Raw genomic sequence first — 56,279 nt, 5'->3', positions numbered from 1 at the left:
TGAAATATTGCAATAGAGATGCAAACTTCTATTATTGGTAGATTGAAATATCTACGTCGAAAATATATCGTTATGGATTTTATGATTTTCGTCGTATTTATTACAGAATTGACCATCTCTTTCAATTTGGGGGCTAAAGGGGTGCACGCATCATGACCCGTGCACCGTCTACAGAATCTGGAGCTCCTTTTTCAATCGGAGACATCCTTCCGGTGGCCGGAGACGTTGCCATGACCAACTGGGCCGGAAATTCCGGTTTCGGGATACTCTTTTTGTATCCGCCCACTTCCTATCCAGACTCGAATATCCCCGATTATGGATAAAATGACCCCAATCCCATAGCATAGTTAACTCATGCCGAATTCCAAATTTTCGGCGAAGTAAACAAAGCGAAAACGAATCTAAACTGGTTCAACCCAAACGGCTTATTTAATTTAAACAAGTCGCGCGAAAACCGTGTGTTAATTTAATTAGCGTTTAACAGTGAGAGTTGCCTTTGAGCACAAAGGGGTCAGGGTTCGTTGCTTCAGGAAGGGATTAACCCTATACTGGACACAAATTTCGTTAAACCGTTTCCACGATTTTACAAACTTCATTTCGGCTTCATCAACTCCTCTATAATAAATTGATTACTGTAAGGGTTCGACCCAAAATTCTAAACCCTTTTCCAAAACAAGCTAACGCGTCGAAACGACCCTCATATACCCTTTCAGGATGCTATGTAGTCATAACTCTAGACGGACCAGAGAAACCCGGAGCATTGAATAGCATCTTGAACGACTCTGAAAGGTCGAGTTTGATTAGGAACGGCAATTGCCTCGCAATCTGTCCATCCCCGAGGGGCGAACTTGACTGTTCGATACTGTCCTCAGCTTCTTTGTCGAGATGGACTATATATCCGAACTCTCCCTGGTTTCCTCCCAAACTCGGAGTATCTCTTGGGTGACCGATTATGATTCACGAGTCTCGGGTTTTGCATGGAAGGGTCCAAAAGCGACGGCTTGGAAGCTGTTTTCCACGAACACAACGATTGTAAATAATCAGCCGGGCGAGGAAAAACGCGTATTATCGAATAGAAAATAATTGGGTGACAGTGCTCGCAACTGTTCGTCGTCTATATAACAGTCATTACCAAAATTGACAGTGAAAAGGGTTGCTTCATATCGTGACATCGTATTCAATATATTTGTGTTAAAAATATAGATTTTAAAATAAGCAACTACTCTAAAATATTCAAAAACTGAGTCCTTTACAATCAAACCCCCCTCTAGACTCTAGAGTGGCTATGAGCCCACTGACCAGCTTTCCTAGGGACATATCGCTTTCCAGAACTTGCCCGCTTTGAAAACAACCAAACGTATCTATATTTGACACTCTTTCTATAGCCAGATAGATTTTCTACTGTTTAAAATTCAAGTGAAATCTATCTAACTAGGTTAATTAAAGTGATAATTAATAAGACCTATAAATGTGTTTACTTCATTGCTCTAGAGTATAGCATTTACTCCGACGATGAGGCAGATGCGTTTTTAAAATTACGGGGAATATAATACGCCAAAGGCTACAAAATAAATTAAATTTGGACAGACAATGGCTAGAAATGGTCGAATGCTTAATGGTCGATAACTGGTTTCAGGGCAGGTGATCACGCTTTATCAGAGGCCAAACTATAATTTAATCATCGTATATTTTAACATATTCAAATAAAAATGTCACCATCTCCGAGAACACGTGTTCGCAGGCGCCAATATCAAAACCAATACGTCTCAATTGGTCGAGCACGGCCCCAACGATAATAATAAGGACATAACCCTATAGACGATGGCCTGCACGTTACGCGTTATTTGACTCAAACTCGGTTTTTTCAAGTGGAAAGAAATAATATTAAAAAAAATGAAGGGGAAAAAAATCTTTTTATCTTGGTTGACGAGCTTGGGACATTTATAACGCCCCGAAAAATATTTTTCACACTCGACTCGAGAAGAAGAATGGCCGGCTTGGCTCCAAGGGATCGAGGGATGGAAGAGGCTGGGATACCGGGGACTAAAAAGCGCTCCAAATTGAGAGGAGGGATCGAAATAAATGAGAAGGAACAAAAGGCAACCTTCATCGACGATTTCCCCCCCTATCAAGGATGGATACCCACTCGCTCCGGGGCTGTTTTGGGGGTTTGGCACATCTGTTAGGTCCCGTTTTTCTCTTCTCTAAATCTTCATCCTCATCCTTTTCTTTTAGATGGTTCGCTCCCTACGTGATAGGTGTCGCCACTGTCATCACTGAGCCGTTTCTCTTAGTAGCGGCACCTAAGGTTATCTTTAGGTAATTGTTAGTACTGCGGAAAGAAGCGAACCGAGATTACTATATTTTGAATCATTCTCTAATGTAGTTTTCAAAATTCGAAACTTTCCAACCTTTGGGTCAGTAGGGCCGAATGAATCAATAATTCTTTAAAACTTATTGGTTCTAAGGCTGTTTCTTCTATAGTAGAACAAAAAGTTATAATATTGTTTTTTAAAGAGGAAATAAATTTGGCGAAATAAAAATCAATAAAACACTTCGGTTTTCTTCTTTGACGTTTTACCCTCTCATACAAACAAGAGAAACGTATTCAAGTTGATTATATTCTATTATTATACTCGACATTGCGTAAGGAAAAGAGGGGGGAGAGAGATCATATTAATATAAATTATTAATTAGAAGGTAAACCCATCGGTGCAAAAACAGACACTGAAAACGCGCGCGCGCCTGGTGGTACTGTTATGTGAATCCCTGGAGGATTTTATCCTTATTCCGTAGGTCCCCTTAATCCCGTAATTATTTATAGACAGTGGCGTCATTGTTTCCCGCGGTTTTCCAAACCAATAGGGTCCCGAGAGCCAGATTACTCCTTGAATTTCGCACGCGGTTTTTATTATCTTTAGAGACAGATATAAAGCTCAACCGCTAAACTGTCGTTCTCAAATTACTCGGCCCCCTATAGATCTCTATCGCGTGCCGGTAATTTGGCAAAAGCTTACGTCCAGTCATTGTAGAATATTAACTAGCCACAAGTGATCGGACACTCGTCTCTTTTCAAAATTACCTGATATAATTTCGGCGTTAACAACAAGCTCTAAATAACTTCCTCAATAATAAAAAAGGAGACAAGTATTCTACACCAATGGCAGCCCAGTACACAATTCAAACACTGACCGAAGCTAATCACGTTGAACGACAATTCATGTCTTAAAATAAGTTAAGTTAATATTAAAAATATACACGGGTTTTGTTTCGCTTAATCAAACCTTAACCGCGAATTCCTTTTCACTTGATTGTGCGTTCTTGTATTTGTGGTTAACGCACGAAGAAATGATATTGTTTGGCAGTAAATAAAAGGTAATTAAACTGCGCTACAAACGATTATATAATGCGAATATAGTACCAAAAGCAATTGAAGTTTAATCATGGCATATTTAGCCTGACTTTCCTAAATTATGCCATTTCCCTAGAGATATAGCCATGCCTTTAGAAAAATATCTACAGCCATGCATGGAAGCTTTTAGAGTTGAAGTTCTTTTGGTCAAAATCAGAACTCAAACGGACGCGGAGGTCCGAGGAGGACTGGAGAGAATAAAATCAATCTCTCTAAGCAAACGAAACTGGACGGGCCATGGAGTGAGGCGACAAAAGAACGCCCCCATTTTGTTGGGTAAAAGGGCCCGGGATTCCATGTTTACCCAAGTTCTCTGTATAAAACTCGAAAATGTGTGTCCACTACATAAAACTGACTGACCTTGTGTGCAGATGCGATCAATAAAATAGAGAGAAATCATCGTGTCTTCGACCCTTATTGAACATACATTTAAAAACTACAGTCTAAATTTAAAGTTTGAAAATGTAATATTATTTGCTGCTGTTGATTTTTTGCGAAAACATTTTGAAAATCGGATATCTAGAGTCTAAATATTTCCATATATACAGAGGAAAGTGTAGACTGTCTGTCCAGCACAAACTCTATTGTATTTAGCATGAAGAGGAACATGAAAAGCCCGCGCTCTATGTAGAAGAGAGAGATCTATGAAATAATCCTTTGGGACTAAGCAAATTCGTGCATGACTGGAAACATTGACTCTCTCTTGACTAACAACATTACGTCCATCGAATGTATACACACTCACGCGTGCAGTATACACTTTCTATCATAAGATGATAAATCCGGAGATGCACCGAACGGAAAAGGTCACGGCTTTGACCCGACCCTTACCCCCTACTCCCTCTAGACATTGAACGAGGGTCATAACCTAGAATCAGCGTGAGAGATTTTTCCATTTCCTCGATTCTTTTCCGCATCTTCTTCATTCCTCCAACCCACTAAAGTCCATTCCGCTGATTTCAAAACAAAATTCGAGAATTGCATTATTTTTCTTTGTCATAGTATATATATATATATATATATATATATATATAAAGAGGCTTATTTGTCATCCAAGTTTAATGACTTTTAAACACGATCTGTTCAGTAAGAAACGTTTCCTTTTGTATTAAATAAAACGTTTAAATAAATTACAAAACCCCGATATAAAAGCTTTAGAATATGTTTTCATTAAAGTGAGGGTGAAAGTTGTATTCTTATATGAGGTTCTATAAATTCAATGAAAACTGGACAGACCAAGGCCTGAGTATTCGATGTGAGTTTTTGCAACATTTAACCTGGTGGTCTACCACCTAAGTTTTCACCATCACTTTAAAGAGCCAACATATTTTTTTCCATGGGATGCCAAGTCTCCAAATCTCTGAGCCATAAGTCGTTCCCACTATGATTGTAACTAAAGGGAGAATAACCCGGGGAAGGCAGTGCCGCATTGTTAAAGGGAACCGCTTAATATTCATTTAGGAGATTGACTGGGTAGAGAGGGGGGATAGTATGAGACGTCTCAATCAGCAGAGTGCAGATGCCCTCCTTCGCCCGCCCTCCTGCTTCCAACCTTCACAGTTTCAACTATGGTTAGCATCCTAGCTAGGGCTATCAAGAGATTTTTTTAAAAGGCCGACAAACTGTCGAGTCCAGATTTTGGCAAAATTCTTCCTCAACTCTGGGCAAGAAGAGGCTCGGAAGAACCGAGTTTTGGTTGAACCAGATGACGGGGTGACGATAGCCTCGTCCGAATTAGTGGAGAGAGGGCCGAGATTGATGCTTCCCGAATTCTCTGAACCATCCCGAGCGAACGGACCTCGCATCCACACCACTACTAGAAAGGCTGGAATTAAAGGGAGAACCATGGGCAGGGGCCACGTTCATCTATCCGTAACAATCACTAAATGGGCCCGGGAGTCAGATATAGCGCCCAAATGGCCCATTTAGGATGCACTATGCTCTTCCACTCTAATGGAGACGTTGAGTGCGTGAGTGAGGTGATCTTGAACAAACAGACTTTTAATAAAAATTATAGGCCTAAAATCAACCTCAACTTAAAAGATCAGCACAGGAGGAAAAACATTATCGGTGATAACTTAAATTTTGGTATTTTAGAAATTTAATCCAGGGTTAAAAACCATGTTTACTTTCGAATTTTTTTTTCACTCGGTTGCAGACAAACCACCCGACATTTAGGCATCAATGATTGTAACAATATTACACCGATATATTCTTGGGAGTTTTGTTACAAACGCAAACGCTTTAATCCATTTGATTGTTTAGAGATTGGCTAACGGCACCGATGGAATTCCTCCAGGGTGATTAATGTCCAAAAATCTCTTAAACTAATTATGAAACTTTGTATCGAATAATATTTTTTTTATGTCTGAATGTTTACAAAAGCGAAGTCTAGTCATACTTCTGGCGGCGCGCTTTCCTTTCATTTTGGATATTGTTACATGAAACTTGTTTCTATTTTATTAATAAACTGATCTTCGTCCCACGCATCACCGCAAAATTAAACCTTAAAACAATAAACTTCGTTTCGGAAGAATGTAACGATAAGTGAGAATTAGGAGAGGTAATTTGTGGCATCACTTTAATAAAGTAAATAAACTAAATGTCTTTACTACCCTATGAAACTTATTGATAGACAAGAGGTGACTGCGAGGAATATAAAATGATATAAAAATCCTTCACAGGAATGACCAGTGCATAATGAAATCTACAGAACTGAAATCTATACGCTATGAAACCATTTTACATTTAACACTCTTAAAAGCTCTTCATACGTCTCCGCAACACTTCACCGTCTAAAAATAATCCAGACGAGTAGGTTATCGCTGCATTTTTTTTTCTTAGAGAAATATCTTTGTAAGTTACGATGTAAAATATAAAATTCCCGCGCTCTCGAATAAGAGCTAGCGATACAAGGAGACCTAGAACTGTATTTTTGCCTCGCAGTTCCGCCGTAAATGTGTCATATCATTTTTCCGGGGAGAACTTTATCGTAAATTACGTCGTGGAAAACACGCAGCGTCAAATAGTTTGTTTAATAAGTGTTACGAGTGATTTAGAGTAGCCCGATCAAAATAAAAGCGAGAGAAAACGGGACTGATTCTGGGTGCGCGGGGCCTCGTCTTTGTTTATCATTTTCTTTAGATAAGGACCGAGAAAAACCGGCACCAGACGCCACCATCCATCCGTTTATCTAAAAGACTAAACCCCAAAAGTTATATACTCCTATCTATCTAGATGTTTATAACCTGAAATCGTAAGTTTATAAGATATGTTCCATAAGTATGACACTACCTATACTTCGTAATACTAGACGTTCCACCTACGTCACTTCATGACAAGCTCTCAGTAACCAGTGACAAACTTATGGAATATATCTTATGAACCTATGCTGAGATTTACAAAGCATTCTTAATGTATACAATCTCTAACCAAAACCTCCATCAAATTTTAATTAAAATTGCCGAATTATGAATTTCTTCGCTGCCACCAGTGTATTATCGATAACCCCGGGACAAACATGGTTCCCAGCTTCAACACAGAACTGCATGGTTCACTTCAAATAATGGACTTCAACATATTTTCTAGCCTATTTTAGAAATAACTCCGTATAAGAAACGGGGTCGAAGGTTATGTTTTTCTTTTTCTTTCCCCTCTCAAAGAAAAATATTTAATAGTAAGTCCTAATCAATTTTTTATGATTACGATTAGAAGTGGAATTTGATAGGGGTATAACGCTGTGAAACGCATACGCGAGATCTTACTAAACGATTTATATTATAAACCTTATAGCATAACATCGTCGTAAACTAACACTTCTGTATAAGAGATTTGTTGAATTCATACTCAAAGGCCTTGGCTGGGAAAAGAAAGAGATGATATTTACGAATTATCTGACAGTTTATCTACGTTCAAAGTGCAGACGATATAAAAATGCCAACCGAACACCTGCGATTGAATGATGTTCCCTTTTATTCGGTCTACAAGAAAAAGTTTTCTTCAACTTCTTTTGAGAATTTTTTGAACTTGACTATCGGGGAGGAGAGACGAAAGTTGAAATTCGAAATGTTAGCTGTCAAGAAAAACGTATTCTTTAGCTCTAGTCTTCATCCTTTCCTTCTTCGCGAACAGACCTTAGAACAAATTGGGTCCACGTTGAGACTGGCTACAAAACAGTAAGAATTCATCTGTCTCAGGATGTTTAGTTCTCAACTTTTGAATCACAACAATGCTGGGGGTTGTCTAAAGGTTGGTTAATCACTCTAGAAGTGGAGGTCTCGTGAACCCTTTCTTTTCATTATGGTGTTATGGCACAGCTAGCCTATACTAAACCAGAGTTCTGAAGTTTCAAATAAAGATAGAGTTCTGGCAAAAGCTTGATCCCTTGAGCTATGCTATACTTGTAACCCAATGTACTTAGCATCATTGACAATCGACTCTTTCATTAAATTCAAATATTTGATTTTAAATCCAAAAATGAACAAAACCTAAAGGTTCGTGTATTTTGGATCTCGTAGAAAACACCGTCTTACAAAACGGATAAATAAGTTACAGGGGGGTAAGAATATTTTCGATTTCCATTTCGCTGCCACGGAATGACGTTTGAGAAATTCAGTAAATGGGGCGAGAAATCTTTTATTCGGTTGCGAGGCTCGAAAAATGAAATGAAAACCAGCGGTAGATAGATAGAGACGAAGAGAGCTAAAAAGAGCGTGAAAAAAAGGCTATCCAACGACGCGGTGTCAGATTTGATGGCGAAAAATTCGCCTTTTGACACGGAGCGATGAAGCGTATTCCTTCTTGCCTTCTCTTTATCCTCCTGGTATCCTCCTCCTGAATATATTTAAAGGGGATCTCGAAACGCTAAGTGGTTTATATCATTCCTACCCGCCTCTTAACATCCCCCTAAAGACACCGCGAAGAACTCCCGTTTCGTGGACATTTTTACGTATATTTATTTCTTTGGCCATTTGACTGGGCGGACGGATAGACAACTATAAGCGGAGCTGTACTATTTTGCTTTCGAATTTCTTCTCTACCTTTCAATCAAAAAAACTGAACAGTTTTCGTTATTTTTTCGTTTCTTCTACTGACGTAGGAGATAGTTTTGATTTTTTCGAGGTCTGTGATCGAGAAACTATCCGCCTTTCGCCTCCAAATACTAAGAAATAGAAAATAGCAATGCCCGCCGCCTCATTGCGCCTAAAGATAAAGACAGCCAGGTCAAAATTGAAAAGCGTGAGAAAAATAAAAAATATTATACGCGTTTTCATCTTGATGATTTCATTTTTCAAATCTCCATCCCCTCTTTAAAAAATGAGAAGGCCAAGAACCTAATATAGTAAGAGCTAAATATGTCCCTAAATTCTTGTTTCTCTACACAATAGACTATTTCGAAAATTACATACAGGGAAACCGACAGACAGGTGCGAGGACACCATAGACCATTTCGATGAAACTAAGAGGGAAATAAACTGGGGTAAAACTTTGTCTAACATCACACTTTTTGGCGCATGCGCTGAAGTCTTTTTGTATCATGAGAGTGCGCAGAGACGGCAATGTATGTCCCAATACTGAGGGTTGCCTACCCCTTTTTTACATCAAAAAGGTCTATTGGGTCCTGGGGTTTTTCTCTAATGCAAGTCAATTAGTTATAATATAAACAATTAGCTCAGGAGCGTGAAACCTAAAGTCTTCGCATCCTTTAAGAGTTGTTGAGTTAAGTTAGAAGTTCCGATAATCACGCGGGTGTTCCTCGCGAAAGAAAAACACAAAAGTGTCGAAGCGTAGGCGGGTTGGAACCGAAGGGATTATCCGCTTAAATCCAAACCGGGGCACCGAGCCATCTCGGGATCGGCTGAGCTTTGGGCTTGGCTCGAGTGTACCACCAGACTATACTCGCGTGTGGTCTCCCCCTTCCCCTTGGCGTATAACAACTCCCTTTGGGCGACAGAGTCGGGTCCGGCGGCGGTCTGCTGCGGATAATTGAAGCCAGCTTTAGTGGCAGACGTAAACCGACTAAAGAACAACCGGGTTCCAAAAACAGCGGACGCGATTTAGTCAAAAAGATCAACATCCGAAGTACATGGCTCTTGGATTACTGTTGGGGGAAAAAAATTCACATTTGCACAGCGTGAAACGTTCTTTGAAATAGAAGGACAGTTTTTACTTCTGTTAATTAACTTTCGAAGCAGTATATTGTCGAGACAACGTCTCTCTATTTCTTGCTTCCTTCACAATCAAAGTAAATCCCTAAGCTTAAATAAACACGAAACTATAGAGCGACAGACACCCTGCTCGACAGCTTCAAAAACGTGTACGCGTTGGTTCAGTCAATAAAACGATGGTGTGATAACGCCCGAAAATACGTCTATACCTTTAACGAACTCGGACCATGCCAGATAACCTTCCTCTCGTTACAAAACACTCTGCGAATAAACTTATCCACGTGGATATAAGTAAAGAAAATCCCAATCTCATGGAAAATTTGGACGAATATTTGTTTAAGGCGCCGTTTTTCGCCTTTTCCAACAAATCCTCCCCATTCTCTACGTTTTAAAAATGCATCGAAAACAGGATCGACTCAAGCGAGAGTGGCTCAGGATATCTTTTAGACTAATTTGGTTTTTCGGGTCACTCGAGATTATTATGTTTAAAAATTCGAAATAAACAAAGACAACTTTTAAAGTAGACCCCACACAAGTTTTAGGCCCGATTCACCTTAGTTGGGCTCGCTTTCTTACAGCCCTCATACATACAAGACCAATTCCAATAGACGGGTCCCCTTAACCCGAGCATGAACGGTATGGGTCTACTATGACGTAACTCCTGTTTAGGATCACCGGGCTTTGGTTTTTGACAGCTTTTCCCGGCTTTTTAGAGAGGAAAGGGAGCTTTCGACGCCGGTCAGTCGCAGTTGTCGCGAGAGTTCATTTCTATAACAATATTCAACGCGTACAAAGCTACGAGAAGGCTATAATTCCCCCATTTCCTTAACCTTCATTGAAGGTAAAAAACAGCTCCAATGTTAGTATTGGACTTGAGGAGTCGGGCACGCTCTTATCCATCGCTCGGGTATCTTTGCAGTGGGTAAGTTTGTATGGTAACGATTCAAAACAGTACAATTGCGGGTCAACTGTTACGGGGTAACTGTTATTTAATCCCAGTGTTTGTTAAAACAAACGTCTTTGACCAATAACACCGTGGGGAAAACAGTCTCATGGGTGGTCTATACGAGGATAGCTCATTTTAACCTCAAATGCGATCCAACTGTTGATGAGGAGACATATCCAAGAACATATACATCTTTCGGATATGCCAATTTGGCTGGAAGACATTTTTTAGATGTTTGTTCAATCTATGAAACCAATGGGTCTGAACTAGGCTTAGATTTGCCATGGAGGAGAAAGGTAGATACGTCGAGAATACGCCAAATGTGTTTCTAATTTGACTAAAAGGGTTAATTTTGAACATAAAGAGCAGTCTGGAAGTGACCTCCACTGCGCAAAAATCATATTTTACGTCAGTGTTGTTTCAAATTCAAACCATCAGGCCAGCTTTGTCTATGTATGCAGAATCAGTCTCCGAATGGAACCCCTCTACGCACGGCGTTCAGGAGCAGATCTATACGGTTTCATAAAACGGTTAGTTTGGTCAGTCCCACTGAACCCAACCAACATTGTGGACTCCCATTCCCTTCTTTTCCCGCTAAAGGCGAGTTCCGTTACCAGACGTTTCCCTCTAGCCTTCCTGATTTAATCAAAAATATGATTGCGGTATCGATACGCAACATCAAGCAATATTTTTTTGGCAACGGAATCAACAGTGATATTGTCACCTTGTTCAATATATTCCCAGCTCGTTATCGCTAGTCCGCGAATCTCCGGTTAGACTCAATCATCAAAAAGACCGCTACAATATTAATCAAATTCGCAACACATCCATGCAGAAAACAGCTCTCGAACTAATCAGCGTAAACCCCAAAAACTCACCCACAAAAGATAAGCCAGACCCATCGAAAGTTTTAACGATAATTATATCACAATTTTGTTTTTCATCTCCTCTTCAATTGACTGACGCGATTAGATCTTAAACTTCAGTTTCAAGGGCTCTGGATTAATAATTTGAAGATTTATAAGAAATAAAACAATTTTTGAAGAAATGTTGTTTTGATTTCACAAACGATTGACGAGCGCAAGGATTAGATTTGGGGAAATTAAGAACTCTCATGGAGTTTATAACGCGTAAAATTCGCTGTCGAAGTGATTCCATTTGACAGCTCCTTTCGATGCGGCCAAGAGATAAGCAATTTCCCGGCATCTATGACTGGAATCCTGTATTATAACGAAGGAAGGGGCTCCTTTTGCCAGTATTTACATTACACGAATGCCCTCGAGGGTTGGTATAGTGTATCAGCAATATCCGTATTGCAGTTTTGCGCTCAATACTTAGACGCCTTTGCAACATCTGCAACAAGGGTATACGATACAGGCCTAATTATTGGAGTCATGATCGAATTACAAATTTATACGCGCAAGGTGCAGTTACCGTAAATTCCAATCACTGACTGAGTTACGGAATAGAGAGTAGTGGCACTTCATGTTAACTTCCCATATAACGTTTAAGTAGTCAAAGGCAGGGAAGTGATATTACTCTATGGCAAAATGATTCAATTTCTAAAAATTCCAGGTCAGTTTCGAAAAAACAGCATGGAGTAATACAATTAAGGTGGATTTGCTGCAATGTAATGCACTTTTAAGGGAACATAATTCTCCCTCCAATGAATTTACTCCATGCATGTTGAACGGCATTAACATGGGACAAATTACCTCCGAGTTCCTGGGAAATTATCGGACACATGGGTGCACATGTATAAACGTAAAAAAATACATTTTAAATAAAAAAAATTCTTAAAAAACACGGCTAGTTTCTTTCATTGTGATATCTATAAGAAGTAGGACTTAAAAAAGTCTCAGTATATAGTTTTTTTAGTAAGAATGAAGTTATTTTTTGCTGTTCGATTCTTGTGTAATGTACTGAGAAAACATTGCGGCGGACAAGATCCTCTCCTTGGGTGCTTATATAGGTGTTTCTCGCGCAATCTTAGTTATCCCGTCTTTCCCACAACTTTAACAACTGGTGTTAGGCTTAACTTCGTGGCATACTTTGAATGACGAAGAGCATTGAAACGTCTTAATATACTGGGGAGAGGAATCGCTCCGGGTGAATAGAAATCTTAGGACATAATGCTCCAAGAGGGGCGGCTCACTTCCCTTGATGTCCGCCGAAGAGTCTCCCCGTACTGAGGAAAGAAACGGATCGGATAGCGCCCGTTCAAGCACCCTTCCAATTGAATGGGGATCGAAGAATAGGCCAGACATGCATGCTGGGTGTATAGAAAGAGGTAGAAAGAAACTATTCTATCCCGAATATATATTGTCGAATTCTTCTTATATTATTATTACGTTTCATTTGGAAAGAAATCTCCTCTCTTTTGCGAGCGTGTACGATTTTTCAAAATGTTGCCCAGGGTGTTTTTAATAAGTCTGCCATAAATTAAGGGGGATGTTATTAGGGCGATTTTTAGAAAATCACGCTTAATTAATTTGAGTTGCTATAAGTTAACATGAAAATTAATTCGCATTATATTATCACATCACATTTAAACCACTCCTGTAAATTCGACAATTGCAGATGATTGAATACAATTTTGCTCCATTCTCATGGATTCCACTGTTAATATTGCTCTAAATATGTTTCAGAACATTTAGAATATATAGCGACATATATTCAGTTCCGTATAAGGTTTTAAAAAATCTGCGCATATTTCACAGGAGAAAATTTTTGGGGAACACGCGCGTAACTAAATTTTGATTGACGTCTTTATAAACAAAAATCCTTTATTTTTTTCTTTCTCTCGACGCTGGTAAAAGTTGAATAGCCTCCGTGCATGGCTACATCGAAGCATGCAGCTATTTCTATCTTTTCCATATTCTATATTCGGGAAGAATCTTCATATTTTACTGGTCTCATCGCGTGTTAGCGGCGGCAAACCTCTAAAGTCTTGAATAAACAATAAAAACCCGAAAGAAAAGTTGGCCAGGGGGCAGCTAGCGACGGTGGTAATATACAAAAGCCTCCTTCGAGAGAGAAGTAGCTCTTCTTTCAGTTTCGGTTTCCCATGCATGCCTTCGCAAAACCCGGAGCGACCAACAAGACGACAGAGTAACTTCCCTTCCCTCTGCTCATCCCTATCCTGAACTTACATCTCTAGAGAATACTACTCCCGGATTAATTGGAAGAGCTATTTAATCTGTCCACGAGTCCGTCACAAAGTCCGTAAACTATGCCCCGAGCTTTCGGAAAGACTGAGGAACATTTATTTTACTTTGAAAGCCCAACTTGTTTCTTTCTTTATCTGTTCCGATAATATTATGAAGAATAAAGAGAGTACCGAATATTTACTGATCAAACATAGAAGTTTATTTACACCCCCCCTCCATCCTTCCCCGAAGTTCACGTACGTACGGCAAGCGAGAGCCGCAATCGTCGGAGGAGAGGGTGACAGGCACGGCTTTTGGCCCCATACAAATTCCCCCCGGTTATCACTGAAGTGGGTTTAGCCGTGTAGAATAAATACTCGGATTTCTAGCTGATTTTGTACAACCATCTCCGACCCAACTCTCTTTCTCTTGCTTTCTCTCTCTCTCATCTCGAATTTAACAATAACAAGATGACCCAAGGATAGGTCTTAATAGCAGCCACATCGTACATCTACCTACTTAGTAGCGTTGAAAGAGAGAGAATTTGGTAAAACACCAAACTTGATTTTTCATTGTGCATGGTCCAATTGTGGGAAATTTTAAAGATAATATCCATACAGTTTCCCTTTAGATACACAACCTCTCCCTTTAAAAAGACCAACGACTACAACATCTTCATACCACGTCAAACTAATAGCCTCATCGTTAGATGCACTTCAAACGATATGGCTAATTCCGGTGTGTTGTTTTCTCTGTAAGTAATTTTCGAAATAGTCTATTTGGAGTAAAGTTGGGCAAATACTTCGTTATCTATACCCTTGACAATGAATAGTTCTCATAACTATGGCGAAAACTATATGCTAGAACAGGGGGAATGGTACTAGGCCTAACTAAAAATAGAGCGAAAAAGGTCGTAAAATAAGAGTTGTTAACGCATTTCTCTTCTTCTGAAACTACTTGTCAAGGAGCTAGTGGTTTATAGGCTTCTTCTCAGAACATCGTCATACAATTAAGAAGAGATACGAGTCTCCAAACCTTAATTCATTGTGCTCCTTCTCATAATTGGAAAGTTCAGGTTGTAAAAAAGACATTTTCAGGCTTTTTATTTTCTTGGAGAATGGAAGGGGTATATACGCAATAAAAGGTCAATAAGAAGCCGACTTTAAAGTGTCGAGACAGAAAAGTTTCCCGCCAAAATAAATCAGTCAAAATCCTGTTTTCTTTTCAATTTTTGCATAAAGTTGCAAAAAAGGATGAGGTACTTTCTCTTTAACCTTGACGGTATTGTAAAATACTCTAGGGAGCAATAAGATACGGGAGAAAATTGGAAATATCTATTCCACAATAGGAAAAGAGCATTGGGGGAGTACATCACTAATAAATCACGAACGTACTCCAAGCCACCAGTGTACCATTGCCGAGCAAACAATTAAGGCGGCATTTTTACGCTCCTATTATTCCTTTAGCTACGCTCCAGCGTGCTCCCGGAATCAGCCTGGGACGAAGAACGCGCTGCGCCTAGAACATTATAATCGATGGTGCCTTAGAGGAACCCACAAATAGTGAGCATACAAATAATACAAATGTTCGCAAGAAAACTAGCTCCGTTAAGCGTGGTTCTTACCATCATGAAGCCTATTTACACATAAAGTGTGAAATCAAAGATGATTAAGTTTAGATGGATAGTTTTCACTGCTTTGGCTAGAGAAAATGACTCAGCTTTAACTTTAGTGCAGTGTTGTCAGGTCTTCTGTGAGCCAAGTTAGTCCTTATTCAAACGGAAGTGCTAGCCTTTCTGTCTGAAGTTTTATGGCTCAAAAACGGCCAGCCTGGCAGCACTGGAGTGAAAACTATGTATTGGAAAGGAACGTCACAAAACTTAGAAGCAAGAATAACTAAGAACATTATGGGACTTAAGACTCCTGCGAACCGTAAATGGGGGTTAACCAAGTGGTGTTCAGTTTGAGAAGAAAGCAGATGTTGGTACGTCTACAATGTGATTCAGAGTATATACATGGGATGCTCATCGCGGAAAGAGAAGATATAGGAAGAGGAGCTAGCACACAGAGAAAACATTTTGCCTCCTTTTTCTGAGAGTGCGCGAGTTTCTTCAGTCATAAGTCACGCTCGTTAAGCCACGGTGGGTCTCTTTCTCTTGGTTTTGCCTCTTCGTTTGACCCCGTAGAACTCGCGCGCTCTTTTCTTTGATCTCAATTAGGATCCCGCTGTTGAATTTCGGCCCATAAAAAGGTATTCCCATGCACTGTAGACTGACTATACGTACATCTCTATTCCCAGAGCGATGGTCAACTCGCGCTCGCTGCACGGGAAAAATATTTTTAGATATTTCTCTAATGGGTTATTTCAAAAACTTTATGTTTACTCTACGGAATTGGGTTAAAATGAATTTACAGGTACATTTAACTATGAATGCTAAAAATATTAATCTGATGGAAAATATGCATTAAGTCGATGATGAAATGTATACAAAACAAAATTTAAAAGTAGAACAGGAGCAAATTAGAGACTGAACCATATACAGGGTGTTTCTGATAAGTCTGAAATAAATTAAAGGGTGTGTTCTATGGGTCAAACTGAGTGGAAAAGGTCAAAGAACATGCACGGGGTCTACAATATTTATTTATGGAGATATGACCTCCCAATTGATTGGCCCATAATAGAGGTTTTAGTACCAAGTTCAGTAATTCAGACGCTTAGAGGGTTCAGTATAGTCACACCTAAGTCTGATATGTCTTACTCCTCATGTCTATTTCCTTGTTTTAGGAGCAATCGCAGAAATATTACAATATAGATGAAACGAATCTGCTTCCAAAATTCACCCTTTTATATGGATACGTAATCTAATACAAACAATACCCTAGTTTAAACCATCCCTCTTACTATAGTCTAAATTGTTAGATATTTGATTTCACCCTAAAATTCGTACCCGGAATCCCCTTTTCATATATACGGTATAAAGAAACGTAACCAGATATACGGCATTAGATTTAAGAAGATTTCAAACACAAAGCTTAGATATATCAAAATGCTATTTTGCGGTTTTCCTTAGATAAAAAAGTCCACTCTTCTCCTCTATAGGATAGGGCCCCCAGAAAAGTTTATTTTCTCTTATTTTTTTATATAACTTATACATTGATCTTTTGGAATGGAAGAGAAGAGGGAATAGGTCTATATCCTGTCTATCTTTTGCCTCACTCGCTCCTTCCAAAGTTTCTCGGGCACGCGGATCCAGCTCTAAAAGAAAGAGTGAAGGAGAAATAAGGGGATAACGGGGAAAAACGGGGAAAAAACATAGAAACCCCTTCTTCGGACGGGAAAAATCAGCTGTGCGAGAGATTGAGAGCTTTGAGACGGGGGTTAGAGAAGAGAGAGAAGGAGAGAGAAAGAGGCTGAGAGAGAGAGGGAGAAAAGAGAGAGATCGGTTGAATAATGTAACGGGAAGAGTCACGTGGAAGCTCGATTCGAACCTATAGGGATCTCGGTGGGCGTTTAAAGGGACTCTCTCGCAGAATCTCGATAAGGGAAAGGCGGACTCCAATCACCGCCCTACACGAGCGTAGACGTTCCCGGCGCAGAACACTCCCTAATCATTAATTCATCCCCCCATTTTCCTTCTAGAATAGAGCGGCTGAAAGCCGCTAAGTTTCTGGCCACGCATCCGCTGGCCGGCGCTTTTCCAAGCGTTGGAGAGAAGGAGAAAAAAAGAAACGTCTCTTCTCCGTCCCCCACGTTCTCCGTAATGGGGGCTTTGCCGCCTAAACAATGTCACCATCGCGCTGGAGAAACGCATGGCGGGCGTCGAACACCGGAGGGATCGAGCCTAGTCGTCAGCTAACCACGTAACGGAGAAGAGCGCGCGGATCGGCCAGCTTTCTTTTTTATCATTTTTTTTCCTGGCACTGATCCGGAGATTGCACGCGTTGCTCCGGTTTTGATACCGCGTATCGGTGCATACGTTTGTTTTTTGATACCCGACCGTGCAACATGTTAACGTGAAATTTCTTCAAGGATTAGGCATAAATTAAATAGTCAGGTTATAAGTGACAATCGCGTTTTTATCGTGTAAATAGTCCGGAAAAAAATTCATGATCAAGGTGTTTTGGATTTATATTTCGCAGTGAGCGTTTTGTACGCTAAATTCGTTCCAAGATTCTGCCATCCAAAGCCGAAGACGCTATCATGGGCGAAGCCCAACCGCAAAGTAAGTCTCTTTATAACTAATTATATTAATGGCACCTTCGTAATATCGAAAAGAGTAATATGAATGTGGATACAGAAATATTTGTTGTAATTGCGTAACAATAAATAAAAAAAAACTCACGTGTCTTTTGGTTTGGGAGGTTTTAAAACTGATAAAATATTACCGAAAAGTCCAGCAAGAAAAAAACGTAGGAACCGAAACATTTATTTCCCATATTCACATTTGTATTATCAAGAAACAAATTGGAAATATATAAAATTTTTATGATATTTTTACGACCACGTGTTAGATGACGCGTTATCTTAGTTCTCAAGCACATGTGCTAAATTTTCACCGCAGAAGTACGTAATACGTAAACGTGCTTCGAATTGAATTCGAGGTTTTTTCAAATATAACCCTTTACGCTTGTTAAAATTGTACTACAATTTTGAGTGAAGTCTATAGAATAGAACATTTTCCACGTCTATATAACACCGATTGTGGCATGATACAAATACCGGAGTATAACAGTTGCCTAATTTTTAAATATATGTGTCAAAACAGTGTACAGAATGAACTTTGTTTGACTTTCATTATGTGCTAGATTGACGGCGAATTTTATAATCTAAGTATGACAAAATACATTCGTATGTATTTATTTAGCACATGTTTTGAAGGGATATACCCACGCTATTACGAACTAAATTGAGCGGCTTCATAAACTGCTACAGACAGGCGTATATTTAAAATCGTCTAGCGCAAAAATACAGTTAATAATAAATCAAAAGTAAATAAGACTAGAAAAGCTAATATCAAATAAAAAATATTATTAAGTGTACAAATAATTATTAGCGCATATAGGGACCTCTCCATTCACTGGTTATATTTGGTTAGTTCCGCTTCAACGCGCACCCCTTAATAAATGAGTTCTTGTTGTTATAGTCTTTATTTGATCGAAATAATTGAAAACATGTGGTCCCCGAGGTGTTCGAAAGAGATCTTTCAAGGGTGCGACTCATGTTTGCTTTAATTTCGAGAACAAAAAGGAGAGTGGCTCAAACTTTTATATTAAAACTTGTTTATTTTCATTTTCAGGACCGTTGGAGGACGATAAAAGGTTTACTTTTTCGCAGAAAATTTTCAGGCCAAATGTTGAAGGTAAGAAATATTAATTACTTATAGCTTAATTACCAATACCTTTAATTACCCATAAAATAATTACAAAGGCTCGCGAGTTTGCCTGCCAATTCCAGAGACTAAAAGATTATATTTAATCACTAATTAAGATTAAGACCATTAGTCTGCCAAAGCAAAGTTTCCCTCTGTTTATTATCAAATAGAGAGCTTTCAATTTTCTGAGTGGTACGTCACACCAAGGTTCTGGCACCCATATTGGTGTTTTTCAGCTTTCCTTCCGTATTTAACCCACCAGTTTGGCCAAGAAAATTATTTCACTAATTTTATCTCCTCCCCAACTGAAGGTTCTCTATGGCTGAAAAGAGTGGCATACCGCGTTGGGCACTATACCTCTGAGCACATGTTAGCCCTTCTAAAAAAGCGTAGGGTCTGACAAATAGAATCGGAATGTACAAGGTCATATATTGAGTACTGTACCGAGAAGAAAATGTTTTACAACTCTTATTGTTAAAGAAACTTTCTAAATTTAAAGGCAACGCTAATTTTGGTCATATTTCACAACCGGACAGGATAGGGCTAAAAATTCTAGAGCAACAATGCGCCCACACATCACGCGTTGTTAAAAAACGTTCAGGAACTTGACTAATACCAAGAACTCATTCACGTTACTAAGAATATACTCTTTAGCCTCCTCGTATATTTTGTCGTCTGCTATGTTTTGTTGTAACGCTGATAAAGTGTTAAGAGAAAACTCTGGAATCCATCCCTAGGTATGCCAGGATCTGTTTAGAATGTTAGTCTCTCAATATTCTTAGTTACATGAATGTATTTTTAGGGTATAGTGATACTGTTTTGGAACGATGGAGAAAAAAGGGGAGACTGTCCAATGATAAATGATTTTATGGTTGACTTTTTTGCACAAAAGCGGAGTTTTCAAAAAAACACCATTACGAGCAATAACAAGGGGCTTTCCTTCTCTAACCTCCTAGCTTCCTTTCGCCGCAATTCATCCCGCGCAACCACCAACTTGGAAATTGGGGTTTTATTGGTGCCAAAAGAAACTCAGCGCTTGCAGAATGCAGATCGTAAAACTAGGAGTAAAACTGTCATTTCTTGGGAATCTAAGATAATCTTATCTTACCACGTGAATTTATTGCTTTCTTCCTTGAAACGTGTACAATACACGCGTGAAGTTGCTTCTACCTTGATTATTTTACCCCGATTTCAAAGTTACACGCATTCATGGATGCCGCAAATTAATTCATGGTTTCCCTTTGGTTATTTTTAGGTATATCCTTAGAGTAGTGACAGAAATTTGGCTTTGGCAGTGTGAACCCTATTGTGAAAATGACACGGGTGCCGTATCTATGTCGTATTGAATTTATCACTAACAGTATACCTTATCCCATTATCACTATCGCGATTTCCTTACTTCTTCAGGATAAGCCTATCCTTGAAAAATTCTTTCACTGTGCAGATAACTCGCTTAGATTTAACTGATAGTGAAAATCTAATTATTGGTATTTTACTTCCCAATACAGAAAAGCGTCGTGTATCATTATGCGTCGGTTGTGGCTCTCAAATTCACGACCAATACATCCTGAGGGTAGCGCCCGATTTGGAGTGGCACGCAGCTTGTTTGAAATGCGCGGATTGTCATCAATTTCTCGACGAAACGTGCACCTGTTTCGTACGCGATGGAAAAACGTACTGCAAAAGAGACTACGCAAGGTAAGCATCCCAACTCTTTCAACCCTGAATAAGTAAAACTCAATAGCTATTTTTGAATAGCTCCCTCGATCGCCACAAATTTCTGAGAAAAGTTAAGTTTTTAGTATACCGGTATTGTTACGCAGGTGGACACTCGCGCTCAATAATGTGGGGTAAATTTGTAAGCAAACGAAAATTTCTAGTTTTCTTCACAATGAAGTAAATCCCGAGCATTCCAAGAAATCTTTGTACAGAACGGGGTTGAATACCGCTGTCACTCAAATAGAGGATTAGGGTCAAACGTTTTTCTCCTTTATTTAGTAGTAACAAGAGTATTTTGGGCTAAAATCACGTATCTACGTACTATTTTCTAACACGATTTAGTTGGTTTTGGGACTAAACGTTTTGCGTATACAGCTGGTGGGAGTCTGGAACCATTTTTGGGTTCAAGCAAATACCACAAAAACGGAAAGGGTTGACTTGATTACTGATCATGAACTCGTTCGCCCCTTTTTATTTACTTTACATGTTTAAATGTCAATCAAACCCAGTTTGGACCCCCTACAAAATGACCTCCTTCGAAATCTTTGTAGCTATTTTGTATTACCTTTCCGTTTCAACGTTTCAACGTGGAAAGGAATAAAGCTTTTCTTTAAGAAAAGACTAGGTTTACAGCCAATTCACAAAATTTTTAACACTGACGATTAAATGTGAAGTAAACTGTACAGAACACATTTAAAAACACGTAACAATTCAAAATGAGTTTCATATGTAGGGTTAATCATCAGGTTAAATTGAAGTTAGATATTTATGTAAATTTCGAAAAGTTAATGTTACAGGTATACGTTCCCATTGGGAACATTAAAATGCACGTATAAGCAACAAAACATTTATGTGAAACAATAACACGCTCTCGCCCAATGTTTAAATCAAGTCAAATGACCTGTTTACGAATGCATGTTAAAAACAGAAGCTCGTTACTTGAAATACACAAATGTTTCTCCTGTTGTGAGTTATTGTTGTACAGTGAAAACAAGGTATTTGCATTGGTCAGACGTAGGTCAGAGAGGACAGTGAGAGCATTATTGGAGATAATGAACTTCGATATACAGGGTGTTTGAGATAAGTCTGCCATAATTAGGGGTGAATGTTCTTTGAGAAATTTTGAGTTGAAAATGTTTTATGACATTTAACCGAGTTATGATTTGAGTGTTTTAACGGTGACCTCTTAATTAAATTAGAAATCATTGTCTTTCCGTCGACAACAGTGTCCCGGACGGCAAAATATCACTGAACATTTTCGACTCAAAATTGCCCAAAGAACATCCCCCTTAATTTATGGCAGACTTATCAGTATAATGTAGTTCGAATCTTCTGGAAAGGATATACCGGATTGTTGCCTTTCGTGACAACGAAGCATTAGAAGTCAGGGGAAAAACAACCCAAAAGCATCCCCGGTCAACTAGTTTTGACCCTTTATATAGCGACCCGTTGTAAGGCAATTAGCAAGAATCAAGCAGATGTCTTGTCCCGCGGGATTGCAAGGTAAAAATCGCCAGCAAAATATATTCCCGCTTACGCTATAACCTTTACGAATTGCGACCTTTTGTTTCATTTAAATAGTAAAATCGAGCTATATAGTTGTTTTACGAGGATATGCACGACACCGAATCACCATATACCTACCATATGTAAAATGGACGTAATATATGAGTAATACAGGGCCTGGGAGGGCGGCAAACAACACGTGTTTATCCTGTAAAACGTCATATTTCAATTCGTATAGTCTCAATGGACTCGCATATGGATGTTATTTTATCTTAATTATTGAATCCCTAGCGAAATTAGCGCTTTTTTGTGAGTTACAATAGCCGCAGTTAGTTCTTTTGGCTAGTCCAGAATGGTTCTCTAATATCCTAGACTTGACATGCACTTGTACGTAATTCTCAAAATGTTTACTGCATGGGCTAAGCCATAATTATTTTAATCATTCCTACTAAGCCTAAATCCAAGAATCATGCACTCCATTCGGAAGCTTTCGTTTCATTAATCTTATCCACAAGCCATTCATACATCATAACGATTCAAGCTCAGAAACCCCTCGGTGGGGCGTTCGTGCATGACGACACTTCTCACGTCAAATAAAAGATTATACACATTTTTTCTTTCCACGGTCAACTACCAGCTCCCCCCCCCCCCAAGAAAAATTAATTAGGCATAATATTCTTGAAGCTTTCCTTTGACGTGTGTGTCAAGACAACGAAGAGCGACCCGGGGTATGGTATTAGATGGGAGTGTCCCCTAAAAACGGCATAAGACTAAAGACGTAAGCAGTTTGACGGCCGTCGACCAGAAGCCAAGAAGCACCCGCGTTATGTAGGCGATGGGATAAATTAGACTTTGTCACGATAGACAGCGTCGCGCTCCGCGGCTTACTGTTCCCAATGAGTTAGGAATACGCTCCTTAGAGATACCCCAGATTACTCTTCTTAAGCTGAAAGACACTTTCAATATTTGAGAAATCACTCGTTGACGATCACTGTATCTCCATAATCCCTTGACCTTTACGATGTTAAAACTAGTTATGTAGTAAGTTCGAGTTAAGTGCTAGAAGTTTTTTTTTCTTGAAAAATTTCGTAGAGTTAAGTTATTCTATTACTGTGGTAAATCTACGAATATAACCTTTTGTTTACAAAGTTTAAAATACATCAAGTAACCTTGTTTACAAACAGGAAATAAGTGACGTATCTTTATTTGATGGTAATCATAATAACGAATGATATTTGGTGCAGCTATAGTATAAATTCACTCCTAATTAACAATTAGTTAAGACTAAATTACGCCATGCTCACAATTGTAACATTATGACCTTCATTTTCTGCAAACGCAATTTAACTACGGATGTTTCTATCTCTATGGGGATTATATTCGAAACTCATAGTATAGTTCTATCATTTATAGGGTATTAAGGCGTTTGGCGGTTGCCACGATGAATTTTGCATTAAAACACAACGCGAAGACGGCTTTTTGTTTCGTATATCGTTGTATGGTAATGATATGCTAATGTAAAATGCGCTATTTAAACGACGAATTCGATTTGCATTAGAATGCTATTTTACAGTTGCAAGATCTAAGGTTCTAAATAGCCGGGAAACTAATATAGATAAGCACGAGCGTATAACAAAGACTGGGAGGTCTGTACAGTCGAATCGAAGTGGATCCTTGTTTTGCGCGAGTAACACAACAATTGTTTAGTTAATGAGGTTGATAAAAGTATTTATGGGGACACTAGATCGAATAGTCGGATAAGCTATTTCGATAAATGTTTAAATAAATACGTGCTAAGTTATACACAAATCTAGAAATCACCGTTATTAAGCGCTTATAACGAATGTTTAGGTTACTGTAAAGTCTGTTACGGAAAGTAAATGATTGACAGACAACATTTTTATAATTCATTTGAATATTTAAATTAACACCAAATAGTTTTAGTTAATTTTATATGAATATCATATTTTCTTTGTATAAATATTACTCCATATCTCTTTAACAACGTTTATTTTTAATTTTAATTTATTTATCTTGGTGAAATATTAACCGATGTAATTTTATAAAGAAAAATACCTCATTAAATTGTATTTATTAAGTGCATTTTATATGAGACTCGCCCTTTAAGGGCAGCCTACAACACCTGGGATCAATTCGACTTTGAGGAAGTTTTCTTAGTATATTACATAAATATAAAATTACATTATAGCTCGAGCGATTCTTAACCAAGTTATCATTAATTTATAAACCATATACATAAATTTCATCTCGTATAAATATTTCGTTATATAAATAAAATGGAAATATATATATATATTGAATAATTTAATTTTTGGAAAAATATACGAGATCAAAGAAACTAAAGTATAACTTTATTTTATCACTATATAATTTTATTAATAGAACTCTCCAACCAAAATTGGAGTTCGTAGAAAAATCTTTCTCCCAAAATTTTTCTTCCCGCCTGTTATGTAAGCCAACAAGTATACACGGTATGTTTTGATGGTTATACATTTATAGGCCTAATCCATTAAGGACCTTTGACCCGACGCCATTGCTTAGTATACAGCCATACATGAAAAGAACTCTCTCTCTCTCAAAAATGAGGAGGGAAAACTTTAAATACGTGAATCCATTTCGTTAAAATCGAAAACGGAATAATAATATACTTTTTACTCAGTATATAAAACTCCTCGTTTTTACCTGAAGGGGGAAAATTGCAGGGGAGAAAGCGGCGTGGAAACGGACACTATCCATTTTTATTTTTGAAATTTTTAAAGAATTAGAAATGATACATAAAATTATATTTTAAATTAAAGCGCTCTCTAATTGCCTAATTACAGCCTTGATGAGAAAATACAACAATAATATAATTGATTTTGAAGATTAGCGCGGTGCCATGTTGTGATAGAATTTTTCATACTATATAGCCGCGATTATAGACACTGAAAATGAGGCACGTGGCCTAGAATAGCCAATGACATACACTTCAATAATCACGTGTGTCGAGACGACTTCATAAGCTTCTATCATTGGCCCGTCCAGGCCACGTGTTTTTATTTTATAAGTTGTTAATCTCAGAGCACCGTTTCACGACTTTTTTGGCGCTAATATCCATATTTTAATTTGTATTATTGAAAAAGTTGTTGTTTTTACTATGCATTAATTAGACCCTTGATTTTACGTGTCCCTCTAACGACATCTCTTCACTAAATTTGATTCTGAGATATAGATGAAATAGAGTTCAAATTTCGGTATCGAAAAAAGTACAGATATATAGCAAGTATCCGATTCTTCGGTGCACGAGGAGAGTATGGTCCGGAAAAGCATTAGCGAATAGTGGAAAACGCGTTAATGCATTTATACAAACTCGAGGCCCATGCTACCATACACATATATACACACACAACGAAGTTACGGACCCGATAGCTCGTCTATTGAAGAAATCATGTTAAAGTTTGCTAAACTGAACTGCCCCGAATGCACTGCCCGAATGTAAGGGTGGTGCGGTATAAAGGAAAAAGTGCCAACGGCGGAGAGAAGTATTTTAGACTTATCCTGTCCACGAAACACGGACGAATTAAGGTAAAGGCACAGCAATGAGATTGAACTAGGCCTTTTGGGATTGATACTTCAATCAGCTTGGTAACACGGACTTACTAGTAGGTCTGTTATAATATTCCCGGTTGCGTTAACTCGAATAAAAGATGATTTGGGGCTAGTGCCCCCTTTAGCCAGCGTGGGACTCTATATGTAGGGATTTTGGCGGGCCCGTCTCCCTTTACTTATACATGCGACGCTTATGTACAGTGTTATTATAACGTTGAATAAACTTTAAATCTATAGGGGGAGGGTGGTCAATAATGAATGGGGCCAATGATATAAACGTGTATTCGGGATTCTCTCTCTCTATATATATATATATGATGAACCAAAGGGAATTTTAGGGTATTATTTCTTGATTTTACATACAGGGTGTGAGAATTTTTGAATATCTATCCCCCATGCAACTATACTTCTAAGGAGCCTTCTATGAACAGAAATAAACTTTGAAAACAGGGAAACATAGAAGCGACACGGGGAATATTTCTGGTGGATTAGTTTGTACCATATTTGTTTATTGACCTCATCGTGGTTCAAGTGCCGTGGGTCCCACTTTTCGAAGTATCATCCATACACAGTGTAGACCTGGTGGAAACGTTAATTCCTTTTTCGCTTCTATTTTTTCCATGTGACGTATAAAACGGAATTGAAAAATTCACGATGTATAAAATTTTTGTTGATTAACAACACATTATGGTTGAAATATTTCTATACCAGGAGGTCAGGTTACTATAGTCGGACAAACAAAATGCATGCAGTACCAAGTAGCTTCGACTCCTGGTGCTGTAAATGGATCAATCCTCTTAATCTGAAAACTATTTAACTTGCAACGAGTTAAACTGACGTGAATTTCTTAAGATTAATTTTAACACACCCTGTATTGGAAGCTCGAACTCACGGATGTTCCCGAGGTTCTTTTTTCTTTTAAAGCTAGTTCGAATGGTAGGGGGTAGTCTAAACATATATATAGAGTGGTTCTTAATTTCGATTGATTTTCACCGACTCAAACAAAACGTTTATCCCGAGTATTTAAAATATAAACAATCGGTTTTTCGTCCTTGCAAGGACGTCCACGTATACCAGCGGATATCAGCAATCTCGTGATACTCGGATTATAAAAATCCACTTCACCCCAAAACGGGTTTTACCTATTAAGGTTATATCAATATTGCACACACAGAGTTCGCCAGTTAAATATTTTTTATACTCTCAGCTGCGGATATAATTTATGCCAGACTTATCAGAAACACCCTGTATTATACGCATCAAGTTAGGAAAGGGCTTCTTGAGCTGGCAGTACAAAAATAACTATTTAAATCGAAATAACGTAAACATAAGTCTTACAATTTAAGGTAATTTCTTCAGCCCTTCCTCATTTGTTAATAAGCGCAATTACGATTGGGAAAGATAATGGCATTGTATTTGATATTTTGTGGTTACCAATCTTAAAGAGACCAGAGTTTTAAACTGGATTTTGATATCGATATGAATAAGAGATTTAAATGTTTGGTGAATTCTAAAGACACGGTTTGGGGGGGGGGGCTAATTCTACAATTTTCTGTGGACTTTGTTTTAATACTTCGGTAGGTAACTGAAGTACTTTGTTGTATTAATTGTTTTGGTTTTTATATTTTGTAGGTTATTCGGTGCCAAGTGCGCGAAGTGCAGTTTGAGCTTCAGCAAAAGCGATTTCGTCATGCGAGCTCGGAACAAGATCTACCACATCGACTGTTTTCGTTGCGTCGCCTGTTCCCGCCAACTGATCCCGGGCGACGAGTTCGCGCTCCGGGAAGACGGTCTCTTCTGTAAAGCGGACCACGAAGTCCTGGAGACGACGTCGCTGCCCAATGGAAACGGCGCCGACCGAGGAGACAGGGGAGACCGTGGCGGCGGAGGCCCAACCGCCAACGGAGGTAGAAACGGCCACGGAACGTCCAACGGGGGCCACGGTACGACGCTACAAATGGCGTGTAAGCCGGAACCTTACATTCCTATATTTTCATTTTATATCTAAAACCAACATCAAACCCCCGCTGAGCTTCATTTACATTCGTATATACATACGGTCTTTAATTAGCTAATTAAATGGTAATCTTATATAGTCGATCAAGTTAAAAGGGCGGGTTTGGCACCGTTTCGTTACGTTCTCGCTTCGATTAACTTATATCCCTAGAAACTTGGCTGCGCGGTGCGGTTATTAAAACTAAAAGCCTAACCTTGTTGCCAAGTTAACACTCGAGAAGAAGAGGCGCATTTCCAGAATATATATCTATTTCTTACGATTTTAAACCGCGGCGCTATAGAAAATGAGATAAAATCCGTATCAATATATATATATATATATATATATATATATATATATATATATACACACATTGAAGAATTATACTTAGCTCGGTGCCAAAAATTTAGTCTCGAATTCAAAGATATCGTCACTTTCAGACATTAAAAACTTCGCAATTTAAAAGGTAATAAAAATTTCACCCAGAAAAGGCCAAAAAATCGTAGTGGTGGGAAAAAACTAAGGGTATATAGCGAAAATGATCGTTTTCGGTTTAAAAAAAGTCCAATATAAATGACTGAAACTCGTCCAGAAACGATTTAATTTATGTAACTCAGGTGTCCAATCCTCCGCCTGGAGATAGGGAAAAACATAACACGACTATTTTATATAAGACTTTTTCATAGCAGGGTTTTTTATCGTTACTATATAGTCTACAATAAACGGGTTTGGGTTTCTTTCGTCTTATCAAAACGACCTGATGTCGGCTTCTTTTGAAACTTAGTTCCAATCGAAATTCGCGACAACTTTTTTTTTTATCAAATTTCTTGAATTTTGAATTAACTTTAACCTAAGTAATAGAAACGGGATATTGAAATCTAAAACCTTTATCAAGTTTATTCAAATATACGAAATACCTCGAAATCTGACAACCAAACAAGTAAATTATCTGCTAGAAATCATTAAACTTTCAACATTGCCTTAATTACTAATTAAGAATTAGATGGGAATGAGACTTGTGGGGAATTTGGGGTTAAAATACACATATATCAAAGAGAGATTTTTGATTTAACTGGATATCCAAAAGTACTCTAGTAAAATTTAAAAAAGGTGCCCCTGTAAAAATGTCTCAGCCCCTGCACACCAGCGCTCAGGGTGAAGCATACTTACAGGAGTTCAATTTCAACTATTAAATTCTACGAGATTCTTTCAAAGAGTCGAAATTTAATTAAATACTTTTCGATATTTCTTAATTAATGTCTGAAATAAATCTCTAACTCCATCTTGAAATCACGTTTCATTAAATACATTGAAAATTAATGATAATGCATTACCCATAATTCCTGTAGCCCCTTCGGTTTATAGATGATATTAGCGATAACTTCGCCGTGAGTTTTATTAATATGTCGGTTTTTTTTATTCATAATTTTTTAGTTCAGACTTAATTAGGCGAAACGCTGGTTCTCCCTACATCCCAAAGAAGATGAGAGAGAGAGAGAGAAAAAAACCTAAAGATTTTTTTATAGTAATCGGAACTTGTGATATATAGCGTGAGGTTTTCACCCAAACAACTGATGATGACTAGGGCCTTTCAAATAGGGGGAATGGAGGCTTATAACTAATTAGGCGTGGATATCTGGGAACAGAAAATTTAATAGCTTCTCTCCCCATCTCCCCCTCCTCTCTCTATTTCGGGATGCTTTCATTGGATGAATAGAGTATGAAGAAGATGTTCCAAGAGAGTCTATATTAAATGATAGAGATTTGTCTTTTCTAAGGGCCCAATTATTTTGGGTTGATGAGCGCCCAAGAACATCGCATCTCTTTCAAATCTTAAAAGCTTTTTCTCCTCGCTATACATAGTTATAACGCTCTCATTAATTAAAGATTTAAAGCAACATTCTTCCCTCATCTTCAGTGTCAACATAAACCTTAAATCTTATCATAAGTTTATAAGATATGTTCCATAAGTATGTCACTTTACAAACTTCGTAATGGTATCAGCTCGAGCTAGTTCGAGAAGACTTCTTGCTTATTCAGAAAATAGTGCCTTTGTTGCAAATGCAAAAATGCGCAGAAATTTCAGTCTTTGCTTTTAACTCACTTTTAAGGAATCGTCGAATTATTTATAACGATTTCTTGCCCGTTGAATTAATCAGCCCAATCATAATTTAGCTATACTCAAATGAAGAAGGTGTGTTATTATGGATTTGTAGCTTGATACTGAAGGGGAAGAGGTTTGCTTTAATTGCGTGTATTTAGGCCTACTACCGCATGTGGTTTATTTTTATAGAGACAGGAGGTCTATTTAGTAACCGGGTCTTGTTGTTTGTACACCTGATTAAGTTCGAATCTGGTAAAACCAAAAACCGCGGGTCGTCGCGCGTAATCGGACACCATCCCTTGTCATTGTTCCGCGTTCTCCTTAATTAAAATTGACGTGGAGAAATACTAAACGGCTCTAAAGAGTGACTAAAGAGAGGGAACCCTAGAGCTGTATTTTCCGCGGGGTCTTTTTAAAAATTTCCCCAAAAGCTGCTTCCCTTAGTTTACATAGCAGCTAGGGTTTGCGCAATAACAGACTTGGGAATTTTATACCTCTTCCCAACCAGATAGTTCAGTTGAATCAGACAAGACCCTCAATTCATTTTAGGAAGTGTGTGCAGTGGAATAGAGAACAAAACCTTGAAAAGAGTTAAGATAATGTATTATCTAGAGGAGGATTAAGCCTGGTCCGGACGGCAAGATGTCAAAGAACATTTTCGACTCAAATTCTCCCAAAAAACATTACCCTTAATTTATGACACACTTATCAGAAACACCCTGCTTAGAAAATAGACCAAAACCCCATATAAGACATGAGAACATATGATCACCCGTTTTAAATTTTCATGAGCCTTGGGTATATAGTTCGATACAAGCTTGCCAATATGGCTGTGATGTGAACTTCTTAATGTATGTTTTTAAATGAAACCTGGACTGCTAGCTGTTGTGTTGTACTATATGTGGCAATTACTACCTTACGGGAATCGAATACCTAACCCATCTTGCACGTGGGTTTTAACGTTGCATACTGAACCCTAAGAATGGGACAAAATTATATCTGATGTATTGGTAAAGGGGATGTGATGTGTGTGGACAAGCAAAGCTTGAGTTTCCAAAAGAGCTCGTGATAGCCTTATAGATTTCCCAATTCTGCTTCTACATTAAAACAAGAAAACGCTGGCGGGAAAAATATTCGGGCACGCGCTTCGGATCTTGTAATCGGAGAAGCTAGCTATACTGAGTCCTGGCTGCTGGTATACTCGCGGGACAGAGTTTTGCTCGCGGACAGTGTATGCCGAAAATTGGAGAGTTTTGACAACGGCCGGATTAAGTTTCGCCGATCTCGGCGCTTTTATTTTTCGCGGGGGTTAGAAATCGAAAGCGGAAAACTATCGGCCAGGGGTAAACACGTATCTTGCAAGCAGCCTCGAAAAAGGAGACTTTTCGGCCCGATTAAATAACAGAACAAAGATGCCTATCTGGTGGTGTATAAGAGCGGCCAGCCACTGTTTCGACCCCGCTCTAAGGTGTAGGTTTACTTAATCCAGCAGGCATATATCAGGCAAGGCTGATTAGCGGTCGTTATCAAATTAGGCTTACCATCCTCTTTATACGGATTTTATCTATACCGTTTCTTTTCAAACCGTTTCATTTCCATATACATTTTCTTAATTTATTTTTTATTTGCATCAAGTTTTAGACTAATTTAATTTTGCTTATTATTAGTTTCCGACGACGAGACGGTGTCACTCTGCTCGAAAAAATCAAAAAAGAAAACCAAAGACCAATACGGTAGGCCTATGGACTGTGTAGCATTAACGCGCATATCCCCAGCGGAATGCATAAAGATGGAGATCCCAAATATATGGGATCTTCATCAAATCTGTTATTAAAAGAAGTTTCAACCTTTTCTTTTTTGGAGACAGACTTGTTTTTGTTTATAAAATTACTCTCAAGTGTATTTAAAAACTATGCTGAAAGTTTAGTTACTTTAGTCTGACTTCAATTAAAAATTCTATGGATGATATCATAAGTTCATAAGATATGTTGGCCATAAGTTTGTCACTGGTTACTTAGAGCTTGTCACGAAGCGACGTCTGGTGAGGCGCTGTCAAAGGCTTAGTACAGACTAAATAGGAAGATGGACTGCAAAATTAACCGAATGTAGTCAATTCTCGCCTGTCGTTTTCGAACTAGCTCGAGATGTAAGTCTCTAGCATTACGAAGTATAGGTAGTGTCAAAGTTATGGAACGTATCTGATAAACTTATGATGACATAATAGTTCTTTCCGAAATCATTACATGAATTAGATATCTAACGTAATTTTCTTTCTCTACCCCCCTTTTTTTATCAAATTTTCATCCATCGTCCGTGCCTTGTTGGACTACTCTTGGGGGACTAATCAACACGTTGCGCATCACGCGAATTTTCGATAATGGAATTTCTTGGTCGATTCGTCTGGACACAAAAAACAAAATCTCCAACAAAATGGAATTCTTCCCTCAAACGCCTCGCGTAACAATGTGTTTTCGTTACTTTTTCGCGTTTGTAAAAATATGTACGCGGTTACGATGGTTTCGAACGTCAACAGCAAACGCGGAACCCATGCAAACGAATCGTAGTCGGGACTCGGTCAGGCCCCAAGTGCACAAACAAAACTCGGAACACAAACCGACGCGAGTGAGAACGGTTTTGAACGAGAAACAATTGCACACTCTCAGGACTTGCTACGCGGCTAATCCGAGGCCGGACGCGCTCATGAAGGAACAGTTGGTAGAAATGACCGGACTATCGCCAAGGGTCATCAGAGTTTGGTTTCAAAACAAGCGGTGCAAGGACAAAAAGAAGAGCATTATGATGAAACAGATACAACAACAAGAAAAGGTAAGCTGCTATAACGAATTATTTGTACTATTTTATTGCTATGGCCACTTGGTCACCATTGAGGGGACGGTTTGTGGGTACGTTATAACCGCCTTTTCATAATTTCTATGGCCGAAAACCCCAAATTAACCTAACCCTATCTGATACTGATGAATCTTATGGTGTTTAGTTTACGGTCATAACTTTATGGATGGCCCCCATAACAAACGGTCACTAAGTAGAGAAAGATGCGGGCAATTTTTGAACTTCGTATGTGTACCAGAAAGGGGGCTTTTAATGCGAAGAATCGCTGATAGAAGTAAAAAGTTAATTTTAATTTGTTTAAAGTATAATATATTTTAAATTAATCCTGGTGTTTACGCTACTTATTCTTGATACTCCATTAAAATCTTAAGATTGTTTGTATTTTAAAATTGTATAGTTTTGTCGCTCGCCAACTGCGCACTCTTATTTATCTTCGAAGAAAGTTTATTTGATTTGCAAATTAACTCCAAAAATTCTAATTAATAATTAAAGAACCTCTTAACGAATCGAAAAAATACCTTTTCCTAGTTTTCCTTTCGAGTAAATATCAAGTAATTCAATAGAAAATGAATTAGTTCCGGAAATTTGTAGTAAAAAAATTTGCTCGGGAACCCAGCTCAATTCGATAAATATTTGAAAAGGAATCGAAATAACATAGCTCAAACAGTTAAGATAATTGAATTTCTTTCTTAATTAGGCAAAAAGGGAGCGATTTTTAAAATTATTCTTCTTAAACCAAGTCAATTAGTACACTTCCGGATTATCTAACGGATTTACTTGTCTAAAGTAGCGTTAAATCTTAATTAGAAGCCTCCACTATAAACCCTGCAAGCTAGCAATTTCCAAAAAAAAAAAAAAAATTACGAGAAAAGGTAAAAAGGAAGTAGATGTATTCGTTACAACATTGAATCGAACGAACCACTCTTCGTTGCTATACGTTTCACCAACCCTTTTGAATAATACAAGTCATTTTCTTTCCCTTTTTTGTCGTGATACAATTTACATTTTCAACGAGTGTTTCTATACAAGTCGCTCGCGTATTTCTTTGCCTCGCTCGAGTGCCTTAAGGAAACACCGCCTTACCAAGGTTATACCTTAATATAGCTAGCTATATCATTAACAAATTGTTCCTAGTATAAAAAACAAGGCTCGTATTGGCTTTCGTCAAGTATTTTAAGCAGTAACAATGCTATTGCAATTACGTTTTTAATTAAACGCTTGACGTGAGCGAGGTCGAGCCTCGAGGTGTATTTGGCGAAACTACAGTACTAAAACGCCTTTGCCAATGACCAAAGCATTAAGGAAAAAAATCATCCCTTGATAATTATTATACTATTAGAGCATGTAGAAACTTAGGACTAAAGTATTTAAATTGGGACCAAAAGAACTAACGAATTTCTGTTTCAAATAATTACACAGTTCAGTTCCGTGGCCTGAGTTTCTATGATTCTTTATTTATGTATAAGATATGTTCCATAAGTATGTCACTAGTTAAGGAGAGCTTGGCATCATAGATTCTCGTAAAGGGACGCCTGGTGAGGCGCTGTCAAAGACTTAGTACAGACTAAATAGTAAGATGGACTGCAAAACCGAGTGTAGTCAATTCCTGCGTCGTTCTCGAACTAGCTCCCAGTTATAAGTCTCTAGATATTTGTCATACTTATGGAACATATTTTATAAACTTATGTGTATACATATAAAAATAGGAAGTAAAAAAACATTTCCGAAACATTATAGCTATATAAACTCGAAACTCAATTAGTTCCAGAAACATTGTAATATAGGTTTCATGTCAAACTATATTAACCATACACTTAGTAATTTGTTTCTGTATTAAGGGATTAATTAGAAAAGCTATACTACTTGATACAAAGTTAAAAGTATATCGTAATTATAATTAAGTTATACATGTTCAATTACTTTTAGCTTCGCTTCTGTGAAATTAATTTGTGGTACTGGGACAAGAAATTGAATTTTTTTAATTAAATTTCACTGAAGCAAACTATTGTTTTGAAAAGTAAATTTACTTTATACTTTTCAAAACAACAATTTGCTAAGTAAATTACTTAGACGATACAATTGCACAGTAATTGTTTCAATACGTTATGGAAGAATAAATATAATTACTTGAAAGTGTTCACAAAAAGGTTTAATATTAAAGTGTTTTCTTGTGTAAATTAAAATTCGATTTAACTCAATTAATTGAAGTTATAATGACCCCGTCTAAATTTATGCAAAACAAGCAAATACTTTGTTAAATATTATAGTCAAACTAAGTATATTTGAAACCATAAACCATGGGATAATTTGTATTTAATAGTGTCGAGATATTTCAGGCGTTCATGAAGAAGTTAAAAAAATTATTCTGAAACCTATAGCGCAAAAATAGGAGTATTCTAAAGAAAAGTATTGCAATTTAGTCGAATAAACAAATTAATCTCACACGCTTAACGCGTTAGATATTTATATTTGTCATAAACCGCTAGACCCTGAAGTTTAGAGCGTTATTTTTTTACAACTTCTAAATAGGTTATATTACGCGAGTTATAACGATCTGCCTTCTAACTTTCAATAAACTTTTATATTAGAGTATATACGGTGGAGAAAAGTCAGTGTCGTTAAAAAATGGGCTCATCTTGAGCAACATAAAGCAGGCGAGAATGATTTAGAGGGGCGCCAGATTACCTCTCCTTGGCAGACAAACACCACCAGCCCTATCTACCCTTCAGTATCTCCTCCATGAGCCAGGCATTACCCTTCGCTATCCCTACAATCACGAATTCATTCAAATCTCCCATGAAAATACTAATCTAAAGCAATTGGCATTCATTTTTAAACGATAACAAACATCCCAATTTCCATGCATGGTAAAGATGTCAGATTTTCATCCCTGGCCAATGAAGTGATATCATAAGTTCATAAGATATGTTCCATAAGTCACTGGTTACTTAAACATGGTCTTGAAGTGATGTATAGGTGAAACGTCATACATAATCTAAACAATTCGATCACTTAAGAAGAATTAAGTTCAATCTATTGGCTAACTATTCATAAAACATTTAACATATTCATGATAGGGTCCTAACTAACCAGAAAGAGAGGAGAGAGTATCTTAGGAGTTTGTCCAGAGATATGGCAAAAACTTGAAAAGGAAAGAAAAAGAAAACTAAATAGCCAGGCAGCTAGGCACAAAACTTCTCCAAAAAAAAAAACCCAAAAAAACCCCACAGAATCCTAAAGAGATCTTCATCTCGGTATGCAACTCGTTAGGCACGTGTCGACAGTTGAGATCTCAGCACCCTTGACCGGTATGTGAAGTCACGTGAAATATGTGTTGATTAAAAGCTCGATTACAGTATCTTTTCTGATACAATGTATATAGCGAACATATTGGTTTTAACCATTAAAACTTTTATAAAAACTGGAATTTTCGATAAAGAAAATGAATTTATGGGATTTTTTTAGTAAAACCCTGTAGAAAAAAGTGGATATCGACGATGGGTACCTCCTTCCTAATCATCCTGGTCGACTCTGACAAGGTGGGGGTTGTACGGCAATAGAGGGGGGGGGGGGAGGACGAAAATACTAGGGACTCGTGACTTTAATAGGTTTGGAATGGTAGCGCGTCTCGGGAACTATAATGATATTAAGCGAGGGGGAGTTCTAGAAACAGACGCTTCTAGGCATATATAGCTTCAATACCATTATAGTCTCTCTCTCTCTAACTACACCCCACCCCCTTACTATTGCTGCGTGGTACCATGGTACCATGTTATGCTGGGAAAAGCCCGGCCAGATAAAAGGTCAAGGAATACATTTTGAGAATCTACCTCGCGCTCAGCTCTCTCTTGTGCCAAATTTAATTTTCTCTCCCTCATCTCTCTCTAAATACGTTCTTTTTTTGTATCTTTTATGACGGATTTTCTAGCATCTAGAGAGGAGTGCATGATGCCTAAATGAGTCCCAGTTGAAGCAGGCGAGAAGGTTTAGTGCTATCCCGCCATACAATGAGCTAAATTCCCCTCTAAATGAAGTTTAACTGTTAAAGCTTTTTGTATTTTCAATATTTTTATACGGAGAATTATTGTAGCTAGAGATATACAACTATAAAATAGGCCTAAATGAAAAAAGTTAGGCCTAATAGGTATAAATGAAAAAAGTTAGGCCTAATAGGTATAAATGAAAAAAGTTAGGCCTAATAGGTATAAATGAAAAAAGTTAGGCCTAATAGGTATAAATGGTCTTATACATTATTTCACCAGTAATTTTGAGAAAAATAACGTTGTAGGTCTAGTCAATACTGTATTCGACTAAATTGATTTTCTTGTGATTAATATGTTAAAATAAACGATTTAAGGCTATATTCAAACATCAAATAAGATAACTGTAGTGAATTATTTAACTGGGAAACTAATTAGCATAGTTTCTAATTGAAAGAAATGAATAATATTTATAAAAATAAAACGGGAGTTAGTAATATTATTTTCTTAAAACGCCTGGAAGTGGGCTTGCCGAAAAGTCCCGGTGCGCGGCAGAGAAACGTTATTCCAGAGCGGCAGCGGCCAAGTATAATATTTATATCGAAGCCCCCTTTGCGTTTTTAGCAAGAAGATCTTACTCCCAAGAGTGACAAAAACCGGAACCCTCTATTTTAGAGCAAGAAAAAACCTTTAAAAAAGGTAAAAATTCAAAATTGATGAGATTTAATTCGAGAGTAGGCGAGCGTGTATGTTTTTATGGGTTTTAAAATACCGAATATGATAGGAGATATTGTCAATGGGGAAACTTTGTTCCGGGAAACGCGAAGAGGAGAAAAAGAGAAGGGCCTCGCGTGGCGTTCGTGTATTCCCCGAGGAGAGAAACCAGGGGGAAATACGGGGCGAGTCGTGTCAGGAAGCCGATCTTACTGGCGATATCTCCGGCTTGGAGAACAACATACATCGGGGCCTGGCTTCAATCTATCGGCTCGGTATCGGTTCTCCGAGGCCGGCGGCCGGGATCAGAGCTCGACGGCGACACCGATACAGTTCTCGGGTGTATATGTAGGGCCGGCGGGCGTAATCACGCCCCTGAGAGACATTAATCCGCTATTACTCATCATCAACGGGCGCTTATTACTGTATTAATTTTTGAGAAGGTTTTTCCTGGTCCAATTCAGCTCGCTACGGGGATTCGTACGATATAACACGCGGGCGACCGTCGAGGAAGAAGAGCCGACAGGGACGAACGCGGGAATACCCAAAATACAAAGCGGCCAGATGGGATGCCTCATGAAGAAATGATCACTAGCCCCCGCGGGTACATGACATGACCCGCTATAGTATGCATGCACGTCGCGCTAAACATCAAGATTTATACTGCATCGTTGTCCCATGGCTGTAGGGTTAAATTTGGGAATGAGATGTATACTTATATCTTGGCGTTACCCTTGAATCGGGACATATCAATACCACGCTTATGCAGACAATGCAAAATGGATTGTTCATAAAAATGTATTCATTTCATTACAATATTTTCTGCAAATTGTGTACGATATTCTTGTAGCATAATATGTTCCATATGTATGAAACTAACAATACTTGGTAATTCTGAGAGCTATTTCGAGAACGACAAGCGAACTTATGGAACATCTTATGAACTTAGGCTTGCAGTACACAGGTTTTTCGAAAATGTCAGTAATTATAGGTTCGTTTCTTGCATGGGGAATTTCATTAAACACAAAAATGTTGGCATTAGTAACTAGAAAAATAAGTAGCTAATTTTTTACATGAGTAAGAAGCGTTCGTTCCTCCGAGTATGGTTGCATAGCATTGTATCGTATTTAAAATCACCCAAAAACTATTCTCCCGCATAAATATCTAATAATCATTGCTAAAACCCACAACTAAAACTCAAGCTAGCCAATTTTCATCAAACCCCATGAAAATATTGAATAACACGCGTTACAAACGTTCTATCAAATAAGTAGCTTATAAACTGGAAGAGAAAAATTTCCATGGGTGTCCGGAGAGTTGCTTATCGTTATAACCAATCGCAGCTGCATATACATGTAAACCTACGCGTGTTTTAAATACTACCATGGATAAACCGAAAAATTACTGGGCAACCTTCCTTCAATAACATCGTGCATAGAAGGAAGGATACACTGTTCCAAATCCGCTTATCAAACTCGTATTTATACGGTCATCGAGCAAAAAAAAGCTAACAATAGGAACACAACCCCGGTACAAGACCACTGATACGATAGGGTCTGGGTCTCCCGTTTTTAGGCCTTGGCTTCAAAAATATTTATCCGACATCGGGGATTAATCCAGTTCAATGACAGTGAAAGGGTAATTTGTCCCAAGTTTAATCCATCATTTTTCCGCTCAGTTTGCCCTCCAAGTGCATGCGTTTTGGGTGCTGGCGATCCGAACTCGAGATATCAAATATTCCCGCGGAACGGTCACCATCCAGGGGCCAGACTCTTTTAATAAAAAGAAGACACCCCCGCCCATGCAGCCACGGGACCGTTAGGTCTATTTTGTTCAACCATAGCACGCGGTCATGTGGACTGTTACTGCAGATTACGGATAAGATCAAGAATCCGTCTGAGCTAGCTTATTTCAAGCCCTGGTGACCGAAGGAGAGGGATACTGTACAAAAACCTCACCATCTGTCGCCATTTTTTACGGTCGTAAAAGTTGATACTACAAGTTCTTCCTTTTTTTTTCTCGGGGGTCGAGACAAGTATTTAGTTATAGGGTTGAAAAGAGAGAAGAAATTTTTGTTAGATAAAATGTTTAGGAAGCTAATCAGAGAGTGAGGGGTACACTCTACTTAAATAGGCAATTTAGAGGCAGCTCAAGGCGTCCCTGAGACGGATGGTGAGATTAGGGACCCAAAGAAAGTTGAAACGGTAGTATCGACAACGTTACGGCGGAGTGGTTTCTAACGTCAGCTGTCTAGAAAGGAAATAACAACATAATTTGAGATTTACAACGCTTTTTATGGGATTTAGAAGTCAGGTGCATGAACGCTAGTTTGAAATACTGTTAGAAATTAAATTTACTTTCCATGTGTAAAAATAGGATATTTTGTGTTTAGGGTTTATATTTGAAAAGAGGTCATTGTTTTTGTTAAAGAATAAGGTCAAGACAAGGCGAAGGTATAGGAGCAAAGAGGAATGAAATGAAACCAAGTATTTTACTGGAAAGCTGAAAAACCGAGAAAAACACATTTAGTATGATTGTTCAAATTGAAGAGAATGAATCTCTCGGGTCTGTTTAAGGAAATATAAAGAAACCACAATGAAACATTCGCGAAAGCGACACCCGGAAAAATGAAGATGGGGGGACGAAACCGCCGTAAATTTTGTCTAAATTTTGAAACTAGGGGATAGTTAAGTCCCTAAGAATACTGGTCGTACTAGTTCGGCTTTGGTTCTCCAGAAAAAGCTGGAGTAAAATCCGAAAGGGCTGGAATTTTTCTACATAAACAATGAAGGGCGGTAGAAGGGGGTTACGGAGTGACTCCAGGGACCTTCTTCCTACTCTTAAAAGCGGTAGTAGTCGTAGGAGGACGATTGGAGGAGTGGGGAGTGGAAGGGGTCATTTCCTTAATGCGAAACTATACCGAGTAGGAAACTAGGGCCAAACTATATAAGGAAGCTCCCGACGACGGTTTGCTGGCACCGAGGGGCGGGCGCCGCCGTTCTCTGTCATTTAATCAACTAGCAAGGGCGGGGTTCCCAGCGACTCCTAGATAGATAGAAAAGCGCGCGCATTCTAGCTTCTAGCAGAGCGGCAGCATTGGCTTCCGTTCTGACGTCCATCTAAACGTAGCTGGTTGCCTCTCACACACAAATGCACTCGCACAGATACGCAGCAGTCTCCGCAACACTAAGGCCAAGGAAGAATGAGGGAAGGGGGAGATTGGCCCCATTCTAGGCAGCTAGGCCAAGCTATGTCCCTGTCCACCCCGCGGGAGTTGAATTCGTATTAAGTATCCGACCGGCTTCCCCAAGACCAAGGATAAATTACACTACAGAGGAACACAAACCAGTACGTCGATAACGGAAGTTCAGTACTTGTACGTCAACGCGTTGGAACAGTTTCAGTTCAGGAGGTACGAAGAGTGGATACACGCTCTTCAACCGTTCTTGTAACACATTTTGAACCCTTCCCATGATCTACATCACGCTACAACGTCCCGTACTGGGTTCCCCTACACTGCCATTGGTCCTAACGCAACACCATCGATCGGGCTAGCTCTGACGATAAGACATCGTCAGTGTGTCACAATGACCCAACCATGACCTACGCCTGGAGACGTTCAGGAATAATTACCAACGACTTAAAATGGAAGAATCGAATGCGGCATACGATCATTCAATCAACACGTGAGGGATGCAAAAGGTGAAAACTGAATTTTAGGAAGAACCTCGTTCCAGTTCGAACGCGACCTTCATCCACTGAAGTGAATAAGGGAAGGGAGAGAGGGGGACAATTCCAGAAGTTAAAAAAAAGCGGGAATGATACGGGATAGCCTTTGGTGTCGTATAGTAGCTAGTCGATGGTGGTATCGGATAAGAGTGGAACCTTCGCGGACAACGCCTCGCAACCTCACTGCGCAGTCTCATTTTACTCTGCTGTCCAAAAAGTAGTGATGAGCGATTCTGAACCTGTTCATATGATGAAAAAATTCAAATTGCTACTATGATTCGCACAAGTTGAATCATGGAACTGAACTGATTGAATGCAGTCGAACTAATACAACGACAGCTCTGCACCTTCTCTTTAGCTTAATTTCTTCCAAATCCAAAGCTTTTTTTGTTATTAATGCAAAATTATTTTGAGTAACCAGTTCTTGGTTCAGGTACCTTGATTACGAAATTCAAAAATATAGTGAATGCATACGAATCACTTGATTATTTGGAATCACCCATAGCTACCAAGAAAAATGAAGAAAAAACGGAATCTTGGAAAAAGAGAGAGAGGGAGGGAAGGGTCGGTATAGAAATGGCGGCACTGTTTTCTTCAAACCACCCTTATCACTAAAATGGTTCCGTCCATTTTATACGATTCTATATAAAATATAGCCCTCCTCTTTTATATCGGGTTCGTAAACGTAACACTATAGCTGGCTTTCTAAAAGAATAGGGTCCATTTCTTGGCTAACAACGTACGTGCATCACCCATCTCTAAAGCGTCTGCTGCGCCAGCAAGGAGAGGCGCGCTATAGCACCGTTATACCTTCCTTCCTTCCTTACTTCGACTCCAGAAACTGTCAATTTAGAAAAGATGCCAAGGAATACTAGGAAGAGGAAGAATATAGCATCACGTTTCTTTCGAAGAAGATTAACTCGAAATTATTCCGCTTTCTTTAAGGATTTTCAAAATAATATAATTCCATATTATATCAATACCTAAATTTCTTTTCAAGAATTTGCTCAAAATATATTTAAAAATAGCCCCGAATTCTCAAAAGATTAATCAAAATAGCCCCAAATTCTCAAAAGATTAATCAAAATAGCCCCAAATTCTCAAAAGAATCATAATAATTTCCAGTTAATCTACTTCTGGAAAAGAACTCTAGCGCATCTCTTCTCTTAAAGACAGGACAGAAAGATAGAGAGGGTGAGCTGAGGTACAATATCCCATGGTTCGTTGCAACCAGGACCCTATCTCGTTTTTCATAGACAAGGCAGACGCCTTAGCTTAGAAGAAAAGTATAAAAAAAGAATACGACGGAGTTGAATGTAGACTATGATAAATTAATCTTATAGAGGGGAGATTTTATGGGATAGAAAAAAAAAATAAAAAATAAAAATTGGAACGATTAGTTTTAATATAAACCGTTCGATATTGTATACCGTGGGATTTGTTCATGGGAAAGAATGAAACGCGAAAGATAGTGAAATATATTGGGAGATAAAGACGAGGGTACAATACTCCGGTAACTTAATATGGTTAAATTGAACTAATATTGATTGGAAATTGTTTTTTCTAAAAATATTAAAGAAAAAAAATTGGAGCTCAGTCCACGCAAACTTGTTACTTTTTACTAACGTTACTACGCACGTTTTTTAAGTTCAACAGTACCAGAGCGTTACTAAGAGACAGACAAAACTGGATATTTCGTTGTTATTTTCAGTTACTTTCCATTCTTAAGAAATTTCTAGTTCTTAAATAAATGTACCTATTTCAATATAAAATAATAACTCTAGTTTCTGACAAGATATCCAATAATTTTAAATACAACGTTTTACCGTCGATTTAAAAATAATAAAAATTCCGAACTGATTTATTTCTTTTTAGCTTTGATTAAGCATAACAATAAAAGTACGAAGTCAATTTAGGTGACTAAACGCGAAAAACGGGGTTCCGGACCATATCCGGTTTACAGGAATATATAGGTAATATTGCGTATACCTTGGGAAAAGGTTATAGAAGTTGGCGCTTTTGTAACAGGGGGTTGGTTTGATTATAAGGGCACGTGACAGAGCGTCGCTAGATTACTTCCTACCCCCACCGGATAATTTCGCCTTTTAATTCCCAGATTGCATGTACGGTCATCAGATTTTTTTTCCCTGACTTTTTCCACTGGTCATTGTTTCCAAGAATTATTTCCCCGGGATTGCCTCCCACGATATCGTATAGCGGCGTTATGGATAAAAATTAATAAATCATGTCTAGGCATAAGTTTAGATTTGATTTACTCTTTTTTATCATTTGAGGGAACATAACGGGACGCATACCGTCTGGTATTTAGTGTGCAGCATGCGGACAAACGGTTTTTGTTAATTGTAAACTCGCGCAAATAAGCCTTAGGGGAGTGCTTTATTTTGAGCACTCGTTCTCGTTTGTTTGTTTAAGTTGTAACGTTAAATATTGCGCGATCAAGCGTTTAAACGCAGTCGTTTTGCAGTGTTTGCAGTTTTAATAGGCGGGGGAGGGGTAATTAACGCGAGAAGGGCATTAAACGATGTAAATAAATAGCTTTAGTATGACACTAGAAGTTCATTATTTTTTTGAAGTATAATACTCAGGGACATGTCTACACACAGACAAACAGCCCAAATTTATGCCAGACTTATCATAAACACGCAATATAATAATACATGATAATTAGCTGGTATAGATTACAACATGTATGGTATATAATCAACATCCCCGAAATTCAAACACATTATGGCTATTGGCTGGTATCTTTATGACGCAACAATTGTTTGACAAAGATATAGTTCCTTATTATACGCTTAATTTATTACTATCCTCAATTAAATCAATTCTATAAAGGGTTTATATAATATACTTAACATATAGAAGGCTGCTAGGCGCATATAGAAAGATAAATTTAATTGCTACGGTAATAGCATCAACGCCTTATTATCACCGCCAGTATGCAGACCATATAAAAGGGAATAAAATATCAAAGATGTAAAGCGATACCCGCAACCCGAGCACCAGAGAGAGATAGAACCGAATTCGGGACGCTATACGCTTTCTCAATCAATAAACCCAGCCAGCTTTACGCGCCTAATTCGATTGAAAATTCATTATTAAACGAAGCTATTGATCGCCCACTTGCCAGTATTAAGGAAATCCAAGATATTCACATTTAATATTAAATGGGAATAATTTTACAAATATTTTAGATAAATATTCAATGTCTATTTCGTATTCCAAAGATGTAATTTTTTTTGTAGACATTGATGAACATCTCATGGTTTTCTAAATAAATTGGCAATTGGCCCACCCCACGAAACAAAGCGGAAGCAGCTTGTTGTTGTTATTTCATTCCGTTATTTATTAGCGATTAAACGAATCGTAGGTTTAATTGGGCGACGGCACGTACCACGCATTTGTCGCATGGACCAATAACACTGCAGAGGAAACAGGCGTAAACGGAGATAAATCTGAGCTTGTTCATGAGCTGCGGCTCCACTCCGCTTCTGTTATTCACATACTACAGTATCATTAGTCCTTGCTGCAAGACATCATCGATATCGCGAATTTCCCACGAGGCCCCTTTTCACGAGGAACCATGTCCCAAAAAGCTAACGCCAGGGAAGTTAACGGGGGCACACGCTCGTCAAGTTGAAGTAGTAAATGAAACCCGCCAGGGAGGCACTATCCACTCCCGCCTAAATGGCCTTTGTGTTTTTGTGGACCCTTTTGATCAACTCCCGCGATGCCATCAAAAGGGCGGAAGGTGGAGGACCAAGAGAGCTTGGTATCCGGGCAGCGACATTCACGGTATAACTGCAGTACTCTGATGTCCTCTCTCGATCATCGAGAGCATTCCCACCGCATTGACCGCGCGCCAGATGGATGCGTGGTGGTGCTTAGTGTTGGGATATTTTACCATTCATAATGGCGGGGGTAATTCCCGGTAAACATCGAAATCAGTTAATATTTGGAGGGAACGATTATATCGTTGGGTCCATAGTGATATCTATAGCAACCATGCAGGGACGAAATTATTTTGTTCAAACATAATTTTAATGTTTTTTCGAGGATGAGATTTAGTGGTATAAAGAACCCATATACGACACTAGAACGTAGATCCTAAAAACGGTTGGGTTAGCACGTGACCACGTCATTTGAGCTGTAATTAAGATAAACCTAAAGAGTGATTCTCAGTGCCATATAGTTTATAATTCGAATTCAAATTATCAGCATGTATTTTGACCCATTAAAATAGGTCATGTAGTCAACGATTGAAAAGTTGAAAACAGAACAAAACAGAGCTGGTAAAATTAACACGATGTAGAATTGGACAGTATAAGGCCCTAATCTTCACACCCATGAAAAGCGAGTTCTAATTAAACTAACATCAAGTTAAGCTTCCTTAAGAGGTCTTCCTAAATGAAAGAACTTCGGATGTCAATCACCCAAATTGAAAAAACCAGTGGCAACTTTAAGATAACAGTCAAATAAAAATATAGTTTCTGTTCAATATAAAGCTAGATGAGATCGCAACTGCCAAAAATTCCGATTAAGTTTTAGAAACATAAGAAGAAAAAAATAATAAATCCATAGTAGGAAAAGCATAGGACGGATTTGGCACGCACTAATGCGTGGATAATTTGCGGAAGGGGCAAGTCTGAGAGCGTGAGAAACATATTTAAAACGGATCGAGCACAAAAAAAAATTTGAGAACCTTACGCGTAGGAGGTTGCCCGAGTACTGGCATATCATACAATTACAATCGACCCATAGCCATATAGTCATCCGTATCTTGGCGGTGGCTAGTAATACATAGTACTAATAGTTTATTACGTAAAAAAAACTCAGTAGGAGCCCCCGTGTCTCGTTTTCATTGGATTTCGTGGGTATAGTCTCTCTCTCTCTCTTTTTCGGATAACTCTGGAAGTGCATTAAGCTTTCCGTATCGGACACCGTTGGCGTAAGGCTCGGGAGGCGTTTGGCGGCCGCATACAGCGTCAGAAAAACCATGTAGGAGAGGAGACATTGGGATGCGCACGTGCCGACCGTACGCCCGCGCAGACGTCCCGAGACACGCTTCCCAAAAAGAAAGATAGACCTATACTATTTTTTTTTATTTCATATTCCCATTGTTCCTTCGTTTGACAAAGGGGAAAAATGGGTTTCGAATAAAGTACTAGGCCTATTCTAGGGGTTTTTGATCGTTCCCTATATACGTCACGCATCTCTAGCGTACGCGAGAGAAGAAAAGTATAAATGGAGCTAATTTGCCGAATTCGAGTGGCGTCGAGGACGTCGTTTCGACATCGTATTTCATAGATTGATAGTCATGCAACGCGGCAACTATTGTTAAGTTTTGTTGTCCCTACAACATTTACGCGAGGCCCGGACGTTTTCCACTATATAAGAACTGTAAAGAGGGCCTTAATTTCCAGATATGGTTACGTATTTGAATTTGATCAAGGACTTCAAGGACCAACACGTTTTTGCGTACTATAATTAAGCATTACGCGGCGTGGAAGCTGACACGGAGTCAGCAACGTGGTTAATTACTTCCGGTTTAGTTGGTCGCACCATGCATACCAGGATTGTTGTACAACTTATTAATTCAGCTTGTTATCAGCGTTAACGTTTAACAGAAGTAAAAAACCAAATGACTCACCCAATTTGAAGTATCCCTTGCGATGACTTGATGCCACCAACTGCAGACAGGCTTCGACAATATCACTTGAGTCCTTTTACAGGCCAGATTTCATGAATTTATCTATAAGTTTTAATGAATTTATATAATAAATACCGAAAACCAAAATATTAAAACTTAATTCCATAAATATTTCATAAAATTACCCTAAAAACTTCTAAAAAATTAATTTTGTCAACGTGTTCCAGCAAGCCTTCGCCAAAACGCGATAGAAGGGGATTGAAAGAATCTGCCTCTGGCAATAGCATGGAGCCAAAGTCCATATATTCAAATAGGTTCAGTTCAGTTTAATTAAATTCATGTCTTTTTTTTTTAAATAAAAAATATAATTTTTCTCTATTTTTTATTGAAAATTATTAAAAAGTGCAATTTAATCCTATAGAAATACTTGTTATTAGTGTAATATTATGTCGCCTTCTCCCTGTCAATTCTCAAGACCTATTAGGATTAATTAATAGGTAAAAACTCCAGTTATAAAATTGGATAAAGAAATTGAAATGCGATTTTAAAAGGCGGGAATGGGGTTTATGGGGGTCTCGACGGAGGTAGATTTATAGAGAGTTTCTGGCGATGTCGTGGCCAGCATAATTTATTAGAAACCATACGTTAGAAAGTCGAAATCTGACTATTATAAGGGGAATACTCCAGGCAGATCGATAGCTGGCGTCACATCCAACAAATATACGTAAAAAGGGTCGTGAAAAGCTGGAACTACAGGGGAACTTTGGGTAGAGCACGTTGCGTATAAACATAAGTTCATAAGATATGTTCCCATAAGTTTGACACTGGTTACAAACTGGAGCTTGCCATGAAGTGACGTAGGTCATAGATTCTCGTAAAGTGAAGCCTGGTGAGGCGCTGTCAAAGGCTTAGAACAGGCTAAATAGGAAGATGGAAGTCCTGCAAAATTAACCGAGTGTAGGACTTCAATTCTCGCTTGTCGTTCTCGAACTAGCTCGAGTTGTAAGTATCTAATAGCGTCATACTTATGGAACAAAGCTTATAAACTTATGGTTAAAAGGGGGAGTGAAAGAGTTTATAGAACAAACGGTCAGCTATTTTGTCCGACTAAAATATCGGACAATATTTAAACAAGAACGGGAGTATTTCTCTTTAATTGACAATATCAATGCTTAAATAACGTGAAAATGGGTGAGGGCAAAAGGGATCGAAAGCGTGTATATTTTTTCAGGGGGTTTTGGCGTGAGGCATAAACGTGATACACCGTATAAACAGTCACGCGATTTGCCTAAAAACCGTGATGGACTGAAGCACGCTCCAATAAAGGCCTGTATATCCATAACTGTCCCATTTTTATGGAATTTTCACCTTATAGTACCGTTTAATAAAATAAAAGTCTTTGCATGGGCCCACGCATGAATTTTTCTCCGTCACATTATTTTTTAGAAACCATTTTTGTTTTCAACAAAATTATGCTTCATAAAGGTATAATGTTACCAGTCTAAAATATTACGTTCATGATTCATGCAGTTCGGAAACAAATCGTTTTTGTGTACAAACATAGAAACAAACAAACCAATTTCTGATATACATATAAGATCAATATAAAAGAAATCAAATATCATGAGAAGAAAAAATTAGGCCTACTTCGATGAATTCTATATTTCTTTAGCACTATATGAGCTAAACACTTAAGACGACATTTTCTATCGATTTATCAATATGAATAAAAAATATCGAATTTATATTAGACAAACTAGCACCTCTATAGGAAAGAAACCGTTGCAGAAAGAACAATTAGAATGGCGTTTTTCTTTAAAGGGATACTTCGGGCTAGAATTTTATCATTTTTAATCAAAAGAACGCATAAAATAATAAATTCTAGTCCGTGGTATCCTTTTAAGTTTATTTTTTAATTTAAACAAATAAGGTATAAAACACATTGTTTAGCTTTCACGAAAAAAAAAATACTTTTCGCGGAAAGAGGATTAACTTTGTTGTACGACGGTTGTTATATTTTGAAGGCAGTTTAAAGTAATAATTTAATTTTAATTTAAATTAACTTTAATAACTAAGAAAAACACAGCGTGAAAATTTAGAAATTTCTATTAAAAGAAATAAAGTAATTATAATAAACAAAAACAAATTCTAACTGTTCTTCTCTCTACCTTTGTCTCCCTATTATAGTATGGCTACCTCGATTCGGAATACAGTTCAATGACGTCACCGGTAGGGACACTTATATTTATATAATCAAAAGTCCATTACCCGAAGTAAAGCACTGACTATATCTTTATTGTAGAAAAACAATTAATGGTGATTAAGCGTTACAACAGCACACTACGAAAAAAATAGCACGCGTATAGTTAATAATCCCTGAAAGATAATTATAAACTGTTTTACACCTTCGAGTAATGGACTTCTATATCTCTAATAATATAAACCATCGCGTATATATATAAAATATAAAAATATATAAATATATGAAAGTAATTTTGTGTGAAATGGCTGTAGCCCTTCCTTTCTCCTTAAGAGAAAATTTGCACGCAAAATTTACGACGATAAACATTATAAATTCTTCTTCTTTTTTGAGGGGAGGAAGGGGAAGATATTTTTCACTCACTCTTAGACTAAGATGGAAGCTATATTATACATAGAAAGGGAGGAAGTTTCTGGGCAAAAATGTACGGCGTGGCGTTGACTGCAGTTCTTCCCTATTTAATGTCTTCGCATTAGCGCGCGGGCAGCCCATTAGGCATGCACTAGACATTGGCGCCCCCCCCCCTATACACCAACATCCACCCCTTTCTTTTCCTCTCTCTCTCTCTTCATCTTTCTCATCCTTTTCCTTCAGAGGAGTTCCTCAGTTCCTGCCACTTCCTCTCTCTCTCCACCCTTCCTCATCGTGTTTAGGCCCAAAACTCTCTTCCGGAGAGCGTTACTTTTCACCCTTAAGATCGAACCAGAGGAGACTAGCGGAGCACGAATGCATTAAGGCGAAGCTGCATCGACCCCTTTTCGATGTTTGGCCAGACTTTTCCGCTTCCCTAAGAATTGAGGATGAAGAAAAGCTAGCTAGCTAGCATTTCGACTAACTATATTATTCTTGGTAGCAAAAATAAGCTTTGTTTTGGAAGCGGAAAATAATCTATTATGATACAAGGCCTATAGTTGTGTTTTTAATAATTAGTGGTGTTTATAAAGTAGATACAAAGAAGTCCCCCCTGTGATGTAGGTTTAATACTTCATGCGAGTACTCTCATGTCTCATCTCGTGAATTTTCAAACCGCTTTGAATAGTAATTTAATTTTTCTAAATATTACCCATTAAAGATGATAAAACTTTAAAAAATAATATTTTCCAAATTAGGAGAAATCGGATTAAATATTTTAAATTATATTTAAATATCTGACTACTATTTATAGGATTAATTTTAAGTATTTTCGGAAAAACATTATCATACTGAGTTCTTGGAAACTTTCTAAATGTAAAATCCACCCTTGTTCATTAATATTTGAGTTAAAAGAGTTTTATTTCACCTCAGGCATGGATCAAAAAATGATGCATTTGGGGAAAGGGGCTTAAAAAAAAAGGGTTGCATCCGGAAATCCTACACGTTATATATTTCTTAATGCAAAGACGAAATGCATAGGTATGATTAAGAATATCAAGGTGAAAACACCTATTTACGATATGTTTGTCAAATTTGAATATTTGATGACACGTTGAGTTTCTCATTTCATGCCCTTATAGAGTCAGATTTTCCATGCACAATGTTTTTCACGACTGATCTTTACTTTTTAAACAAATGAAGGCCTTTGCGTATGCCTTTACATTGTATTACATTAGGTATTCCCGAGAGTTCCAAAATGTATAATAAAACTTTATGCAACTCCTAGCTGCGAGCTGGAGATTTTCAACATTTTATACCAAAACTTTGCGTTTGATTAAGACCCCTGCGATTGCTATCTGCTTAAATATTTAGATTAAAATATATATACGTAAACAGGTGCTTAATGTTCACTGTTAAGTAATTGTAGAACGCTTTGGGTTTTATTAGAAGTATATTATTTCGAAGCTAACACATAGTTTAGTTGTTCGTTTGGTAAATTCATAGTAAATAATGATAATTTCTTTTTTCTCTTTGCGTGGCCGTTGTCTTTCTACGTGTGTCAGGATGGTCGCCAATTGACGCTCGGCAGCATGAGAGGAGTCCCTATGGTGGCCACTAGTCCCGTCCGTCACGAGAGTCCCTTGCACGTCAACCCCATCGAAGTTCAGAGTTACCAACCACCCTGGAAGGCCCTAACGGAGTACGCCATGCAACCCGATATGGACCCAACAGGACCACACTTTCAACAACTAGTGAGCCAGGTAAGAGTCGTATTACCATAAAAAGCAATAATACTTGAAATAGAGGGTATCGTACCCATTTAGTGACGAATTTACGGATGTCATTAGTCACGTTTAAAGATACCCAGTCAGTGACTGTATGTCTCGCGTCAAATTCTCGCTATCTATATTCTCGGGAACAGTCGGCGCGCTAACTCCGATATTTTACGTCAATGGGAAGACGAGTGCCATTTATTTTCCAACCTTAGCGTTCTTTACCCTAAGGCTGTTGACGTTTTTTCCTTGTATTCCTAGCGCCCTCCGTCTTCATTTTCTAGAGTTTTCGGGGGAATGTGTGGGGGGGGGGCGACGGAAAGGCGACGTTTCGGTATCGGATGGCGCGCGTTTCGTCCGCGACCATCATCTTGTAACGGCGGCGCCTTCGAGACTTTATGGCCGGCTGATTTTCTTTCCCCGGCCACGAGAAACTACCGCCAACGTCGATCCTCTCGCTGACCCGACCAAAAACCGAAGGAGAAAACCTTGTAGAGATTGGGCGAAACGGGGCCGCCGATGGTTATCGGTTACGGTCCCGACACCCGGGCGACGTGGCCGCGCGGGAAACAGATAGCGCGAGCGAGCTCGTGGTTTCGCCACCCTCTTTTTCCATCTTATCTTTGTTTCTAAGCTATTATAAAGGTTGCGGGAAACCGAGCCTGCATGCGGAGACAGAGAGAAATGAGAGACGCATGGGGGATGAGAAGAAGAAAAAAAATGCCTCTCGAGACGATCTCCCTTTTGTCTTAATTGGGTGCCGATGGAGAAATATTTCAAAAGACTAAAAGAGCAACGTTTATCGACTGCCAAATTACCCCGATTAGTCTATAAGTCCCATTCACACTTAAATAACGATGAAAAGTACTTGTCCACGAATTATATCAGCATATACAAATAAACCTACTTAAAAACATCGAAAGAAATACAACTCAAGATTGAGCATAGAAATACGCGATAGTTTCTCAATAATTTAGACCAAGGACCGACCCCTCAAGAAAAAAAAATTCAATATGTCAGAGTGATGGACACTTATACAACCCACCAAGCACACGAAACCGTTAATTAGCCCAGGGTTTTTATCAATGATTAATTAGGACAGAATCCCGTGAAGAAAAACGCGAGAAAAATAACGCGCCCACATTTCATTTTTGGCGCGGATGATAAATTCATTTGTAAAAGGCGAAATGTTTCTAATTTCTGAAAGCCCTGCGAGCTTTTTCTGGGGCAACAACTCTCACTCAGTTTTCTATAGCTAGTACGGGGGTCTTTTGACGTGATATCTTGAATAACGGTTATTTCAAACTGCGAAAGACGTCAGCTAGGCACCGTTCCGTTCCGTTTTTACACATTTTCGTTCGTTGGTCTCCCGCGTCTCCGTTCAGGGCTCATTGGGAGTCGATAAGTTCTAGTTTAGCAGCGTAGCCAAACGTGGCAGTGGAGAGGTCGATGCAAAGTAGAAAGTCTTGTTACAAGGATCCGTTAATGAAATCAAGCCCCCTTGTTCCCTCAGTCATGGGTCCCCCCGGGTGGAAGGCTTTTCCCGTTCTCCCCATTTTCCCTTCCTTCTCCTTCCTTCCTCGCTTGCCTCGCGTGGTCGCTTTTCCTGGCGTATTAGTCCAGCTATAAAACGGCTATTTCTCTGGCAGGCTTTCCTAGACTCATTGGAAACCTCATTTTTTTCATCCCGATTATCCTTTCGGAAATCCCTTAAGCCTCCCTAACTCACCAAAGAGAAAGTTGCCAATCCAACTAAGGTCTTATTCCCCAGCGCGACCAGTCTGCAACATCCGCTCGCTCCCTGCACCCGAAAACTGCTGTCTAATCGGCTAAACCAGGCTAAAGTCAAACTCGGTTAGGGGCTTTTGTTTACGACTTTGTTGGCACATAAAACGCAACTTTCTAAATACAATGAAATATGGTAACGCTCCTTATTTAAGGTGTACCTTCATTGTAACAGTGATTAGACGCAAGATGCCAAGCTATGATGTTTTATTAAAGGGGAGAATGAAGACGGTTATAGCGCAAGATATTTCACCAATATCTTTCATTCTGAATATATTTTTTGTTTATTATTTAGTTTATGTTCAATAAGCTGGTTATTGAGAGCTAAATAGAAAGTTGGGCTGCAAAATTCTCGCGTCGTTCTCGAACTATAGGTAGTGTCATACTTATGGAATATAACTTATAAACTTTTGATATGGGTCACCAATGCCATGTTTCGGTTTTGGCAAGTTCTTAGTTGCGAAAGATTGCTCAGCGTATTTTAACCCTCAAAATGACGTAATTTTTCTTTTCGATATTACATTTCAAAGATCCAATTACAAAAAGTGCATCAGTAGCAATAAGTTTGATTGGCCTTGAAATGCTCGTTTTTCCCGTTTTTAGCACTTTTGACAATGATTTAACAGTGTATGTATAAATATACATTCGTTGGTGACGTCAGTATACCGTATAGAGGAACCTCTACTACCAACCAGTTCCCTGCCCCGCATTTCATAGGGTGTGGGGATAAAATGTTCAATGGATAAATGATTGACGCGGAGTGGCACGCATTCGCTACATACATGTTCGACTGTATAGAATTTTGGGTACAAAAGGAAAGGAAAAACGCCAATTTTTACTTCGCAAATGTTCAAAATAAAATTCTGCCATGACGTTATTGCAGCGGGGAGGGTCAAGGGTCGAGTCAATCATAGTTTGATGGAGAGGATTTAGATTTTTATCATTTTAGAACGGAGAGTCAAAAATTTATTTACTTTTGCAGATGCACGGTTACGGGGATCACGTGGACTCTTCGCACCCTTTACCGGTATTGTTACCGGGTGGAGGTCCGCCAGTTCACCTATCGTCCTACCTTGCCACCGACGACTCTTTGTCTCACCAGCCGCCAAGTAATATGTCCTCGCATCTAGCGGGGACGCCGTCGGACTTGTCCAGTCCTTGTACGAGCGAATGATGTTTGTCCGTCTGCCGGACAGTAAAAACAGAAGTCCGGCAGCCTCCCGCGTACGCCAGTCCCGTCTGGGAGGGAATACCGTCGTCACCCGCCGCGACCATCCGCCTCAACGACGAAAAAGTTGAGTTTGCGGACTCGGAGTCAACGCGGGTCAAACGAAATCGTCATAGGAGACGCAACAAGTCGCAACATCGTAAAGAAAGGCGACACTCCGGAAATTCACTCTCCCTTTAAAGTTTATTTAACACTTAGTTAATGGTTATTAAAACCGGATCCTAATGTCACTAATTAGTTTAAAAGCTATTAGAACTTGTACTAGCTCTCTCCTAAGTTATTTAAGTTTCTTTTAACCATATTCGCAACAATCAGGGTTAAGAAAATTTGCAAACGTAACGACAAATTTAACCTTTGACTCAGCAAGACATCCCTGTGATTCCCCTTTTGAAAGATTCCGAAATCTTCCGATATATTGACGTGAAAGCATCCAAAAGGATTAAGTACTGAATATTTTAACTTTCCCAGTCAATTCTTTCAACTTTCTTACGGTCACTGTCGTTACGCGAATTATAAAGTGAATTTTCTTAATCCCGATGAATGAGATTTAAGTTTAAAAAAAAAGCGCTAACCCTTGGATATAATTCACGCATTCTATAGTATATCTATGGAATCAGTCATTAAGAGGGAATGGCAGGAATAATGAGATACAAATAATGATTTCTATACCTGCTATAAACTTTCCCTCTTTCAATCATGACTCAAAACAGAGCCCATATAGACTGAATGAAGCCTAAAATGGTCAGATATCATATCAAGTGAGGAAAATAAGTTATATTTAAGTAATTTCCAGTTATCTCCTACGATTAACTTGGAATTTCCAATGCCTGACGTGGTTGATATCTTTAAGTACTTGTTACTCAGTACTTCAAGAGCCTCTTACGCTTCTGTTACGGTTTATATTGGCTCTGTCGAATTTAATTCAGCAATTTAGCGCAAAAAATAATTAGTTTATCGTATTAATTAATTAATGTATAATTAACTTAATGCTTCTGGCGGGGAATTTCGAGAGTATGCTCAACTCAAAGGGTATAAACGTTAACGAACAAAATTTCACATAATTTAAAAGAGAAACCATCGCAGAATTATCCGGAAATCTTTTTAACAAAAACAAACTGGACTTTTTTTATAATTATAAACCGACAAATAAAAATAAATATAAAATGACTGAAAAATTACAAAAAAAAAAAAAAAAAAATTTTCCTAAACGGGCCCTTGTGTATAAAATAAAAAAGAAAATTATATAAAGAAAATAAAAAAAATTATATTATAATTGTGTCACAATTAACAAATTTCGGTTTTGTTTTCCTTAATTAAAAAACAGAACCAAATTAGGCAAAACAACAAAAAGAAACTAATTAAAGATGTAACACCATGTCTTTAATACTAATAACTGTGTATATATATATACCTATCGATTTGAATAGATATAGAGAAAAAATAAAGTATATCTGAAAAGAATTTTTGTGATCTGAAAATTTTTATTTTAATATTACTTTTTTTTTTTGGTCTTCTATCTTTTGCGATAAATAATGTGGTGATATAACCTCAATGTGCCCTTAGGGCGAATGGAAGAGGATAGAAAAAAAATCTTATCTCCCGTATTTACACAGGGTCTTTTGAGTATATAGAAGTTCCAGGGCCGCTGAGCGATTCGGCATGGGTCCCCCTAATAGAATTTCTAATGCGAAATCGCCGAAAGAAAGGAGAACTAGCGAAAAAGCAACCTTCCATAGAGAGAGACACAGAAAAAAAAACAGATGATAGCTGAAATTAATTGGCTCTCGGAAAAGCGACACAAATTCCGTGGAAAAGAACATTCGGAACATCTGAAAATGACGCCCAAGGCATCAGTCAACAAATGAATGGTTGGTTTCAACTTCAATAGGGGCACCGAAAAAATTACTTCTTAATTTCATGTTATATTCATTTGAGAGATAATTTATTTTAATATATA

At 38.3% G+C, this 56,279-nt stretch overlaps 1 protein-coding gene across 9 annotated transcripts; it reads left to right on the top strand.

Annotated features, from left to right (window-relative positions):
* The first annotated feature begins 17,100 nt into the window (after positions 1 to 17,100).
* On the top strand, positions 17,101 to 55,783 carry tup (LIM1_Isl and LIM2_Isl domain-containing protein tup). Of its 9 annotated transcripts, none has more exons than XM_089859994.1 (9): positions 17,101 to 17,896; positions 18,971 to 19,033; positions 20,554 to 20,743; positions 27,512 to 27,843; positions 31,647 to 31,712; positions 32,513 to 32,805; positions 49,111 to 49,152; positions 51,082 to 51,297; positions 54,077 to 55,783. In XM_089859994.1, exons 1-9 carry the CDS (start codon positions 17,875 to 17,877, stop codon positions 54,266 to 54,268), a joined length of 1,416 nt encoding a protein of 471 aa, XP_089716120.1. In that variant the 5' UTR covers positions 17,101 to 17,874; the 3' UTR covers positions 54,269 to 55,783. The 9 variants fall into 9 exon arrangements, with proteins under 9 accessions (XP_089716120.1, XP_089716115.1, XP_089716119.1 ...); XM_089859989.1 differs by lacking the exons at positions 17,101 to 17,896; positions 18,971 to 19,033 and adding exons at positions 19,370 to 19,782; positions 19,848 to 20,109 and having other exon boundaries at positions 27,512 to 27,822; XM_089859986.1 differs by lacking the exons at positions 17,101 to 17,896; positions 18,971 to 19,033 and adding exons at positions 19,372 to 19,782; positions 19,848 to 20,109.
* The last annotated feature ends 496 nt before the right edge of the window (positions 55,784 to 56,279 follow it).

This window comes from Phalangium opilio, unplaced genomic scaffold, assembly GCF_054372755.1.
Source record: "Phalangium opilio isolate 3A_F unplaced genomic scaffold, DU_Popi_V2 ptg000344l_1, whole genome shotgun sequence".
NCBI lineage: Eukaryota > Metazoa > Arthropoda > Arachnida > Opiliones > Phalangiidae > Phalangium > Phalangium opilio.
This window is presented reverse-complemented; position numbering and strand designations above follow the sequence as displayed.

What these genes read in the sequence shown, in the direction of transcription:
- tup (XM_089859986.1), top strand. Translation starts at nt 19,899, where the DNA reads ATGATAAATGATTTTATGGTTGACTTTTTTGCACAAAAGCGGAGTTTT. An exon ending in GAAAACCAAAGACCAATACG is followed by an intron (nt 31,713 to 32,512) that starts GTAGGCCTATGG and finishes GAACGTCAACAG; the next exon opens with CAAACGCGGAACCCATGCAA. An exon ending in TTCAACAACTAGTGAGCCAG is followed by an intron (nt 51,298 to 54,076) that starts GTAAGAGTCGTA and finishes TTACTTTTGCAG; the next exon opens with ATGCACGGTTACGGGGATCA.